Source organism: Henckelia pumila, chromosome 4 (genome assembly GCF_033568475.1).
Source record: "Henckelia pumila isolate YLH828 chromosome 4, ASM3356847v2, whole genome shotgun sequence".
NCBI classification, from domain to species: Eukaryota; Viridiplantae; Streptophyta; class Magnoliopsida; order Lamiales; family Gesneriaceae; genus Henckelia; species Henckelia pumila.
In genome coordinates, this window is record NC_133123.1 from 18712778 (window position 1) to 18784866 (window position 72089).

At 34.6% G+C, this 72089-nt stretch overlaps 1 protein-coding gene, 1 long non-coding RNA gene and 1 other non-coding gene across 4 annotated transcripts; 2 read left to right on the forward strand and 1 right to left on the reverse strand.

The window, feature by feature from the left end:
• The first annotated feature begins 12606 nt into the window (after nucleotides 1-12606).
• Nucleotides 12607-38048, forward strand: LOC140860604 (uncharacterized). Its single transcript, XM_073263606.1, has 6 exons — nucleotides 12607-12712; nucleotides 26884-27072; nucleotides 28807-28976; nucleotides 29010-29487; nucleotides 35242-35630; nucleotides 37806-38048. The coding sequence occupies exons 1-6, from the start codon at nucleotides 12607-12609 to the stop codon at nucleotides 38046-38048; spliced, it is 1575 nt and encodes a 524-aa protein (XP_073119707.1).
• On the reverse strand, nucleotides 25289-25399 carry LOC140870017 (small nucleolar RNA R71). Its single transcript, XR_012147002.1, has one exon. It is a non-coding gene; the product is annotated as a small nucleolar RNA R71 (small nucleolar RNA).
• A 25587-nt stretch (nucleotides 38049-63635) lies between the features above and the next one.
• Nucleotides 63636-66021, forward strand: LOC140867660 (uncharacterized). Of its 2 annotated transcripts, none has more exons than XR_012145221.1 (3): nucleotides 63636-63986; nucleotides 65578-65645; nucleotides 65773-66021. It is a non-coding gene; the product is annotated as an uncharacterized lncRNA (long non-coding RNA). The 2 variants fall into 2 exon arrangements; XR_012145220.1 differs by lacking the exon at nucleotides 63636-63986 and adding an exon at nucleotides 64981-65201.
• The last annotated feature ends 6068 nt before the right edge of the window (nucleotides 66022-72089 follow it).

Below are 72089 nucleotides of genomic sequence, written 5' to 3' on the forward strand. Positions count from 1 at the left end.
TGATGTTAATTATTATATTTTGGATAAAAAATCACATTCCCAAATAATATGAATAATATAAATAGATATTTAACCATAAAAAATTATAATGTAAGATATTAAAAATACATCAAATACTAGTTTTAAAATTTTAAAATCACATTATTTAAAAATAAGTGTTTTTATGCCCATAATTCAAAAAAATTAAAATTTTATTTTTTTTAAAAAACTGGCAGGCTGTCCTGCCTCGCCTCAACCCGTGGTCCATTTGGGTTGGCTCGTTTAATCCCGTCTCCAAACGGACCACTAAAACTATAACCCAACCCGCCAATTTTTCATGGCGAGACGGGCTGGCCTGACTCGCTTTGATGGCTCTACCTGTGTTGGATCACCTAATCAAAATTTTTTAATAGCATGCAATTAACTTAATAGAATAGAAAGAGTTAAACAACGAAAACTATATTTAATACAACCCAATCGAAAGGAACATGTAAATACCAAAATATTATACAACCAAATCGAATGTCAGTGTAAAACAACTCGAATAAACACATGCGAGACAAAAGTCACCCTTGAAATTGCCACATCGACCAGATCAACGGTCGCTCCCACCAGATCCATCCAACCTGAGTCTTGACCCGTGGAATGAGATATCCAAGACAAAGAAATCGAGGACGTGAGCAATGAAAACGCTCTATACGATAGTATGAGTATGAAAATAGTAATGCATGCATGCAAGTGAACGAGTACCAAAGATCAGAACTAGTCAACTCTGCTCAGTCAGTAGACGTTGTGCTATGTAGCACTCTATGTCGTCACACCAGAAGGTGGCTCCCACACCAAAAATATGTGATCAACGATGACCGACCACGTAATAATGGGTCTAACCAAACACTCAAAGGAAGTAGGGTCGAGTGATCCTCACCAACAGGTTTTCTCAAGAACATAAGCTCGACATGCAAAGCATGAAACAAAATAATCTTCGCACATAATATATGCACAAATAACATGTCATATAAAATTCAAAACATATAAAATGCATATTTAACCAGGATATCTCGGATAGCTCTTCCATACATCAAACAAGCAACCTAGAAGCACTGGGTCGAGGGTTCAATCCTATAATCAAGTGAATATCTGTTGGGTAAAGTTTTGGTATTTTTCAAAACATATAGAATCATTTCAAAGCAATTGAGACAAGCAGTCGAGAAAAAGAGTTCAAGAATTTCAGAATTTACAGTCCAGTCTAAATACAAGCAGTTCAGTTTAACATTATGATGAAACAATTCAAAATTCAAATCTGTAAAGAAGAAGAATTAATTAGATATATTGAAATATATATTATCTTACTGATCCAAGACATATTTCAAATATACATGACCGTTGCAAGATTCAGACATCTATATTGAAGAATGTGCAACTTCATTAAAGTACAGACTTATTGAAGATTTTGAGGCAAAAGAGACATGAATTTATGACAAATATGAACGTTTCATACACACATATATAAATATATCATAAAGACACAAAAGAGGTGGCGAACGTGAAAAGAGCGTGAAAACATAACAGATACAGAGATACATAGTAGCAAAATATACGAAGATACAAGATGCTTGAGCACTCATAAAAAGATACATCAAATCTGCTCAAAGTGCCTACACACAGAAACCATATATTTGATCATTGAGGATCATCAAGGGCAAAGAATCAACTCTCTATTGCTTATCTATGACAGAGGAGTTGATCTACTTTTTGAGTCTACGGATTCAATCATTACTATATTTTTATTGTTAGGACGAGGTGTCTTAAATTTGTGGTGTTCTAGGAGTTCTGGTCTAGGCAGAGGGTAAGTCCTACGATCTAAGTGGGCTATATACAAGACGTTGTATAAACCAAAGTCTTCTAGTGGATCCTTCCTTGGTGGAAGAAGGTGTGACATAGGAGCAGTTAAGTCTCCGAACATCCATAAACATATTTATGCCATTTACATTTTTGTCAAGCCATTTTTATCATTGTAGAATATGTTATTTGGCCTGTTTCTGCACATATAATTGTTGGCCAATTAACATTGACACGCGAGTAATAATTGAGTTAGTTGCTTAACATCAACTGCTCATAAAGAAGAAGTTTGACAAGTGAACTGCTCACGAAAATTGCAGTCCAAAAGACGATCCTATCAAGTGGTATCAGAGAGGGTTTCTTTCTTGTATCTGAAAAAGATCATATGGATGCTTTTGGAGAAATGTTTAAGAGTTTTGGAATACTACCATGGATAATTTCTCAATCAGAACCATGAAAACATGTTCAACTGCTAAGGATATATGGAAGAAATTTGTTAAGCATGTTAATAATGAAAAAACTAAAGAGGCAGAGATATCTTTTGCAAAAGATGTTGAAGAATTACACTGTTCATAGATTTCAAATGAAGAAGATGAAAGTTGTTTTATGGATCATGAAGATCAAACTTCTACAAGTGAATAGGGGATTAATCATTCATCTACAAGAGAGCAGGTACTAAGATTTAATTATACTTATTTTACACAAGAAGAGTTAGCTGATGCACTGCACGATATGACAAATGATTACCATAAATTATTCTTAGCATTTGAATAACTTATGGAAAATCAATGTAAACTGCCAAATAAAGCTAAGTTAGAGGCAAAAATCTTTGAGCTTATACTGAAAACAATGTTCTACAGGTAGAGAAACAACAGTTAAAATCAGAAAATTTGAAATTCTTTGAGATGATTCAAATCTAGAATAAGTCTTGAGTCACATTAAATACTATACATGAGTTGCAAAACCGAGTAATGATAGGACTGGTCTAGGACTTAAAGAAGAAGCAAGCAGTTCAGAAATTAATAATAGATCTGAATTTAATATGTGTAAGGGAAAGTATATACACTTTGTTAGACCTGGAATTGTACCATCAAACGAATAAATAGTTGAAAAACGGAATAATATAAGAAAGTATGGAATTGGATATGTTCCACATAAATCATTCAAGAAGCAAAAAATGGAAATCTAGCCAAGCTGATATGACTGGAAAACCAAAAGTTATTGCTCATGAAAAACCAGTACATAGTAGATATAGATAGTTTCGTAATGGAAAATCTAGCATGAGATCACATCATGAATATCATTCTAAATTTGATGCATATCATTCACCTCACAAGCACACACAACACAAAGTTCAAACTTTATGGGATATAGAAAATGATCGACCTGTTAGGTTGATTAAAGTATGGATTCCCAAATAACTAATCCATCGAGGACCCACGTAAATTTGGGTACCATAGATGAATTTGTGACAATATATGCAGGAACAAAAATAAGAAGTATATGACTTAGGGAGAATGACAGATAGGAGGAATCCATGAATTTGTGCAAGAAGACTGCCAGATGAAATGCTTTTTGAAGAATTTTCCAACTCAACAAAAAATAAGACTAAACCTTCTTACTCTTATATCTATTTATTTGTTCAATATTGAATTATGAAATAAAATAAAGTAAAAGAATTCGAAAGCTACTTAAAATTTATTTTATTCAAAGATAAATTTTTTTAATTAGTACAAAAATAGATTTCCCACTCAACGGCCATTATCCAATATGACATTTCAGTTATCAGCTCTGCTGATGCTGACTCTTGATAAATGGAAGAATTGATGATCTTCCTCAGTACTTGAATCTCCTTTAAAAACTTCAAATGGGATACACCTTCTCCTGAGAAGATATCTTCTAGACTGGAAGCATCAATATTTTGCATATACTTCGCTCTTTTTCTAGCTAGTTGATCAGCCATAGGAGGTGAAAATGGAACAATTTCATGCAGCTTCATCATGTTGATTATGATATCGAGAGAATTTGTTTTCAAATTAACAATAGTTTCGTAACCTTTGACAATTGCTTCCATGATTTATTTGCTAAAACTTGTTGATATGTTTCGTTATATGAAATCTGAACGAATTTATAGATCTATTTTAGAATTTGAAAAGGTATATATGTTATCTATTCCCAAGAGAATTTCAGGAGATCGAAGAGATATATAGAGAAACAGAAATTGTATTTATTATAAGTACTAAATTTCAAAAGAAATAGTTAGAATCATTATAACTTGCATTTAAGAAAAAAAATATGCAATATACGTAAATAAAATTTTATAGATCATTCTTTATAATATATATTTTCTTCTCCACAACTAGTTTCTAAAAATATATCCTGGTGGCTAGTTCACTAGTTGATGAGTCTAGAAAAATTGCAGAAATGGAAAATTTATCTAGAGTTTGTAGCTCCTTCATATGTGCGAGGAGAAAGACATTCTTTGGAGTAAAGATGTCTTCAAATTTACTCACTTCAAGTCGTAGCTAGAATTTTGCTTCAATTCTTGTCAGCCTTCCCGTTATTGCTTAAGAATAAGGAGTGACTTTGTGAACTTGCATCATCTTCAATTTTGCCTTTAAAGCCAAGATCTTTTTAGCAATAACTGTCTCACATTCCTTTATAAGATCTTCCATGATGAAATTTGTTATGATAGGAATTTTGCTAATGGAAACTTAAGTTATATATATCGTGTTTATTTATAGACTGATTTAGAGAATGTGAAGAGTTACATTGTTATTTTTAATTTGCAGATATCGAATAGACATAATAATTTCGAAAACCAAGAAATAGAAGTGAACTGTCAAGAGAAATTGTTGAAAACATTGATTATCACATTAAGGGAAAATTACGAGAAAATCTTCCGATGTTCAATAGAGAATATTTCAAAGGCATGAAACAATGCTCAATTTAGACAAAAACCAAAAAAAGGAAATTGTTGCGTAAAGTTTTGGTATTTGTCAAAACATATAGAATCATTTCAAAGCAGTCGAGAAAAACAATTCAAGAATTTCAGAATTAACAGTCCAGTCCAAATACAAGCAGTCCAGTTCAAAATTATGATGAAACCGTTCAAGATTCAAGATTGTTAAGAAGATGAATTAATCAGATATATTGAAATATATATTATCTTACTGATCCAAGACATTTTCAAATATACATGACCGTTCCAAGATCCAGACATCTCATTTGAAGAACATGCAACTTCATTAAAGTACAGATTATTGAAGATTTTGAGGCAAAGGAGACACGCATTTATGACAAATATGAACGTTTCATATACGCATATATAAATATATCATGAAGACACGAAAGAGGTGGTGAAAGTGCAAAGAGCATGAAAACATAACAGATACAGAGATACACAGCAGCAAAATATACGAAGATACAAGCTGCTTGAGAACTCATAAAAAGATACATCAAATCTGCTCAAAGTGCCTACACACAAAAGCCATATATTTGATCGTTGAGGATCATCAAGGGCAAAGAATCAGCTCTCTATTGCTTATCTATGAAAGAGGAGTTGATCTACTGTTTGAGTCTACGAATTCAATCATTACTGTATTTTGATTATTAGGACGAGGTGTCTTAAATTTGTGGTGTTCTAGGAGTTCCGGTCTAGGCAGAGGGTAAGTCCTACAATCTGAATGGGTTGTATACAAGATGTTGTATAAACCAAAGTCTTCTAGTAGATCCTTCCCTAGTGTAAGAAAGGGTGACGTAAGAATAGTTAAGTCTCCGAATATCCATAAACATATCTGTGTCATTTACATTTCTGTCAAGCCATTTTTATCATTGTTAAATATTTTATTTGGCATGTTTCTGCACATATAATTGTTGGTAAATTAACATTGACACGCGAGAAAGAATTGAGTTATTTTCTTAACATCAACTGCTCATAAAGAAGAAGTTTGACAAGTGAACTGTTCACGAAAGTTGTAGTCCAAAAGGAGATCCTATCAATATCCTATCACTATAACTGAACTAAAAGTCTTAAATAGACTAATATTTACTCCCAAAATAATTTAAGAATCTAGATGTATGCTTGTGTCCGTCTTCAGCCCGCTTTTGAAGGCCCTGCAGTTTAGTCAGAGCTCCGCTATGAATTCGGAAGCATCTTGCTGTCGCCCAAACTTCGATAATATGGCTAGAACACTCAAAGTATATACTAACACACATCAAAAACTTCAAAGACAAACTTAAAATGAGAAATCTGTGACCCATATATAGACGGAGTTTGGACGCTCTGAACACAAGTTCAGATGTTCCGAACTATACATGTAGTAGTGAAGTGTCATTGGTATCTTGACACTTAAGTGGACAACTACATTTGGAAGCTCCGATCTCACCTTTGAAAGCTCTGATATTTCATGTGTCTGTGCATTGTTGACATCTCACTAACTTCATGGCCTAACTACTAATCGGACCTTTCGATCTATTTTCGGATCTTCCAAACTCTTCCTCTGCTTCCGAACTCAACACGGACCAGTTTGGTGCTTTCGAACTACACTTCTGACCTTCCGAACTCTTTGGTGATTCCGAAGCTTAAACTTTTGATTCTAAACTTGATTAAACACTTGATTTACTTAAGTGGTGACTCCTTAATCATTTTAACATTTAAATGACTTAAAATGGTATCCGGGCCACTACAATTAATTTGATCGAAGGAAAACTCAGTAAATTTTTTTTATACATTTAGGACTAAACCAAGAACGTCAAAATTTGGGACTAAACCAAGAAAATGAGCCAAATTTATTAATTTAGGATTAATGGGGTTTTTCCCCAACCCTTAACGATATATTTGAGTCGGATAAAAAATTAAATAAAACCTTTATTATTCATAAAAACTTTCATGAGACAGTCTCACGGGTCAATATTGTGAGACGAATATCCTTTTCAACTTGATCTATGAAAAAATATTATTTTTTTATGTAAAAATTTGTAGTGACCCTAGTACCCTTTTATGCAATTAAAATATGAAAACATGATTAATGGATCATGCTTTACACAAATCAACGTCACTAAAAATTTTGGAACCAAGAAAAGAGGTTCGGACCCTCCGAAGTGTTTGGATCCACCAAAGAGAGTTCGGAAGCATCAAACTCAGATTTAAAGCATTGAACACAGAGCTGACCTTTTGAAGTTGATGGCCAGGTAGATCAATGAGGTGTCAAAAGTACAGTGACACGTATAGTTCGGACGATCCAAACTGGAGATCAGACCTTCCGAACTTAGGTTCCACTGAGGTGTCAAAACGTTGTTGACACGTTGATGCATGCAAACTCCAGACCTTTTTGGATACATGATCGGAACTTTCCGATCGTCGCTTGTAAATAGGCCATGCGGATTTCATTTCCAAGTGAAAATTTTTAGGATAAAATCCCTCTCGTTCTTAATTCATAATTGAGAATATTTAGCCAACTAATCGAGGGACGGGCAATAGCTAAGTGCTTCCGAGGTCGTGGCGGAGACATGCTTGAGTTTCAAGGCTTCCGACACTAAAGGGTTGGAAAAATACGTAGGTATAGCCCTTGAATGCTAGTAGCTATTGGTAGTATCTAATGAATTGGTAAACCTTTTAGACTAGTATTAGTGATATGATGTTTACTTGACCTGTAGAGTTGGATTGTAGAACCTGTTTACTCTACATGTCTAGTTGAGGTACGTAAATACAGACCGAGATATCCAGTTGAGTATATATGCTTATATGTTATATTTTATGTGTTATCCATGTTTCACTGCTTTATTCTATGTTGCGTGTGCATATGTCATGTTGAGTCTGCATCTCCTTCGAGATAGTCATTCTAGTAGTGTTCGAATCACGATACTTTCGATATACGATGTCCATATATGTTCGAACACCGGGGGCTGCCGCAATGGCAGGGAAGGAGGCTACGTTGAATAGGATGCTTGATATCTGGGATCAAAATGAGTGTGTAAGCTATTTAGCGGATTTGACCCCAAATGGTACTACTCACTCATGGCACCTTATCTGATCAAGATTGATCTAGTTTACCTAGTTACCCATCACATCATGTTGCATACCCATATATGTTTGTATACTCTTACTTACGTACTGAGTGTTAGTCGCTCACGTCCTTAGTATTATCTTGGACACCCCATTCGACCAGGCACTTCTCAGGTTAGATGAGGCAGGAGGTTCGAGGCAGAGTCAGTGACCGCTTGAGGAGATTTGCTTGTTTCCATTTCAGTCGTTATTTTTGGTTTTTAGATACAAATTTTGACATGGTTGTATTAAACTGTTATTGGGTTTTCCATTGGTTCTGGTTGTATTCTGACGATTTTGTTTTTGATTAATATTATAGTTTCCGCAATTATTATCTAATTAATTTTTAAATTTTAATCGCATGGTTAAGTTCTGATTAATAGGTGATTCAGGTCGATAACTGCAAAAGTATTACTTTGCATTGTAAATATAAGTCGGGTTGACCAATCTCACGAATTTAGATCTATGAGACCATCTCATAAGAGATCTACTTTTTATTATTTGGTATTGGTTAAATTATTAAAATTTGATGCAATAGAAACAAAAAAAATTAGGGTCATGGCCTATTTTTCAAAATACCCCAAATACCCTAATACCATATTCCGTATTTGAATACGAAAAAAGAACATTTTCAATCGACCAAATATCTCTTGAAATATCTCATGGATCTATATCTATAAGACGGGTCGATCTGGTTCATATTTTTATTAAAATTAATACTTTGGCATAAATTTTTATGGGCTCGATCGGAGATCTTTCTAACAACATTGACCTACGAGACAGTCTCACTTGAGTTTTCATATTTTTAGATATGGATAAATGCATCCGACCCCATCGTGAAAATCTTAATTGTCATTAATTTATGATCAGTCACGGTTTAGTACCTATAGTTTGAGAATATATTATGAGTTTGCACTTTGGATTTTGGTCAGCTTGGCAAGATCATGTTTCAATGATTAAAGTTGGGTGCAATACAAGTTATTACAGCAGTAATGGTATGACACCATTTGATAAGTTGTACGAACAATGATGTTATATTCCACTATTCTGAGAAGAAATTTGGAAAACAACAGGTTAAGAAACCAAGAGTTAGGTCTTCAGAGTGTTGATATAGTGAATTTACTAGGTAATATATCTATAGAGTTTGTTGGTCTAATTGGAATATTGGACAATATATGAGATATAGTACAGCCAAGCCTTGCAGTTATATGAGTCTAGTATCCAGGATATACAGATTTGGGATAGATGTGTCTTACATATTACAATTATCCAAGGTACAATGGATACATACTTGATATATGTGGAAAGACCATGCTATTTAGTGAATCATAAGAAGGTTTTAAGGAATAAGATTTTATTTTTTTATTCAATCTCAGTAATGAGACTCTAATGTTCATCATTTGAATTTTGTTAAGATCTTGTAAAATGATATGATAAAACAAGTTCATGACGGTACTTGAAGATTTATTTCGAGGACAAAATTATCTTAAGTGGAGGAGAATCTAGTAGCCCGATTTCATTTTACAAGATTAATTTGATAAACATGATTAAGGGATTTTAATACAATTTAACGGACCAAGGAATTGGGTCCATGTTCGCAATACAAAACTCTAAGATGGTCAATCCTAAAATCTCGCATACAAACATGAAATCAAACAGATCAAAGATTGATAATTAATAAAGATTAAACACTACAAATCTAATCTCATGAATAAAATATATCAAGGTTTCGTCTCCCTCAACCAAGTATTAAAAAGTTTAGCTACAACGATTCATCACCAAATTCATAAAAATTCAAAGAAAAGAAGAAAATTAGAGATAGAAATTCAAGAATAAAACCTAGCCTCCAAGAGAGAGTCTCCAAAATCTGATCATAATCCTCCAAAATCGGAATTAAGAGTCTAATAAAGGCTAGAGAATAAAATAACAAAGTTTCCAAAATTACTATTTTTTTTCCCGACAGACGAGCGCGCTCGATCGCATAAGTACGCACGATCGAGCACGCTATTTTACACGATTCACTGCCCAAAATTCCTTGCGCGCACTCGATCGCGTGAATTCGTCCGATCGATCACGTGAAAATATGCGTTTCTCTGTTTTCAACTTCTCGGCCCGCGCTCGATCCTGCTGAGTACGTGGGATCGATCGCATGGGAAAAACCAAAATTCTGCCTTCGTTTTCTTCATCTTGAAATCTCCTACACATTAAACCCGGGAGTATGCTATGCATATAAATGCATGCAAAAGACAAAACTAAGATAAAACATGAACAAACACAATTAAATGCATTCAAACTACCAACAAAATAACAACAAAATATGCAAACAAAACACGACTATCAGAGATATTGGAATCAAAACTTAATTGATACATTCTATTTGTTGCTTGGAAAAGGGGAATAGAAATAAATAAGTGTTCTTGGCTATTAAACAAGTGAAATTTATAAGTATAAATTAATTAGAAGTATTTGTTGTCGAAAATAAGTGAAATCAAAACCTTTAGATATTTTCTCTCAAGTGTGTTAATTGCTTATTGGTTTTCTTAGTTAATTTATTTAAGTTTGAAAAAAAATCTCATATTTAACTTTCTAAATCAAGTCTAGCCTATTTTAATTACAAGAATTAATATAATTTTCAACATATACTCCTCGTGGGAACGATACTCTACTCATTTTATATTAAAACTTGACACCGTGCACTTGCGAGCAAGAAATTACGCAACACGTTTTTGGCGCCGTTACCGCGGAGTATTTTATTTGAATTTATATTAGTATTGTTACCAATTAGTTTGGATTTAAATTTAGATTTTTCTCTTTATTTTTCTATTTATTTTTTAGTTGCTCATTCATTTGTATTTTTTTGATTTGCAGTTAATGCAAAGAAGTCAAAGCCTTGATTCCTTTCTTTTTGATTCTGAGATTGAAAGAAATTCAAGAGCTTTAAGGAAGAAAATAAGAGACGAACAAAGAGCAATGGCTGAGAATGATAATGAACAACATGCTCCCTTGGTGCCAATCAGAGGCCATTTCAGGCTAGTGGTCCATACTCACTATTCTGGCATATCTCGTGGAACTATCAATGCAAATAATTTCGAGCTGAAGCCTGCACTGATCACATGGTTCAGGAAAATCGGTTTAATGGAAGTGCCACTACTGATCCTCATCTGCATCTGAGAACATTCCCGGAGATCACTGACACAGTAAAAATTAATAGTGTTTCTGAGGATATTATTAGATTGCATTTGTTTATGTTTTCTCTCAGGGATCAGGCAAGGTGTTGGTTGAAATCATTACCGTTGGAGAGCATTACTAATTGGGAGGACATGGAAGTAAAATTTCTTGCAAAATATTTTTCACCTACCAAGTCCACCTAACTAAAGATCGAGATCAGCACATTTCGAAAGCATGACTCTGAACAGCTGTACGAGGCTTGGTAGCGTTACAAGGATTTGCTCAAGCAATGCCCAAATCATAAATTTGTAGATTGGGAGCAGATTGAACTATGTTAGAATGGACTGAATGCACCCACGAGGATGTTTGTGGATTTTGCGGCTGGATATACTATATTTGCAAAGAACCATGCTCAGGTGTACGAGATGCTGGAACGAATGACTATCAGTATCTTTCAGTGGCCTACTGAACGAGCTGACATCCAAAAATCGGCCGGAGTCTATGCAGTGGATCCTCTCACATCCCTTTCTGCCCAAGTATCGGCATTAACTATACAGATAGCTGCTATGAACAAGGTGAGCAATGGAAATTCTGAAGGTACAACTATCACTATTGCAGAGTCACACACTCTTGACGAGGCCCAATACAATAACACCAGAGGCTATGGAGGATATCAAGGTAACCCTGTTCCAAACTCTTATCATCCTGATTTGCGTAACCATGAAAATGTTTCTTATGCCAATAACAACGAATTTATTGAATCCCCCTTGGGGATTTAATACAAATAAGAGAGAAGGGAAGACATCTTTGGAAGACATAGTTGGTACTTTTGTGGTGGAATCTGGGAAACAAATGGCAAGGACTGAGTCTCGTCTTGATAGCTTGGAGATGCATATGAGCAATATGGGTGTCACGATGAAATCTTTGGAGACACAGATTGGGCAACTGTCAATTGCATTGAAAGATCAAAACAGATGTCAGTTCCCGATTAATACTGAGGTGAATCCATTAGAATACTATAAAGCCATAGCGTTGAGAACTAGAAAAGAAGTTGGAGTCAATGAACCTAAAGCTGAAGTTGAGGAGGAGGAGAAGAAAGTTGAAGAGACTGAGAGTGGCAAGAGCAAGCTTATGGAGTCTAAGGATGAATCCGAATAGAACCTATGCTAAAGCTGAGGCTTTCTTACCCTCGGAGATTCAAGAAGAAAGCGTTAGATGAACAGTTTGCCAAGTTTCTTGAGATCTTCAAGAAACTTCACATCAATATTTCATTCGCCGATGCTTTGTAGCAAATTCCAAACTATGCTAAATTCTTGAGGGAGGTGATATATAGGAAGCGAAAGTTGTAGGAATTTGAGATAGTGAATTTTACTGAAGAGTGCAGCACTATCCTTCAAAAGAAGATACCACAGAAATTAAAGGATCTAGGGAGCTTAGAACTTGGCGAGGTGAAGCCCACTATAATCGCATTGCAGCTAGCAGACAAATCACTCATATATCCGCATGGAATCATCGAGGATGTTCTGATAAAAATTGATAAATTTATTTTTCCTGTGGATTTTGTTATGCTAGATATGGAAGAAGATGACAATATGTCATTGATCTTGGGAAGACCATTCTTGGCTACTGCTGAAGCCAAGATGTATGTCAAAAAAAGAGAGTTGACAATGGATGTTGAAGGTGAGAAAGTGATTTTTACTGTAATCAAGGAGGCTATAAATCCATCCACGGAGAAGGTGTTCATGATTGAATAAGCAAAGAAGATGGAAAGTTGTAGCAAAGTTTCTAGTGCAGTAGAATTGCCAAAGAAGAAGGATTGGAAGGCGCTTGTGGCAAAGAAGAAGAAAAAGAAAGCGAAGTTCAAAAAGAGGTTTATTGAATATGTTTAGAGGGTGAAAGAGAAAGAAAAAACCACCAACAAAGTGGAAATGGGCTAGAATCAGCTATAGTCGGGCTATGAGCTATAAACTAAGCGCTTCTTGGGAGGCAATCCAAGCTAGTATTTTTATTTGACTTTGTTTTAATTTTATTTTAGTTTTTTTTCTTTCATATTTTTTATGAGGAGACTAGACATCAATAATAATTTTGAGTTGTGTAGGTGAAAAGTGCAAAGCTGCATGAGTTTCGGCGCCACCCCTGAAAAGAGAAGTAGTGGATGATCAAGATGGTGTCGAGTACTGATGCTTGGTGCCCAAGGTACATGTACCTTGTTTTTATTTACTACTGTACATTGAGGACAATGTACGCATTTAAGTTTGGGGGTGTAGTGTGTAAGAAAAAAGAAATTTTGAAATTTGAGATGGTATATGTTTGAGTTTTGGTGAGTTAAAGGCATGATGTGTAAATGTGTTGGCCTATGATGATAAAAATAATTTGTGCAGAAAATAATCAGTGTTAGCTATATTTAATCTTGAGTTCTCACCCATATGTACGAATGTCATGATTTTCGATACTCCTAACTATTAGAGAACAATTATGTGGATTTGTGATGTGGATTAGAAGAATTGATTCTTAACTCTTGTTATTTTTTTATTAAACTGAGGTAGATTTTTATGAACACGAAAGTGATTTAGGAAATTTTTGAATTAATTGAGCCTTTTTAGCCATTCTATATTTTTGGAAGTACAATTCAAATTTAGTAACTTAAAATTTCAAAGAAAAAGTGTAATGGCGGAGAAAGTAAGGTGAGGGGAGGCCTTGAAGAAAATAGAAAGGATTTAAATTCTAGTCCAAATACAAGGCTAAAGATGGAGAGTGTATGGAGTAGAAGGAAGCCAAGATCAATATCTGGCAATGCAAATAATATTTTTAACTACTCATATTGTCCAATGTTATAAGTTCTATTCTCTTTGATTTAATCCTGAGTTGTTGATTGACATTGGTATATATTTGGATACATGTTATCCTGCTTGATTTGCTTGAACCTAATGTTAACCGAAAAAGTGTTTTTGATCTGTGCAAATAAAGATTGAACTTGGTGGAGAGTATTTTGAAACTTGAGGGCGGAGTTAATGAATTTATGAACCTTACTAATTGCATGATTTTATCGAAAGTTAAATAGGTAGATGAGATTGAAAAATCACACACACAAGAACTCATGATGAAATTAACCGACATGTGGACTGAATTATGGAATATAAAATTCGGAGGTCGATTGTATTCTTTCCTTCATGTGATTTATTTTCTTGTCTGCAATGTATGTTTTGCTCGAGACTAGCAAAAGTCTAAGTTTGGGGGGATTTGATAAGTGAAATTTATGCACTTAATTTTTATATGATTTAACTTGACTTTTGTGATGTGTCGAGTGATATTATGCGTATTTCGCTTTTGTTCTTGTGGAATGCAGAAGTGGACAAGATATATGAATTATATTAAAAGAGAGGTGTTGGGAATACAAAAGAGGTTAAAGAAGAATTAAGATGTGATTTTTGAGAATAAAGAAAGAGCCTAAGCACTGAGAAGAGACGCAAGAAGGAATTATGAAGCAGCAATTTTCCAGAAATTATCAGTGACACTAGAGAGATCAGAATCCGATCTCCGTTCAGAATGTAGCTTATGATGTTGTAAATATGCTGTCTAAATTTTAGCTCGATCCAACGGCTAGAACTCCCGATATAATTTTTGCAAGAATTCTGCACATATAAGAAGAAAGGTGAGTGCCTCAAAGCCTCAAGGAAGAGCTGCAACACTAGAGAATTCGATACACAAGCGTTGAGATGCTGATTTGAAGAGTTGCAGCGCTGGGAATGCAAAGCATTAGTGCCTCAGCGCTAGATATGGAGCGCTGCAGTGCTGCCTGCGCGAAAACAGAACAAAATTTCCAATTTTTAAAAAACTCGACTTGTTGGGCTTTGTTCAACGGGCTTCGAGGAAACATAAAAGGGGAAACACAAGCCACGCAACACAACGGAACACGCATCATAACATGCACACAAACAAGAGAGAAACGAGAGAAGAGAAAGCTGCACAAAAAAAAGAATTCGGAAGTAAGGAACAAAGACGAAGACGAAGACAGCGCAATCTGAGGACAGAGACGCTACTTTGGATTCGTTCTTCCTTATCTTTCTTCTTAAATTCTGAATATTAATGTCTAAACTTCTAAACCTGATTTGTTTTTGTTTAGTTTTCATCATAAACTATGTTTTTTATTCTAGAGGGTTGATGTAGCTTAGTTAATACAAATTCTACAAATATTTGATTTATTTGATTGAATTCCTTAAGTTCGATTGTGTTTTATAGATTTGATTGCGTTCAATTACTTGTTCAATAATTGAATTGTTAAATTTATTTGAAATTTGGCACTTGGGAGAGGGGATTTTGAATAAGATCATTGGAAAATAAATTGTTTATGTTTATGTAGTTTGGGAGGCGTATAACGTTAACAAATCTTGAATAAGAACATTGTTTTCACATATTATTAAGTCTAGATTTTTAATAAAAATATTGGAATCAAAACTTAATTGATACGTTCTATTTTTTACTTTTGAAAGGGGAATATTAATAAATAAGTGTTCTTGAATAGTAAACAAGTGGAATTCATGAGTATAAATTAATTAGAAGTATTTTTTGTCGAAACTAAGTGAAATTTAAACCTCTAGATATTTTCTCTAATTGATATTCTCCCAATTATGTTAATTGCTTATTGGTTTTCTTGGTTAATTTATTTAAGTTTGAAAAAAAATCTCAAATTTTAACTTTCTAAATAAAGTCTAGCCTATTTTAATTACAAGAATTAATATAATTTTCAACACATACACATCGTGGGAACGATACTCTACTCATTATATATTAAAACTTGACACCGTGCACTTGCGAGCAAGAAATTACGCAACACTTTGCTCACATCCTAAACTGAACTTGACAAAGTAAATATATTTCCCTTTTCACATATTCAATTTAGGTTGAGTACTAACCTCAGTTGATCTGCAGTTCTTGTCACTAAACTCGAGATCATTTTTGTCTCCTGTTGGTTTTTGCGACTCTTGCAATTCGGTCAACAAAACTAAAGACTTATTCCAAGTTTGATGAGAAATTTGCACCTGTAGCCCGAATTGAGTCAGTTCTACTATTGCTTGCTATTACATGTTATATGGGTATAAAACTTTACCAAATGGATGTGAAAAATGATTTTCTGAATGAGATTTTAAGTGAGGAAGTGTACGTGAAACAATCCAAGGGTTTTGAAGATCTACATCACTTGGATCATGTTTACAAGTTGAAGAAGACACTTTATGGTTTGAAGCAAGCTCCACGAGCATGGTATGGTAGGTTGACTGAATATTTTCTTGAAATTGGCTTCAAATGAGGTGAGGTTGAAAAACGCTTTTAATTCAAAAGTCCAAAGGTGAAATACTCATTTTTCAAGTTTATGTGGATGACATAATTTTTTGTGTTTCTTCTCAATAGCATGTTGATGATTTTGTTTAAATCATGTCCTCTACTTTTGAAATGAGCATGGTAGGTGAATTAAGTTATTTTCTTGGTATGCAAGTTAAGCAATTGAATGATGGTATTTTTCTGTGTCAAAGTAATTATGCAAAGAATTTGGTGAAAAAGTTTTGTAAAGAGAATGTTAAGCACATGAAAACTCCAATGGGATCGAGTGAAAAATTGGAAAAAGACAGTGTTGCGGATGGTGTTGACAACACCATGTATCGCAGCATGATAGGGAGTCTTTTGTACTTGACTGCAATTCATCCTGATATCATGTTTAGTGTGTGTTTATGTAATATATATCAATCTGATCCAAAGATAATTCATTTGAAAGTTGTTATGCGTATTTTGAAATACATTTCGGGTACATTGAATTTGAGATTATGGTATACGAAGGAAACAAACACTAATCTCGTTGGTTTTAGTGATGCTGATTGGGTTGGTGATGTGAATGATAGGGAAAGCACTACTGGTGGGTGTTTTTATCTTGGCAATAATTTGGTTTCATGGTATAGTCGTAAGTAAAATTATGTATCACTTTCTACTGCTGAATTTGAATATGTGGCAGCCGGCAGTTGTTGTTCACAACTTCTTTGGATGAACCAAATGATTTAGAATTATGGTTTTAAGAGTGAACCTCCTATTGTTTTTATGATAATTCGAGTGCGGTTGATATATCAAAGAATCCAGTTCAAAACTTTTGCACAAAACACATTGACATTCGTCATCACTTTTTTTGAGATTTAGTAGAAAAAAGTGTGATTCAAATGGAGTTTGTTGGGACCAATAACCAACTGGTAGACATATTTACCAAAGCTTTAGATTTCGAGATATTCTCCAACCTTTGTAAGTCTCTCAGCATGTGTGCTTTATGATGTTTAATGATGTTGTCTACGGTATTACAACACCAAGGACAACATTGTTCTTTTTCATGCATTTTTAGGATTTTAGGCCTTCTGCATTTTTGTGGTATGTGTATTGTTTTAATCTGTGTTATACTGATCAAGATGGCACTAAGTTTTTCTGCAAACATTTTTTTAAATCACACTGACCCTTGTGTTTTTGAACTCTGACTAAACCACCAAGTAGTTGAGGGATGTACGTGTATTCCATGTTCTTGTTCCATGTGAAATGTGGTTTTCGCAAATTCAGTGTTTGAACTTTTGAAAATTTTGATGACCAATGTCATATGTACAAACTTGATAAAGTTCCGGAATAAAATGGAAAAAACTACCTATTTGAGTTCAATGAATATTGTTCATTTAGTGTGCAGGCTACAAATTCTGAAAAGTTTTAATAACTGGTTCAAGGGTAATCAAGTGTGAAAAGTTCAAATAATTTGAAAAACTTAGGTTTTGCTGGTGATGTTGCAACACGAGAGGCAACACTACACTAGTGAACATATCATGTGTATGAGGTTGCATTTTTTACTCTATGTCACACTCTATTTTAGGCATAAAATTGGACATGCATATGCATTTTTTATAATAGGATTCTTGATAGTCGTGTTTTGTTTGCATATTTTGTCGTTATTTTGTTAGTAGTTTGCATGAATTTATTTGTTTTTGTTCATGTTTTATCTTAGTTTTATCTTTTGCATGCATTTACATTCATAACATACTCCCGGGTTTAATGTGTAGGGGATTTCAAGTTGAAGAAAGGAAGGCAGAATGTTGGCCAAAACTCATGCACTCGATCCCACGTACTCATAGGATCGAGCGCAGCATCTGGATTTTTAAGGCAGTGAAAACTCAATTTTGCGCCCGCTCGATCGCACGTACTCACGCGATCAGGCGCGGCCGAGAAATTTCAAAACAGTAGGATCGATATTTTGAGTGCGCTCGAGCGGACGTACTCAATGTGCTCAAGCGCGCGAGGCTGTTCGGGAAGATTTTTATAATTTTGGAAACTCTTTTATTTTGGACTCTAGGCTTTATTAGGTTTTTAATTCCGTTTTTTGAGGATTATTATCAGATTTTGGACAACCTCGAAGGCGGCTAGGTTTTGTTCTTTCAATTTTCTCTCTAGTTTTCTTCTCTTCTTTGAATTTTTATTGATTTGGTGATGAATCGTTGTAGCTAAACCTTTTTACTTGGTTGAGGGAGACGAAACCTTGATATAATTTATTTATGAGATCCAATTTGCAGTGTTTAATTCTTGTTAAGTATCAATATTTGATCTGGTTTATTTCATGCTTGTATGCGAGATTTTAGGATTGGCCATCTTAAGATTTTGTTTTGCAAACTATAGCTAAATTAGAGTTCAAATCCGTAATTATTTGAATTAACTAATTTGCGAAGCAACTACGTTTGATATTTTCCGCTGTTGAATTTATTGAATCGTAGGGTCAATTATTGATTAGGCTAAATACAACTGCTGGTGTTTGTGTTGTCTAGGTTCTTCAGTCTTACTAGTTTGAATGCTATCGTAAATTTAAATTTATTGGTAAGGGTTAATTTATTGGTAATGGTTAATTTAGAATGTTTTTTTCTAATTAGCTAAACTTAAGGTGAAATAGGAATTTGGTTTCCAATGTTGAATATTTGATAGGATTAATTATTTTTAGGGAATCGATGAATGAATAATGAATATCAAGGGTGTAGTCGACCGATACCAAGTCTCGTCTCTTATTGATTTCTCTAGTTTAATTTTCAATCTTGCATGCTACTGATCTTATTTATTTTAATTTCTTAAAACTTTCAGTAGTTAATCCAAATCTCAAAAACCCCTTTTATTTATTTCCAGTATTTTAAGAACACAATTAAATTAACCTTTTCTCGTGGGAACGATCCCTACTCACACTACTACATTTTTAGTGATTATCTAATTGAGTTGGGTAATTTGGGCGTGACATGATTAAGCGCTACCAAATTTTGGCGCCGTTGACGGGGAACGATGTTTAATTTATTGTTTTTTTTATTTTGTTCTGTTTTATCTCACTCTCTTCTCTTTTCTTTGTTTCTAGTTCCCTTTTTGTTCATGCTTTCAGGTGAATTTGCTGAAGAGGACTTTCTTTACGACCCGGAGATTGAAAGAACTTTGCATAGGCGAAGGAGAGAACTTCATAGACAACAACAAGAGGCAGCTGCTCGAGCTGCTTTTCTAGGAGAAGAAGAGATGGCTGCTAATGAGAACCTGAGTCTTAGACAATTGGGCACTCCTGATCCCAATCAACAACCTTTATGCATTACTTTTCCTACACTAGAAAATAATGCTACTTTTGAGCTTAAGTCTGGATTAATTCACTTATTACCTGCTTTTCATGGTCTTGCAGGTGAGGACCCGAATAAACACTTGATGGAATTCCACGTGGTTTGCACGAGTATGAAACCCCATGGAGTGACAGAGGAGAAGATTCAGCTGAGAGCTTTTCCTTTCTCTTTGAAGAGTGCTGCTAAGGATTGGCTATACTACTTGCCCTGTGGTTCTATCACAACGTGGACAGAGATGAAAAGAACCTTTCTGGAGAAATACTTCCCAGCCTCTAGAGCTACGAACATCCGGAAGGAAATCTATGGAATCAAGCAATACTCGGGAGAATCACTGCATGAATACTGGGAGCGGTTCAAGAAGCTTTGTGCTAGATGTCCGCAACACCAGATAAGTGAAAATCAATTAATACAATTTTGCTATGAAGGTTTGTTACCTCATGACAGGAGTATGCTAGACGCAGCCAGTGGATGAGTTTTTGTGGACAAAACTCCGGTGCAAGCGAGAAATTTGATAGAGAGTATGGCTGCAAATTCTCAACAATTTGGCACCATCAGGAATGAGCATGTACCAAGGAAGAACAACGAGGTAAATGTCTCTTCCCTTGAACAACAATTAATTGAATTGACGTCTCTTGTGCGTCAGATGGCTGTAGGGAATGGAAAAACTTCAAAGGCATGTGGAATTTGTGCTGCAGTGGGACATGCTACTGATACGTGTCCCACACTTCAAGAAGAGTCGGTAGAACAGGTCAATGCTACTGGAGGATTTCCTGGACCACCATAGCGGAAATATGATCCCTATTCCAACACATACAATCCTGGTTGGAAGGATCATCCAAATTTAAGATATGGGAACCCTCAAGCAAATCAATCGGGGCCTCAAGCACCACCGCACAATCAAGCTTATAGGCCACCGTACCCTCAACTACAGCAGCGACCTCAAATACCAACACCAGGTGAGTTTCTTGAAAATATCGTTAAGGATCTTGCGACTAATACTGTAGTTTTTCAACAGGAAACAAGAGCAAGTATCCAAAACTTGAACACCCAGATGGGACAGCTCGCCACCGCCATTAATAAGTTAGAAGCACAGCATTCTAATGCTTTACCATCTCAAACAATCCCAAACCCAAGAGAAAACGCAAGTGCAATCACTCTAAGGAATGGGAAGGAGTTGAAGATCAAGGAGAAATAAGTGGACACTCCAACCAAAGAGGAGCTACGAGAAGAGCCAAAATTGACTGATGGCGAAGCATCCAAGGAAGAGATGCCAAGAGGTAAGTTTCCTCCACTTTCTGAGTATAAGCCTGTTGCCCCTTTTCCCTTAGCACTTAAGGAGTCTAGAAAAGATGAAGGAATAAAGGATCTTTATGAGACTTTTCGTAGATGTGAGGTGAATATTCCGTTGTTAGATGCTATTAAGCAAGTACCTCGATACGCGAATTTCTTGAAAGAATTGTGCACAGCAAAGAGAAAATAGATACTGAAGGGTTGTCAAAAAGTGGAACTTGGTGAGAACATATCTGCTGTGATCCAACGAAAATTGCCCGCCAAATGCAAGGATCCAGGTATGTTTTCTATCCCATGCACTATAGGGAATGTTAGACTTGAGAAGGCCATGTTAGATCTAGGAGCATCAATTAATGTTATGCCATATTCTATCTATGCATCCTTGAAACTTGATCCATTGAATAAAACTGGAATTGTTATTCAGTTAGCTAATAGGTCTAATGCATACCCTAGGGGAGTAGTAGAAGATGTATTAGTGCAAGTGAATGACTTGGTATTTCCTGCAGATTTTTATGTGCAAGACATGGAAAACGGTGATCATAATAGTCCTATTCTGTTAGACAGACCATTCTTGAAAACTTCCATGACTAAAATTGATGTTCACAGTGGCACACTCACGATGGAATTTGATGGAGAAGTTGTGAAATTCAATATCTATGATGCCATAAAATTTTCTGATAGTGATGATTGTGTATTTTCTATTGATATTGTGGATTACTTGGCACAAGATTTTTGTGAGCATGTAGGAAAAGATGATCTAGAGGTGGCTATTGTTGCACCCATTCAGCAGGATGATGGAATTGGATTCAGCAAAGAAGTGGTAGAGATGGATGGAATTCTGAATAGTGCTCCTGAGCTACCTCAGTGAGGTAATGTCTCTTACATATCTTTACCAATCCCTAATACTAGGCGCCTTCCATCTGTTTTGCAGGCACCAGTGGTCGAACTAAAGACGCTTCCTAACCATCTTAAGTATGTTTTCCTTGTAGAAGGAGAAATATTACCAGTCATCATCTCCAATAGTTTGGAAGCCGATCAAGAGGAACAGTTAGTCAAAGTATTGCAAGAGCACAAGACTGCTATTGGATGGACCATAGCAGACATCAAGGGAATCATCCCTTCTACATGAATGCACCGAATTTTAATGGAGGAAGGAGCGAACCCCTCGTGTCAGCCACAAAGGAAGTTGAACCCACCCATGATGGAGGTGGTTAAAGCTGAAATTCTGAAATTACTTGAAGTTGGGGTCATCTACCCAATCTCTGACAGTCAGTGGGTCAGCCCAGTCCAAGTGGTACCCAAGAAAACCGGGATTACTGTGGTGAAAAATAAGGATGAAGAGATGGTTCCCACCCGTATTCAAAAAATGGGTGGAGGGTTTGTATTGATTATAGGAAGCTGAATGCCGGAACCCGAAAGGACCACTTTCCTTTACCCTTTATTGATCAAATGATTGAATGTTTAGCATGTCACCCTTATTATTGTTTTCTTGATGGATATTCTGGTTACTTTCAGATTTTTATTGCGCCAGAGGATCAGGAAAAGACAACATTCACTTGCCCGTTTGGCACCTTTGCATATCGACGAATGCCTTTTGGACTCTGCAATGCACCGGCCACTTTCCAACGGTGTATGATTAGTATTTTTTCAGATTTTATTGAGCATGTATTAGAAGTTTTTATGGATGATTTCACTGTCTATGGTGATTCATTCGAAAACTGTCTATCTAACCTTGCGCTTGCCCTTAAGAGGTGTGTTGAAACCAATTTGGTCTTAAATTCTGAAAAATGTCACTTTATGGTTGGGCAAGGTGTTGTATTGGGGCATGTCGTTTCATCTAAGGGCATAGAGGTAGAAAAAGCTAAAATTGATATTATTCAATCTCTCCCTTATCCCACATGTGTGCGGGAAGTGCGTTCTTTTCTTGGCCATGCAGGTTTTTACAGGAGATACATTCAAGACTTCGCCAAGATCGCATCTTGATGAAACTTAAAATTTGTAATTATTTATATGTTAAAAAGTGTGTTTTAAAATTAAAGTTTAATTAAAATTATGAAGTTGTATTATTTTAGTGTTATGTCTTTATATTTAAATGTTTTACTAAAATGTTGTATTTTACGGTTTGCGCAGGTTTGGTAAAAATAAATTACTCAAGCTACAGAGGTCATAATGGAGTAATCTCAAATCCTGTAGAATCACAAAAGAGGCATCTTCAACTTTGTAGAAGACAAAAAATTCCAAAAACTTCATTAAAATGATCAAAATAATCAAACATCAAAATGGAGAGAGATTTACTTTTACTATGACCAGCTTGGAGTAAAAATATCATAAGTATTTCATATTTTTTCCAAAAGGGGTGAATGAGTTGTCAAAACATATCTACAGACAAAGGGCTACGTGTTATATGTTTTGTGCAGAAGCAAAATCGGAAGTCTAAGGCATCAAACATGCCAATTAAAGTTGGGTCAATGTATTGACATTCAAGGAGACAAGCACCCACCAACTTTACTATTTAATATTTAATGAGTCTTGGACTCTTGCTCTCATTTGGCCTATAAATAGATGTGTTGTATAATCTTTGTAGTGTGCAAGAGTGTAGAGAAGTCCTCATTTGTAAAATAAATATTGTGTGTGTGAGAATAAAAGTTTGAGTGTGCATATTTCTCAAGTTCAAGTATGAAATTTATTTTATCCTTACTCTTGAGTTTCATGTTCATGGCAAGATAAATCTTTTTATGTCAAGGTAAAAAGGTTTCATTGTTGGTCAAGTAAGATTGTTTATATTTTGTATATTCTTCTCTTTTTCTATTTCTATTTTGTTTTTCTAATTGATCCTTATTTGTAGGTATAATTTTGGAAGATTTGTTGTTATCTATTTACATAAAATGCTTGGTACCTTGAATGTGGTTACCTTGATTTGTTTTCAAATATGATACAATAAATACTACAATAATTATATACTATAAATATAAGTATCTATTTATAATAAAGTCATATATATTATTTAGACGATAGCGTGACACTGTCGGTTGTTCTAAATAATATATTGTGATTTGAACTAACATTTACTTTATCGCAACTAAAATTTACTTTTCCGCAACTAACATTTACTTTCTCGCATATAACATTTATTTTTCCGCAACTAACATTTACTTTATCGCATCTAACATAAAGTCATATATTTTATTTAGACGATAGCGTGGCTCTGCCGGTTGTTCTAAATAAAATATTGTGATTTGATCTAACATTTACTTTTATGTCAATTTATATTTATGCATTTATATATATATTATGGGTACCATGTATTAAATATCGGCTGATATTAATATAGTGGGAACTATATTATATGATATACTTGTATAAATATTTAATTGTTCTTTTTATGTTTATATTTATTCATCTATATATATATTATGGGTACCATGTATTAAATATCGGTTAATCTGATATTAATATAGTGGGAACTATATTATATGATATACTTATTTAAATATTTATTGTTCTTTTATGTTTATTCTTATTTTAGTTTCTTTTATTTATTTTTATTAAGCAATCTTAAATAAACCAACAATAAACCTTTGAAGCCTTGACAATTTTATAATTTGTGTATTTGAAGTTTTATAATAATATTTTTATCTATAATATATTATTGCTAAAATTAAACTTACAACATCCTCTCCGTGGATCGATCTCGTACTCACGAGTATATTACTTGCAGACAACCTACACTTGGGTGAATTACAATTTAAGTTGTAGCAAGTTTTTGGCGCCGTTGCCAGGGAGGTATAAATTAATTTTAATTTTGTTATTTATGTTATTATGTAAATAGTATGTTGTTTTTAATTGTATGATTGTTTGGAATCGTAAACAAAGTGGTAGACTTGTTCGAGTAACTGAAAATATTTTAAACATGGAGGATAATTCTAATAATCAAGATGATAATAATAATAATCAAGAACATGAACAACCAAGAACACTTAGGCACCATATGAATCCAATAAGAACTAGTACACCATCTTGTTTAGTTTTTCCTCCTGATGCATCTAATTTCAATTTTAAGCCACAAGTCATTCAACTTTTACCAAATTTTCATGGCTTAGATTCTGAAAATCCATATTTGCATTTAAGAGAATTTGAGGAGGTTTGAAACACTTATAATGATCAAAATTGTAGCATGGATACTGTTCGATTAAAGCTTTTCCCTTTTTCCTTAAAAGATAAAGCTAAAACATGGTTGCAAAATTTGAGATCAAGTTCAATAAGATCATGGGAAGAAATGCAACAACAATTTCTAAAAAAGGTATTTTCCTTCCCATAGAACAAACTCTTTTAAAAGACAAATTACAACTTTTTCTCAAAAACAAGGGGAAACATTTTATCAATGTTGGGATAGATATAAAGAGTTACTTAATACATGCCCACATCATGGTTTTGAAATATGGAGGATAGTTTCTCACTTTTATGAAGGTTTAATACCTAAAGATAGGCAAATGATAGAATTCATGTGTAATGGAACTTTTGAAGATAAAAATCCAAATGAAGCTATAGAATATTTGGAGTCATTAGCAGAAAATGCTCAAAATTGGGATAATATAGGTTCAATTGAACCACCAAGTAAAACCAATAATTCAACAAATGGGGGTGGTATTTATCATCTTAAAGATGATGTAGATGTTCAAGCTAAACTTGCATCTTTAGCAAGAAAAATCGAGTCATTAGAAATGAAAAAGAGTGATCAATTAAAAAGTGTTCAAGAAATTGTTTGTCATATATGTGACACACATGATCATCTTACAAAAAATTGTCCTACTTTTCCTTCATTTAAAGAATGTCTCCATGAACAAGCCAATTATGTTAACAATTTTAAAAAACCAACATTAGATCCTTTTTCACAAACATATAATCCTGGTTGGAGAAATCATCCTAATTTTAGTTGGAGAAACGATAATAATGCACAACCTTCACAACAACCTTTTCACAATAACCAAAGTCATCAAGGTTATGCTCCTTATATCCCACCTCCAAGAAAACATTTTGAAGATGAAATTCATGCATACATTCAAAAGCAAGAGTCTATCAATATTCAAAACATTCAATCTATGAATGATTTGAAAGAAACTCTTGCAAAATTTGCATCTGCACTTAATATTCATGAAAAAGGAAAATTTCCATCTCAACCACAACCTAATCCTAAAAATCAAGATAAATTTGATCAAGTAAAATCTGTTATTACTCTTAGAAGTGGTAAAATAGTTAATGATCCATATAATGATGAAAACAAAGATCAATTAAACTCAAAGAGTAAGGATTCAAATCCTGATACTTTTGAGAAAGATGATGCTTTGAGTCCTAAAAATAAGAAAATTGATGATAAAATAAATAAACATGTTCCTTTTCCTCATGCATTAGTTAATAATAAAAAACAAAAAAATGATTCTGATATTTATGAAGTTTTTAAACAAGTAAAAATAAATATTTCATTATTAGATGCTATTAAACAAGTGCCTTCTTATGCAAAGTTTTTAAAAGATTTATGTACTGTGAAAAGACAATTGCATGTAAAGAAGAAAGCATTCTTAACGGAGCAAGTAAGCTCTATTATTCAAAATAATTCTACCTTGAAATATAAAGATCCCGGTTGTTCAACAATTTCATGTATTATTGGAAAAAATAAAATTAAAAAAGTTTTGTTAGATTTGGGAGCAAGTGTGAATTTAATTCTTTATTTAGTTTATGAAAAGCTTAAGTTGGGAGATTTAAAACCTACATCTGTTACTCTTTTACTAGCCGATAGGTCAATCAAAATACCTAGAGGTATTGTAGAAGATGTATTAGTTCAAGTTGATAAATTCATATATCCCGTGGATTTTATTGTCTTGGATACACAACCAATAGAAGTACATAACAAAATTCCAGTAATATTGGGACGTCCATTTCTAGCAACTTCAAATGCTTTAATTAATTGTCGAAATGGAATAATGAAATTGTTTTTTGGAAATATGACTTTAGAACTTAATGTGTTCAATTTATGTAAACAACCAAGTATTAATGAAGATGAAGATGATAATGCAATAGAAACAATCGTGGAAGAAAATATACACCAGAAAAACTTAAATCAACAATCTGAAGTTTGTTTAGTGGAAAGTTTTGATTCAAAAAATGTTTTTAAATCAAAGTTATTTGAAGAAATTAATGAACTTGAAGAAGTAAAAGAAAATGATCATCCAAAACTTGAATTAAAACCCTTACCAATAGAACTAAAATATGCTTTTTTTGGTGAAAATCAAACATATCCTATTGTAATATCTTCTACCCTCTTACCAAAACAAGAAGAAGATTTAATAACACTACTTAAAAAACACAAAAATGCAATTGAATGGACTTTGCAAGATATAAAAGGTATAAATCCTTTAATCTGCACACATAGAATTCACTTGGAAGAAAATGCTAAAACATATCAACAACCACAAAGAAGATTAAATCCACACATGAAAGAAGTTGTTAAAAATGAAGTTTTAAAACTATTAGATGTCGGAATTATTTATCCAATCTCGGATAGTAAATGGGTAAGTCCAACACAAGTAGTACCAAAAAAATCAGGCATCACTGTTATAAAAAATGAAAAGGGAGAATTATTACAAGCTAAGATTCCATCTAGTTGGCGTATGTGCATTGATTATAGAAAATTAAATGATGCAACTAGAAAAGATCACTTTCCGTTACCATTTTTAGATCAAATTTTAGAGAAAGTGGCAGGTAATCCTTATTATTGTTTTCTTGATGGGTATTCGGGGTATTATCAAATACCAATATCATTAGAAGATCAAGAAAAAACTACTTTCACTTGTCCGTTCGGAACTTTTTCTTTTAAAAGAATGCCATTTGGTTTATGTAATGCCCCGGCTACTTTTCAAAGATGCATGCTAAGTATTTTTAGTGACATGATTGAAGAATTTGTGGAAGTTTTTATGGATGATATAACTGTTTTTGGAAACTCATTTGAAAACTGTCTTAAAAATTTGGAAGAAGTTTTAAAAAGATGTGAAGAAAAAAATCTTGTTTTAAATTGGGAAAAATGTCACTACATGGTTAAATCCGGAATTGTGTTAGGGCATGTCATATCTGAAAAAGGAATTGAAGTTGATAAAGCTAAGGTTGATGTTATTGCTAATTTACCATCACCAAACACGATCAAAGAAATTCGATCATTTTTGGGTCATGCGGGATTTTATAGAAGATTTATAAAAACTTTTAGCATAATATCGAAACCAATTTCAAATATTTTAACAAAAGATGCACAATTTGAATGGACTCAAGAATGTGAAACTGCTTTTAAAAAGATAATTAATTTTTTAACTACATCACCTATTTTACAACCTCCTGATTGGTCTTTACCATTTGAATTAATGTGTGATGCAAGTGATTATGTTGTAGGAGCCGTGTTAGGACAAAGAAAACAAGGTAAACCTTATGTGATCTATTATGCAAGTAGAACCTTAAATAGTGCTCAAATCAATTATTCAACAACTGAAAAAGAATTACTTTCAGTAGTGTTTGCATTAGATAAATTTCGATCCTATTTAATTGGTTCTAATACTATTGTTTATACTGATCATTCTGCCATAAAATATTTATCAAATAAACAAGATGCTAAGCCGAGATTAATAAGATGGATTTTGTTGTTACAAGAATTTGATCTTGTAATAAAAGATAAAAAAGGAAAAGAAAATGTAGTAGCCGATCATTTATCAAGAATAATTTCTGAATCATCTCAAAATGAAATACCAATAAATGAAAATTTTCCGGATGATCAACTATTTTATGCTACTACTATGCCTTGGTTTGCTAATATTGTAAATTTTCTTGTGACAAATAAAATGCCTTCTCATTGGAGTTCACAAGATAAAAATAAATTCTTGAAAGAGGTCAAAAATTTTTATTGGGATGATCCTTATTTGTTTAAGTATTGTCCTGATCAAATTTTTCGACGATGCATACCCGATAATGAGGTAAGTAGTGTCATTAAATTTTGTCATTCTGAGGCATGTGGAGGTCATTTTTCGTCCAAGAAAACAGCTGCAAAAATCTTTCAATGTGTATTTTATTGGCCTTTTTTATTCAAAGATACACATTCATTTTGCAAATCTTGTGAAAATTGTCAGAAAATGGGTTCAATTTCAAAACGAAACATGATGCCTTTAAATCCAATCATGATTATTGAAATATTTGACAGTTGGGAAATAGATTTTATGGGTCCATTTCCATTATCTTTTGGATTCACTTATATTTTAGTGGCTGTCGATTATGTTTCAAAATGGATTGAAGCAATTTCATGTAGAACTAATGATCATAAAGTTGTAATAAAATTTTTGAAAGAAAATATTTTTAGTCGATTTGGAATACCTAGAGCTATAATCAGTGATGGGGGAAGTCATTTTATAAATAAATCATTTTCTTCGTTGTTAAGAAAATATGGTATTACACATAAAGTTTCTACTCCATATCACCCTCAAACGAATGGTCAGGTTGAACTTGCAAATAAAGAAATAAAACAAATTTTGGAAAAAACAGTCAATCCAAATCGAAAAGATTGGTCTTTAAGATTAAGTGATGCATTATGGGCATATAGAACTGCATTTAAAACATCATTGGGGATGTCACCATATAGATTAGTTTTTGAAAAGCATTGTCATCTACCTGTTGAAATTGAACATAAAGCTTATTGGGCAATTAAAGCGTTTAATACTAATTTATATGATGCATCTAAATTAAGAAAATTGCAATTAAATGAACTAGAAGAATTAAGAAATGATGCATATGAAAATGCAAAGATTTATAAAGATAAAACAAAAGCATTTCATGATAAAAATATTATGAGGAAATCTTTTGAAATCGGACAAAAAGTTTTACTTTATAATTCTCGCTTGCATTTGTTTCCAGGAAAACTTAGATCGCGATGGTCTGGACCATTTATTGTTAAATTTGTCTATCCTCATGGTGTTGTTGATGTTGAAAATCCTAAAAATAATAATGTATTTAAAGTTAATGGGCAAAGACTTAAACCGTTTATAGAAAATGAAGTTCTTAATGAAGAGTTTATGCCTTTATATGACCCAACTTAATTGTTACTTATATTTTTATTTTATTTTTGCAGAATTGAGTTCACTTCCTGGTTAAGTGGCGGATAACGGTACTCCGTGACTATTTTCAGTCGGTTTTATTTCAGTTTCCCAAAATAATTGAATATATATATATATATATATATATATATATATATATATATAAATATATATTATGGATGAAGCTATCAAAAAACTTGATAAATATTTTCCATCTGTTTCTAAAAAAGTTCTGAGAATGATTTATGAAGGCAGATGTGAAAGATTGAGTATGCTTATGCAAAAAAGAATCCCGGAAGATATTCGTCTTATAATTGAAGCCAAGGTTCGATTAGGTGGTGAAGTTCCAAAATTCTTACTTGTTCGAAATATGTCTGGACTAGGAAAAAGTACCTATGCGAAGAAAAGAAGGGCTAAAAGGTTAGATGTTTGTCATAATTATGCCAGATGGACTTGTAATAGACAATGCAGATCTTTGGGATATGTTTCCACAAATAGAGAAGATAAAATTGATTTCATTAAGAATGGGCTGAGTAAAGAGTCATTAGATGATATCTCATTGACTCTTGAGACGCATTCTAGTGGAGATGTTTAAGGTCAACTTCTCCGTTTATGGAAACTATTCCAAGCACAGCGTCATGGTAATGGTCTTGGGAATCTGACTAAAAAAGACCCTATTTGCCAATTTATAAGAAAATTGGATGGTAAGCCAACCCTCGACTCATAAATATTGAAGGAACACTGTGAGCCACAATCACATCACTGTTTATACGCATGCATGTTATTATTATATATTATTATTTTTTACTATTTTCATCATTTTGTTCACATCTGTATTCCTATTTCTGTCTTATTCTTTGTTTTCCTTATAAAATCACTCAACTCTCTCTATATTTTTGAAAAGAAAAAAAAAACATGACAGGATCTTCTTCACAAAAATTGAAAAATATTTGTGTCTTTTGTGGTTCTAATACTGGAAAGAATGAAATATTTGTTGATGCAGCAATTAATCTTGGAAAAAAGTTAGCAGAGAGAAAAATTCACTTGGTTTACAGAGGAGGCAATATTGGGTAGAGGAGGCAATATTGGGTTAATGAGATCTATTTCAACAACAGCTCATCTTGGAGGTAGTCAGGTTTTGGGTATTATTCCTACAGCTTTAGCTGAAGGAAATATTACAGGTGTTACGGTTGGGAAAGAGTTGAAAGTTTCATCAATGTACGAGAGAATAACTAAAATGATAGAAAATTCTGATGCTTTTATTGCCTTACCTGGTGGTTTTGGTACTTTAGAAGAAATTTTTCATGTTGTTTCTTGGGCACAACTTAATATCCATAATAAACCTGTTGGCTTGTTGAATATCAATAACTATTATGATGGTTTGTTGACTTTTCTTGATATAGCCGTGAAACAAAATTTTATTTCAGAAAATTCATGAAGGATGCTCATCTCTGCTTCGAATGAAGACCAATTAATTGATGATCTCCAAGCTTTTGTTCATCAACCTGATTCGGCTATAACAAAGATCAATTGGTCTCAACCAACCAGTAAGAAAAGAAAACTGGATCATTGATTCAACATGTCACGAAATGGTTTGTGTTTGTTCCTCATCTTCAATAAATTCCAGGTGATATCTTTTTCATCATGTACTCTTTATTTTTCTTTAAAAAAATGTCATATTCAGGTTTGGGGGAGGGTTTATTTTTTTTTAAAAAACAAAATTTAAAATTTTTTTTTAAAAAAATATTTCTATAATAATATATATTTTTTCTTTTTCAATGGCAGAGTAAGGAGTCAAAAACTCCTGACACGCATTAGTTTTTATTTATCATATTATCACAATAGATTAGATTTTAATATTCCGTATATATTTAAATTGCAAACTACTAAGAAAATGAAGTCTTTTTGTATAGATTTTTATTTATTCTTCTTTTTATCAATTTAATAGAAAATATGTAATTGATGGGATATAAGTTATAAATAATATATAATTGTGTGTTTTCAAATAACATATTTTCTAAAACTTTTATGAGTATATAATTAAAGTGATATTGATTGAATGAATAATAACATGTATAATTGAGGGAATTAATTTGTAAAAGTGCAATATTTATTCACATAAATTTTGTGAGTGAGAGGTGAGAATTGAGAAAACAACTTATAAGCTTTTATTGATTATTAAGAAATGATTGATTACTAGATTAAACCCATTTTTAAAAAAATATATATATATTGTGCATATGAAAATTGGCTGCAAAGATTGTTTGAAGTTTGATTGTAAAGATGTAGAGTATTAATATCTCTACTATAATTATCAATGTAATAGATTTACCTCATAAAAAATAAACAAATAAATAAACTTTGAAAAAAAAAATATGTTACATTTTCAAAGTTTATTGGAGGTATTTGGTTATGTAAAAACAATTTTGCAGCCAAGCAAAAAAAGAGAAAAAAAAAAAGAAAAAAATAATAAAAATAAAAACAAAATAAAACAAAATGGGTTTATTCTTTGAAAATTATCCTATCTTATTTTCAATATTAGGTTATTTGATTGTCTGCTTTACATATTAACCATTTTCAATGAGTGTATAATTTTCTTCCAACTCCATGAGTGAAAACCAGTTATATATATATATAAAAAAATATCATAACCCGAGAGAATATGGAGTTGAGACTTTTACATTAAAATTCCTGAAGATATACATGTTATGAAAAGGATTTCTATTATAATTTTGATTATATTATTCTCAAAGTTTTTAGAAAATATTTATATAAAAAATTATATATATATTTAATATTTTGATATTGTGTGAAATATATATGTAAACCCCATCTAATTATATATTAATATATTAGTTGATATCAAGATTTATAAATAAACATATGATCTTCTTACAAGTATGTTTTAAAATTTCAAAGTTTGCAAATTTGAATATATATATTAAGGAATAAAAATCTAACTTGTGATTTTATGAAATTTTATTACTAAGGGACTAGTAATTAGCCGGTTTGGGGGTGTGATGAAACATAAAATTTGTAATTATTTATATGTTAAAAAGTGTGTTTTAAAATTAAAGTTTAATTAAAATTATGAAGTTGTATTATTTTAGTGTTATGTGTTTATATTTAAATGTTTTACTAAAATGTTGTATTTTATGGTTTGCGCAGGTTTGGTAAAAATAAAATTACTCAAGCTACAGAGGTCATAATGGAGTAATCTTAAATCCTGTAGAATCACAAAAGAGGCATCTTCAACTTTGTAGAAGACAATAAATTACAAAAACTTCATTAAGATGATCAAAATAATCAAACATCAAAATGGAGAGAGATTTACTTTTACTATGACCAGCTTGAAGTAAAAATATCATAAGTATTTCATATTTTATCCAAAAGGGGTGAATGAGTTGTCAAAACATATCTACAGACAAAGGGCTACGTGTTATATGTTTTGTGCAGAAGCAAAATCAGAAGTCTAAGGCATCAAACATGCCAATTAAAGTTGGGTCAATGTATTGACATTCAAGAAGACAAGCACCCACCAACTTTACTATTCAATATTTAATGAGTCTTGGACTCTGGCTCTCATTTGGCCTATAAATAGATGTGTTGTATAATCTTTGTAGTGTGCAAGAGTGTAGAGAAGTCCTCATTTGTAAAATAAATATTGTGTGTGTGAGAATAAAAGTTTGAGTGTGCATATTTCTCAAGTTCAAGTATGAAATTTATTTTATCCTTACTCTTGAGTTTCATGTTCATGGCAAGCTAAATCTTTTTATGTCAAGGTGAAAAGATTTCATTGTTGGTCAAGTAAGATTGTTTATATTTTGTATATTCTTCTCTTTTTCTATTTCTATTTTGTTCTTCTAATTGATCCTTATTTGTAGGTATAATTTTGGAAGATTTGTTGTTATCTATTTACATCAAATGCTTGGTACCTTGAATGTGGTTACCTTGATTTGTTGTCAAATATGATACAATAAATACTACAATAATTATATACTATAAATATAAGTATCTATTTATAATAAAGTCATATATATTATTTAGACGATAGCGTGACACTGTCGGTTGTTCTAAATAATATATTGTGATTTGAACTAACATTTACTTTATCGCAACTAACATTTATTTTTCCGCAACTAACATTTACTTTCTCGCATATAACATTTATTTTTCCGCAACTAACATTTACTTTATCGCATCTAACATAAAGTCATATATTTTATTTAGACGATAGCGTGGCTCTGCCGGTTGTTCTAAATGAAATATTGTGATTTGATCTAACATTTACTTTTATGTCAATTTATATTTATGCATTTATATATATATTATGGGTACCATGTATTAAATATCGGCTGATATTAATATAGTGGGAACTATATTATATGATATACTTGTATAAATATTTAATTGTTCTTTTTATGTTTATATCTATTCATCTATATATATATTATGGGTACCATGTATTAAATATCGGTTAATCTGATATTAATATAGTGGGAACTATATTATATGATATACTTATTTAAATATTTTATTGTTCTTTTATGTTTATTCTTATTTTAGTTTTTTTTATTTATTTTTGTTAAGCAATCTTAAATAAATCAACAATGAACCTTTGAAGCCTTGACAATTTTATAATTTGTGTATTTGAAGTTTTATAATAATATTTTCATCTATAATATATTATTGCTAAAATTAAACTTACAACATCCTCTCCGTGGATCGATCTCGTTGCCACGAGTATATTACTTGCAGACAACTTACACTTGGGTGAATTACAATTTAAGTTGTAGCACATCCCCCATGTGCAAATTGTTGCAAAAAGATGTCCTATTTGAGTTCGATGAACCATGCAAAACATCCTTCGATAAACTCAAAGACTCCTTGACATCTGCACCAATAATCCAGCCACCGGATTGGAGCAAGCCATTCGAGATTATGTGTGATGCCAATGACTATGCAGTTGGCGCAGTGTTAGGCCAAAAAGTTGGGAAAGCATCGCATGCTATTTATTACGCTTCGCATGTCCTGAACGATGCCCAACGGAACTACTCCACCACTGAAAAGGAGCTTTTAGCTGTTGTTTTTGCATTAGAAAAATTTCGCTCTTATTTACTTGGTGCTAAAGTTATTGTCTATTCTGATCATGCAGCTCTTCGCTTTTTGATGGCAAAGAAGGAGGCAAAACCAAGACTGATAAGATGGATACTACTGTTGAGCGAATTTGATTTAGAAATCAAGGACAAAAGAGGGACCGAGAATCGAGTTGCTGACCACTTGAGTTGCCTAGTTCATGTCGATGAGGAGCTGAATTTGCGAGAAGAATTTCCTGATGAGCAATTATTTTCAGCAAGCGCCGAATTACCCTGGTATGCAAATATCGTTAATTATTTAGTGACTAAAGGGTGGTTTCCTTCTGAATTTTCTAAGGCGCAAAGGGACAAAGTTCGGAGCGATGCAAGGTATTACGTATGGGATGATCCATACTTGTGGAAACACTGCGCTGATCAAGTTATACATCGATGTGTACCCGCAAGCGAGGTAATCCCTATCCTCACGTTTTGTCATTCATATGCATGTGGTGGCCATTTTGGAGCGAAAAGGGTAGCAAGAAAAGTGTTAGATTGTGGATGTTTCTGGCCATCTTTATTTCGAGATGCTTACGTGTTCTGTAAGTCGTGCGCTCAATGCCAAAAGACAGGTAATATCTCCCAACGCAAGGAGATGCCCCAGGAACCTATTTTAGTTTCTGAAATCTTTGATGTTTGGGGCATCGACTTCATGGGACCTTTTCCTAGTTCATATGGGTATATATATATATTGCTTGCCGTGGATTATGTCTCGAAATGGGTGGAAGCAAAGGCCACCCGTACTGACGATTCTAAAGTTGTTGCAGAATTCATCAAGCACAACATTTTCTCTAGATTTGGGATTCCACAAGCTATCATCAGCGATAGAAGCACACACTTCTGCAACCGAACTGTGGCTAGTTTGCTTAAAAAGTACCATGTGACGCATAGGATCTCCACTGCATACCATCCACAATCTAACGGTCAAGCTGAGGTATCGAACAGAGAAATTAAATCCATCCTAGAAAAGACAGTGAATCCGACAAGAAAGGAATGGAGCTTGCGTTTGGATGATGCTTTGTAGGCGTATCGAACCGCATTTAAGACGCCGATTGGAATGTCTCCATATCGGATAATTTTTGGAAAACCATGCCATCTGCCAGTGGAATTGGAGCATAGAGCCTATTGGGCTATCAAAAATTTAACATGCAGATGGATGAGAGTGGCGAGCACCGAAAGCTGCAGTTGCAAGAATTGGAAGAGATCCGCAATGATGCTTATGCCAGCTCCAAGATTTACAAGGACAAAACAAAGGCCTTCCATGACAAGATGATCTCTATACGGAATTTCGAAGTCGGTCAAAAAGTGTTGCTCTATCATTCCCGACTTCGGTTATTTCCAGGTAAGTTGCGTTCACGTTGGAATGGACCGTTTGTTGTAACTAATGTCTTTCCTCATGGTGCAGTCAAAATTCAAAGCTTGGACACATCTAAAACATTCAAGGTGAATGGCCACCGGCTTAAACACTACTATGAAGGAGTCCAAGTGAACGTCGGAGGGGAAGAGCATGATATTACTCTAGATGCTCCGCCAAATGTCGACTAAATCGCGGCAAGCAGTTGAGCTATAGACTGACTATAAATTTAGCGCTGACTGGGAGAAAACCCAATGTTTCTTTCCCTTTTGTTTTTATTTGATTTTGTTGTTTTTGGTTTATTTTTGAATTCTTTTGTTTTTTCGGAAAATTTTAGAAAATTATAAAAAAAAAATTTAGTAGGGCGCGCTCGATCGCACGTACTCACGCGATCGAGCGCACGTTAATTCCCTAGTTCTCTGCCCATATTTTTTTAGGGCCCGCTCGATCGCACGTACTCACGCGATCGAGCGCGCTGTTTGAACCCCATTCTCTGCCTGATTTTTTAAGAGGCGCGCTCGATCGCACGAACTCACGCGATTGAGCGCACACCCCTGTGCGGGTTATTTAATTTTCTTCCCTCTCTTTTTTCCCTCATTCTTCCTTACACCCTTACTCGATTTCCCTAGAGCCCTAAATCCTCAATTTTTGAATTTTGCCAATCTTCACAAATTTCTCTTGATCCATTGCAGGAATCATTCCAAGGATTGCAATCATCATCCTTCCTCTCCTCTCCACTCCTTCAGCGCCTGATTTTTCTCAAAAACACCGGCATTCTTAGTGCACGCCAAGTGTTCGATATATTGCCCCGGTCAAGTTTCTTGCTCTTCTAACACAATTATGGGCCCAAAACGCACTCGAGAGCGCTGCGAATCTTCTCGCCAAGGAACAAGAGATACCCAGGACCCAATCCACCCAGCCGGCCAATTCGTCAACCAAGCGTCTCGGGATCGATACGATCATGCTAAAACCAATCGCTCCCCTATTACTGAGTGGAGTTTTGACATAGCGGCTTACGACAACGATGTGGCTAACCAAGTCATGAATCGTGGGTGGGAAAAATTTGCTCGACAACCGTCTCCAGCTATTGTCCCTATTGTGAGGGAATTTTAAGCTAATGCTGCGGAGCGCGCGGATAGTAAGGCCTTCGTTCGAGGCATTCTGGTTTCATATGCACCTCACGATCTGAATAGCCTTTTGGAGACACCCGACGTCGATGATAGTTTATACTAGAGCATAGCTTTCGCCCCGGATTTGCACGAGGTCATTCAGCAAGTTTGCATGGCAGGGGCTGCTTGGCAGGATCCGGTTACATTCAAGTGCTTTAAAGAGAAATACCTGCTGATGCATCTGGCCACTTGGTACATTTTTGTTGCCCGACGTCTGATGCCCATTTCACACACGAGTGAAGTGCATATTGAGCGTGCTGTGCTCCTCTATGCTCTTGATCTCAATATGCCGGTCAATGCGGGCTGAGTGATTCACGCACAGATGCGGCATTCCATCGCTACACGGAAATCGGCTCTTTTCTTTCCAATGATCATCACGCAGCTATGCTTGCGTGCCAGTTTGCCCCATCTACCCGACGAGGAATGGCTGCCACCAATGCCCCCTATTGACTATGCGACCATCAATGCAAAGAGTGCATATCGGATGAGCCAATTCGTAGTGGATGATCGATTCATGCCGGTCCCGGATCCCGTACGTCCTCCGCCACTCCCCCATCGAACTACTACTGTCGCTGTTCGGGGGTTGGCCCACCAGGCTCAGTATCAAAACGCCTTCAATGCCGCTGTAGCCTCGAATTTTCAGGCACTGGACTTCATTTGCCGAGGCATTTTAGAGTGACTCGGGATCGACCCTACCACGCTTCCACCGGCTGTCCCATTTCCGCAGCCCTCTGAATTTCATGGTGCCAATCCAGTCCTTCCTCCCGAGCATGAAAAGAAAGACGCCACCGACCATTGAACCAGGGGAGTTTCGTTTTACATTTTCGCATAGAATTTTGTTTACATTGTTAGGTTGTGTTTTGTGTTGGCATGCATTGGGTACAATGCTTAGTTTAAGTGTGGGGGGGTTTGCATTGCATGCATATTGTTTTCTTTGTTTGTATTGCATTCTCGTGTTGTGTTATTGCATAGTATTGTGTTTTTGTCGTTTGTGTTGTTTGTGTCTTGTAATGCATGAGTTGGGATGAGATTTTAGCCTATGATGAGATAGTTGAAAAATAATGAATTTTTTTTTTGAAGAAAAAAAAAACTTACTCTTGATTGGATATGAGAAACCGTAGGTTGTTTGTTGAATATTCTTAAGCACGCATGTTTAACCAGTGAAGTGTAGCGATGTATTAGATATCGTGGATGTCTGTTGGACCATTGCACGACAATAGGTGTTTGTGGAACATGATAGTCCTCAAGTTTCGATGATCTTGTTGATTTAGCATTTACTCTCCTGGGTATGTTTAAAAAAAAAATAAAAAAAAACATCAGTTTTTATAGCATATTTATGAAGCAATCGACTCCATCCGGGTTGCGAGCGAGATGTTTGAAATCCTATTCATCTTGTTTGTGGCTAAGTTTGCGGATAAAATGGGGTTAAGCGTTGAAAAAAAAAAGAAAAAAATTATTAGTAAGGCATCAGTTCCATCCGGGCTTGGAATGTGAATGAAATCCTATTCACTATTTTATAGCTAAGTATGCGGGTAATTATTGGGACTGTAAAAGATAAAATTTTTGGTGCGTAATTAGCTTAAGAGAGTTTGTGTTTTGTTGATGAATTGTTGGGAGGAGAGTTCTTGATTGTGAGGCTTACACTGAGTTGTTATAGGTCGGCGAAAAGTCTTGAAACTTTGTTTTTTGAAGTTGCATGTAACTGGGGTAACATGACACACACACATGGTCGCATTCGACTGAAGGTGTATCATTGATGATTGAGAGTCGCTATGAACTTGTTTTTTTTTTTTGATGAAGTGGTTTTCTCGAGGTTATATTGTGCATGCTCATCTTTACTTATGTGTTTGTTTGTTGTTTCATTTTGTTTTTGCATAACTTGCTCGAGGGCGAGCAAAGATTAAGTGTGGGGGTATTTGATAGTCGTGTTTTGTTTGCATATTTTGTCGTTATTTTGTTAGTAGTTTGCATGCATTTATTTGTTTTTGTACATGTTTTATCTTAATTTTGTCTTTTGCATGCATTTACATTCATAACATATTCCCGGGTTTAATGTGTAGGGGATTTCAAGTTGAAGAAAGGAAGGCAGAATGTTGGCCAAAACTCATGCGCTCGATCCCACGTACTCATAGGATCCAGTGCAGCATCTGGATTTTTAAGGCAGTGAAAACTCAATTTTGCGCGCGCTCAATCGCACGTACTCACGCGATCGAGTGCGGACGAGAAGTTTCAAAACAATAGGATCGACATTTTGAGTGCGCTCGAGCGGACGTACTCAATGCGCTCGAGCGCGCGAGGCTGTTCGGGAAGATTTTTATAATTTTGAAAACTCTTTTATTTTGGACTCTAGGCTTTATTAGGTTTTTAATTCCGTTTTTTGAGGATTATTATCAGATTTTGGACAACCTATAAGGCGGCTAGGTTTTGTTCTTTCAATTTTCTCTCTAGTTTTCTTCTCTTCTTTGAATTTTTATTGATTTGGTGATGAATCGTTGTAGCTAAAACTTTTTACTTGGTTGAGGGAGACGAAACCTTGATATAATTTATTCATGAGATCCAATTTGCAGTGTTTAATTCTTGTTAAGTATCAATATTTGATCTGGTTTATTTCATGCTTGTATGCGAGATTTTAGGATTGGCCATCTTAGGATTTTGTTTTGCAAACTATAGCTAAATTAGAGTTCAAATCCGTAATTGTTTGAATTAACTAATTTGCGAAACAACTACGTTTGATATTTTTTGCTTTTGAATTTATTGAATCGTAGGGTCAAGTATTGACTAGGCTAAATACAACCGCTGGTGTTTGTGTTGTCTAGGTTCGTCAGTCTTACTAGTTTGAATGCTATCGTAAATTTAAATCTAGATCGCTGGAATCCGGGTTAATTTATTGGTAATGGTTAATTTAGAATGCTGTTTTCTAATTAGCCAAACTTAAGGTGAAACAAGAATTTGGTTTCCAATGATGAATATTTGATAGGATTAATTATTTTTAGGGAATCGATAAATGAAAAATGAATATCAAGGGTGTAGTCGACCGATACCAAGTCTCGTTTCTTATTGATTTCTCTAGTTTAATTTTCAATCTTGCATGCTAGTGATCTTATTTATTTTAATTGCTTAAAACTTTCAGTAGTTAATCCAAATCTCAAAAACCCCTTTTATTTATTTCCAGTATTTTAAGAACACAATTAAATTTACCTTTCCTCGTGGGAACAATCCCTACTCACACTACTATATTTTTAGTGATTATCTAATTGAGTTGGGTAATTTGGGCGTGACACGATTTAGCACTACCAGTTCTATTTTTTGGTAAAGTTCCAAATAGACAAAATTCGATAAACTACTCTATTTACTGAAAATTGAATTTTTGTGATTGATAATATATCAAGTGGAGTTATGCTGAAGTGGAGTTATTTTTGGAATATTTGGGCCGAAATCAATCTTAGATTATTGTCATAATTAAGGAGATTTTATTTCTAATTTTTGAAAAGTTTTCGGCAGTTTGGAAATATTACCGTTTGTAATTATGGAGAGTAAGTTTGTTAAGTTTTTATGGGTTTGTTACATGAGATAAGTTACCGTTTGAGAGAGGATTTTGTGTTTATATTTATGGATATCTCACACTATCTAATTATCATATTTTACCTCTCAAACCTTTCTCCTTTGATTTTTCTGCAAAGCCTATCTTCTTTTCTCTCTATTTTTTCTCTCAATGGCAGGTTTTGACCCTCAAGATATCAGAAGCGAGATGGGTTACAAGGACCCTGATGTTGCTCCTAATGTTGCAACACCGGGTATTCCCCTTTCTTCATCCTCCCTTCCGATCGTTCCAGTGACAGAAGAACCAATTCCACTCTCTGTGGTTGCACCTGTTTAACCGGGAAACAAGATTGATGTATAGAATCTTCCTGATTTCTCTAATTTGAACCGCGTTCATTCTGCTCCAGTTATGGCTCGCATATCAAAGCAGAAAGCAAGGTATAATCCTGATTTTACTCCATCGAAGCATTTTCGCAAAGGTGCTCGCCCTTCTCTGGCCGATGATGATCAGACCTCTGGTGATGATTCCGATGATGGGGATTACAAGATGGCGGCGAAGAAGCCCACTACTACTACTGCTCCCTCTGCAGCTGATCCTGTTGCTCAATATGCTTTTGAGAGCAGTGATTCAAGCTCTTCTGATAATGCTCCTACTGGCTGCAACATTATTTATGATATTTCATCCTCGTCTACTGCCTCTGATGCAAATTCCACCGATAAAAGTGCTGATATTGGTGATGAGGAAGAATCCGAAGATGTTTCCAATACTGATGTTGATGATAAAACACTTGAGGAAGAGGACACTTTTGATGTGGAAGCCAGTGTTGCTGTTGATGTTGCCAACACCAAAGGAAGCACTATTGATGATGGGTATGATGTGGATCTGCTCACTCCCTTCAATTTTATTCTGGAGATGCTGCTGTTGTGTGGCCCCTCTATGTGCGCAAAGGGATGATCGATGAAAAGAACATTGATGTGGATGCCTACAGCAGGTACAACCTTGTTGAATTGTTGAAGCTTAAAAAGATTTATTCTACTGTAGTTGTAGTGATTCCCTACTGCAATATGGCAGTCTTGGAATTTTATGCCAATCTAACTGCGAGTATTGAAGATCAAGATTCGGCGAAGTATGGTCTTGTGTATCTTCGGGTAAGGCTGTTTGAGTTCACTCCAACCCTTATCAATTCTTTGTATTCTACCCCCGAAATGGAGGAAGGACACCACCCGGACATTCATGAAGTGATTTCAGTCCTTACTGGTGGTATGGTCAAAAAATTCACTGACTATTTTTCTACAGCTAAGCTCATATCCTTATACTCCGTGCTTCACAAGACTGTTGTGAGTAATTGGACGCCTTCATCAAATTCTACAGTGGTAATTAGGCCACAAACGTTCATTCTTCATGCCATAGGGACTGGGAGTTCTTTTAATTTTGGGAAGCTGGTGTTTCGAACAATACTCCAATTTGCTGATGGAGGTTTGAAGTCTACAAAGTTTCCCTTCCCGTCCTTGATCTATAGTGTTCTAAAGTCTCAGGGGTTTATTCAAAATATTATTGAAGATTTTTTTGAACAACCTGAGATTCTAAGGATTGCAGCCGGACTACTCAAAGGGAATCGGGTTCTTGATTTTCCCTGGACTACTACTCCTACTCCTGCTGCTGTTCCTAATGTTGTACCCGGTGTTGCCAACACGGGTGACAACACTGAAGAAAATATGCCTACTCCATCCCCTCTGGAATTCTCAATGACTACCACACAGCTGCTGATGACCCGTGCTGAAGAAAATATTGCACAAGCCCAGGAAGATCTCACATTTTACAGCACGTTGTTGGCTGATTGTAGGCATCAAATTGACATTTTCGATCAAAAAGGAGGGAGATAGTGCACAAACTAATGAAGTTGGCCCATCTGGGACAAAAGATGATGAGGAAGCTGCTGCTCTAGAATGATCTGATAGTGATCAATTTTAGATTTCCTTTCTTCTATCATCTTTGTTTTGCTTCGCTTTTATGATTAATATATCTGTGTTTGTTTTTCTCTAGTTATGTGCATTAATTTTTCTATTATGCTCTAACTAGACTAACATCTTCTACCCCACTTGTGCTCAAGTGAGAATCCCAAAGTGTGAATGTTGATGTTATCCTTGGTGTTGCCAACACGAGGAACAAGACCTTCAGGGGGAGACTTATCTTCAAGGGGAGAAGTGTTTTAAACTCAAGAGGAGTTTATGTTTATTCTTGCTTGTGCTATGTTTTGTCCAGAAAGCAAAAAGGAGGGAGATTGAAAGGAATTTTAATTCTTTATAATTCTCGACCTTGACAAAATTGAATACTAATTGATTTTGCTTTCTCGATAAATTAGAAGATTTGGTAAATATTATATTATTAATTCGAAATCTATAGGATAGATATTTGCCTTGACCAAAAATATATCTTGATAAGAAAATTTATAGATATATGTGTATGTGATATTATCAATATATGATTTGATGTGCAAAATAAAGTTTTATTCCTACTTATAATTGTTTACTTATTCATGTAGGACTCTATTTATGGAAATCAACTTTCCTTGGATTCAAGTCTATTTAAAGAGAATTTTCACGCACAATTAGATGAGAGCTTCAGACGACAACTCACATAGCATTCCTTTAAGAATTCCTGTCGAAGAGTTAAAGGTTTATGAAGACGATTTTGCAATCATCGTTATTGCTTGTCTTCGTGTTGCCTCTGGTGTTGAAGACATCGGAGACAACACTTAGTGCATAGTATTGTTCGAATATCTTTTTTGTTTCTTCAATTTAGGCTTACAAGATTTTTATCTGATTTGTTTTATACTCTTATTATTTAGAATGCAAGTTTGATTTCTCAACTTGTTGAGAAATCTAGGATTTATTGATTTTTCTTAAAATTACTAGTATTGCTTTGTAATACTGAAATACTCTTTTCTAGTGATATATAGCCCTAAGGCACCCGCACGAGTATTATTTACTCGTGCAAAATTATTTGATTGTGTTATTATTTTACGTTTTTATTTCCGTTGCACTGTGTTGTAACACCAAGGACAACACTGCTTGTTTTATTAACAAACTGTATACAATGTTTCTTTCACTCTCGTTTAAATTTATTAGAATTGAAGTAAAATACATGTCCACTTGTGGAGGGTTCCTGTGAGAACCTCGATTCTAATAATCTAATCTCGAATATTAAAACAATCATCGATAAATAAATGAGCCAAGACAATCAACAATTGTTTTTTAACAGAGTCTCGCTCGAACAAGAAAATATCATTTTAAACTCCTTCTTAGACATATATCAATGCTAAAAATAATCGGGGTTTAAAATACATGCAATACAATAAATTCGACAATAAAATCATGCTTCCAAATATAATCGAGTTCTAAAAGTTATTCGACTTCTAAATCGATGCCTCACATCTATATTCAATCCCGAGCTAACCATGTTGACTCTGACTAGCTCCTGCCCCACCTATTGTCAAGTACACATACAAAACAAGACAACAACCGGATAAGTTCGGTGAGAATAAAATCCCAGTAAAAGCGACATAAACATGTAATATCAAATAATATATTAAAATCATAATATACATTCATATTCTTCAATGAAAATGCAAATGCAAATGCAAATGAAATTCATGTGTTTAAAAATCGGGATTATCAAATCAGATAATCAAAAGAATCTCGGACAATCGGTTGGGATCCCGAGGTTAAGATCACGCAACTAATCCACCTACGCTCCCGCTCGGGGTGGCGCTACGCGTCTCAAACCTCTAGACTTTGGTGCAACTATAGGAGTATGCTGACACTGGGGGACCTCAACATCCCAGGCCACTCGATATAACTCCCAAACGTCTAATTCGAATCTGGGCAACTCAGCCACTCTAAAAATCAAGAAATTTGGCTCAAGATGAATGCATATGAATCAAATGCAATTTAATCAAATCAAAAATAATAAATCTGTGTATTCAGACATCAATGTATCGAAGATGTCAACATATTCAACTCGTATATTCAAACTCATTAATATAATATCGAAAATCATTGAAGTAATTCAAATAAGCAATCTCATGATTTTCAAATCGAATATATGCATCAATACTTCAAACAATTTCATATAGACAAACTCATGTCTTTCAAGTAATATCGAAAAACAATTAATCATTCAAATTCTCATTCAATATCAAATATTCAAATAAACATGCAAGTATGTGATTTTAATCGGGAACTCGAGAATCTCAAACTCGCTCGAGTATTTATTCCCTTCGAAATCAACATCAGCTCATAACTCAGTTTTCCAAGTCCAAAAAAGTTGAAACCCTTGAACTGCTGATCTCTGTCATTAAATATCCTCGACTGACTTACAATCTGCAAAAAATCACATAATATACAAAAGTCAACATCGGTCAACTCTGGTTAAACTTTGACCGATAAATTTTCAAACTTTATCGCGTTCTCACCGCTTCACTATTTCGAATATCGACTCGAAATTTGGATATTTGGATCTATCACGTCGAGATGATAAAAAATGGTTAACACGTTGGAGGTCGCCGGAAAATCGGAGAAGACGGCGGCGACACGGCAGTGTGGCGGCGGCAAACTAAACCTGCTCCAAAAATTATGAAATTTTCCAGATATGTAGAGCTCGATGAGACGATTCCAACCATCTAATCCACGCCCGGAACGGAGGTCCGATGCGCCGAAGATCGGAGAAAAAACCAGGCGAAGACGATATACTTTTCGGGCTCCAATCTACGTCATTTCTGCACCAAAATGCTCCCATAAGCTAGGGAAATGATCTCCAAAACTCAAAGAATCTATTACTAGTTTTAAAACCAACAAAAATGAGCTCAAATCACTAAAATTCCGACGAAGAAGATGATGAATAGTACCTGCGCAAAATCCAACTGTTCTTTGTCGATTTCCCGGCGATCCAACCATCGGATCTTCTATTTCTTGGTACCAATAGACTCTTCTTGATGTTGGCTACAAAGTGATTGTTAGGATCTTTGATCGGAGCTCCGGAAAATGGCCGGCAAAACCAAACGTCCAACTGCTACAGTAACTCGCGAAAATTCAAAAATTGGGGGAAAAATTTTTACTCTGTGTTTCCTCTTCTGATGTTCCAGCGCGTGTTTTTCTATTTATATTAACCCGATATTTGCGGGTCTCGAACTAATTTATTTGATACTCAACTGGTAAAAATTAGTCCTAAATCTGATATTTTACGGTACACGCACCCAACATTTATTAACACCCAGTTTATGAAATTATTGACTTTGACCAGTAAATTGGACTCATAAGTTTCCAAATTAATTTCTAAGTCCAACGTTGACTCAGACCAGTCACCTCAGTCAATATTTTTCCCAAATTAAAAAAATATCTAGCATTAATAATTATAATAATTCCAATAATCCAATCAATATCTCACAGTATCAGAATTTACCAGATATCCAAAAATAATCAAACTCATTGATTAATTGACACGTGTATTTTGTAAATACACTCTATAATCTCATTAGAAATAATAATTATTTTATCAACTCAATAATTATTTTAATTGCTAATTAATTCGGTAATTAAATTTTGGGGCGTTACAATTCTCCCCCTCTAAGAATTGATTTCGTCCTCGAAATCGCATGCAATCTGAGCACATCAGATAAAGTTCTGAAAGAATCTGTACTCAATCGCATTGCAATAAAGAGATTCGGATATCTCTAACTCATGTCATGTTTTATCTTTCAAGTGACTTCTTCGATTCTTATTTAAGGCACCATACTGAAACAACTAGAATTGACTTGTTATAGAACTACTTCTCTTTCCGATACGTAATCTTTATCTGTCATCTATTATCGATCAATCAACGTAGTTCAAAGTCTCATTCAATTCCATCTCATCTCGCCAAAGTACAAAAGGAACAAATTTTGTTCCATAAATAAAGTCTGAATCAAGACTTACAACTTTGACACATCTGTCTCGCAGTGTTCTGATTCTATTCGAAGTCATAATCACTTTCTCTGACATCTATGACAATATCATGTCAAATTTGACTCTACAACTGATGTATTTCAAAAACATCATTCTTGAAATTAGAAAAATTCGCAGTACTCATCGCATATCACTTCGAAAAGAGTAATCTCTAAGCTCTTTTGATAACAGTTCAAATCGGAACATTTAATCAAAGTCATGAATCTGGCCAACTAGTGCCCAAATCCAGCACTAAGACTCATAAAATGTCCTCTCAAAAGATATGAACAGTCTGTTATGACTGTCGGACAGTCTGAAATTAGTATATTGTACTCTGATGAGACGAGTAACAAGAGTTCTAGAACATTCAATACTGACCCAATTTCAATCATCGGATCATATCTGTCTGTCAGCTGATAAGGAAATAGCCAAGAATTCTTCGAAAACCTCTAACGAGTCAAAAATTCAATCTTCAATCGATCAATTTTAATCTAAACCCAATACAGAGTTTAAAATTCAGAGAAAACTTATGTAAATCAGACAGTTCCTAACTTCTCAAAATCATATACTGAGTTAATCTTAATCAAATCGATATTCCTCTAATGTCTTCAAGTCAAATTCGATCAATCAAACAATTCGCACCATTCCCCAAAAATTCGATATCATCAAGTTCTTTCTTCGCTGTCATTACAAAAGATCATATAATCATCGGCAATTCACAATCTGTTTTCGCAATCATCGGACAATCCCAAATCAAGAAGTTCTGAAGTTCAACAAATTCTTCCAATATCAATCAAATAATCAAAACTCAATTTCCAAAATCTCTCATTTAATCATAATTCAAAAATAAATCTAATTAATCTCTTCAGTTGAAAAAAACGATACTCAGGTAATCATCTGTCTGCATTGGAACTTATTCGAGTTCCTTCTTCTACTTATTCGCTCTTTCTGATCTCAAGTGTTAGTAATTCTCGCAATTGAGTTCGAATGCTAAAACGAGATTAAGCATCTCTACTAACATTGAAATTCCAGTCTTATTTTTGAATTCAAAGTTCTGCTCTTAGTCCAACAATGGAAAATTGCCGCAAAATTCCATAAATTCCCGAACAATCATTACAAAATCCAAAGATCAAAAGATAAATTCTTTACCACTGATTCATCGAGTGAATCATATCAATAGCTTCTAAAACATCTCAAATGTTCTTAAAAACCCAAATTCGAATCTAAAAAGTTTGCTAAACTAATTTCATATCATCACAAATCATCTATTCGAATCCACTATAATTCTGATCCAAGGTTACACCCAAGGTGTCAAAAATGGAACGATCATCGGACTTCAGCTGAATCTGATATCGGTTCCACAATAAATTCTAATAGTGCTATCAATCACTATCAGTTACGAGCCAATCAAAATCGTATATACTGAAGATATGCATCGAATAATCAATGACTCTCAGAGTCAGAATCAAATTAATATCAAAGAAAATCGCTCAAATCATGATTATCAAATATAAGGAATTCTGAACAACAAACTCTGCTAAGTGAAAACAACTCACTTGCATTTCAAAATCGAGGGTGAATACATCAAATCAGGCTCGAAGAATAAGGAAAGAGATCCAATCAATATCAAATCAAGGGATCACTCATCAACAGATACGACATAATGCCCATCATCAAGACAAACCAAAATCATGGTTTCCAACGTGGCCTCAATCACGAGGAATCCGCACGTACTGATCGATTTGGACTCAGTCCTAAGGCATATTCGAATGTCGCGACAAATAAATCTAGATCATCAAGAAATCAGATAATCGAAATTCACCCGAATCAATATCAATGTCCAAAATTAAAATTACAATGTCAAGAAATATTAATTTCCGAATTCATATTCGAAAAACAATCGAGACCAAAGAGTAATATTCATCGAATTCAATGTTATGCAAATCAAAGATGCATAACTAAAATAAGACTCAAGTATTTTCAGATTAATTGAAGGAAGGCTCAACTGTAACTGAATTCGATATTATCCCAAAAGCACTAATTCCATCCTCTTATTCTATCGGAAAAATTCTTTTCCTCGGAAATTCTCAAATTCATATCTTTCCAAAATATCAATCACAATAACTTCCCGAACCAATTCAATGCTAAAAATTCGTACAAGTTCTCTTAAGACCCAATAAAACATCATCTTCGAAAGAACAATATCAGATAACTCAACAAGTCATCCATACAATCGATTGAGATCTAATATAATTCTCAAGGTATTCTATCAATCATACTCATCCCAAAATTTTAGCACAAGAGTACTAACATTCTGAATATTCACAAATAACTTTCAAAAGTATCGCAACTTAGATCAATTCCCAATAATTCAATCTATTACCAAAATATAATCATCTTATATCCAATTAATCAGATACAATCTATTCATTTGTATATCAATCTCATAATTCCATATTCTTAAACATCAACTTAGAATGGACGTTTAGAAAGATCTAGCTTTGATCTCAGAGTATTAGACAACACTCTCTCAAAACTTACACTACATTCTTCACATCGACAAGTCAAGATCACTAGAATTATTACCTTGAGGATTCTTACCAATCATTTCCATCACTGATTCAATTCTGATCTCATTCTGAAATTTTGAAATTCGGAAATTCTTAAGATCGAGTTGTTATCTATGTTCTGTCTTGAGGATCATCTGCTACGAATCAATTCAATCATCACTAAGAATTAAAATATCAACTCTTACCTCGATCAATCTAAGTCACAATAAACTTCGAGTGGTTTTAATACAATCTCCTCAAGAACAGACATCATCTATTCATATTTTAGATCATCTCATTTTTCATCAATACTGATTCTCAGGTTCGAGAGAATACTATTCTTTGTTCAATAGGGAGATACAGTTGATAATGACAAAGATATAACAATTCAGAATATCATAAATAAAATATCACCTGTAATATAACCCTGCTCAAGGATTCATAAACCTCAAATTCTTATCATAATCCCAATCTTCCGAAGCAAGCAGTCTTTCACCACAAATTAAATCTGATTTGCTAGCTATCTCAACCACATTGACTTCACAATTATCTCAAAAATTCATATAAGCACAATTCTCGGAATATCAAAATTATCATCTCAGTTTCGTCCATCCTTTAATCATCAAACTCATGTAATCACATGAGTGTTCAAGTTCTCATCTCGAATTCAGTTATGATACTCTTTCATATAATGCATGCTTAAAAAAATCAATTCACATAATCATGTAAACAGTAGAGGTGTCAAAACGGGCTGGCGGGGCGAGCCGGCCCACAACCCGTCGCAACCCACTATTAGGCGGGGCGGGGCGGGGCGGGACGGCCCACCTTTAAGGCGGGTTGAGAAAACCTCAACCCAACCCACCGATTTTAAATGGCGGGGCGGGCCAACCCGACGGGCTTACGTGTAATTTGGCAGGTTTTGGCAGGCCAACCTGCAACCCACCCCAACCCACCATTAGGCGGGGCGGTGCAGGCCGGCCCACCTTTAAGGCGGGTTGGGAAATTTCCAACCCAACCCACCTATTTTGTATGGCGGGGCGGGCCAACCCGATGGGCCTAGCCCATTTTGACACCTCTAGTAAACAGATAGTTTGGAATTAATAAGGCATGCTCGCATGTAATTCATGTATTTAAACAAAATAATCAATCACATGAGAAAGAAAATAAATCAAGCGGGCTCGATCTACCCCGATCACTCACTTCTATTTCATTTCAGGAATCTTATCTCTCTGATACCACTTAATGTGAGGATCTCGATTCTAATAATCTAATCTCGAATATTAAAACAATCATTGATAAATAAATGAGCCAAGACAATCAACAATTTTTTTAACAGAGTCTCGCTCGAACAAGAAAATATCATTTTAAACTCGGTCTTAGACATATATCAATGCTAAAAATAATCGGGGTTTAAAATACATGCAATAAAATAAATTCGACAATAAAATCATGCTTCCAAATATAATCGAGTTCTAAAAGTTATTCTACTTCTAAATCGACGCCTCACATCTGTCATTCGATCCCGAGCTAACCATGCCGACTCTGACTAGCTCCTGCCCCACCTGTTGTCAAGTACACATACAAAACAAGACAACAGCCGGATAACTCCAATGAGAATAAAATCCCAGTAAAAGCGACGTAAACATGCAATATCAAATAATATATTAAAATCATAATATACATTCATATTCTTCAATGAAAATGAAAATGAAAATGAAATGCATGTGTTTAAAAATTGAGATTATCAAATCAGATAATAAAAAGAATCTCGGACAATCGGTTGGGATCCTGAGGTCAAGATCACGCAACTAACCCACCTACGCTCCCGCTCGGGGTGGCACTACGCGTCTCAAACCTTTAGACTTTGGTACAACTATAGGAGTATGCTGACACTGGGGGAACTCAACATCCCAGGCCGCTCGATATAGCTCCCAAATGTCTAATTCGAATCTGGGCAACTAAGCCCTCTAAAAATCAAGAAATTTGGCTCAAGATGAATGCATATGAATCAAATGCAATTTAATCAAATCAAAAATAATAAATTTGTGTATTCAGACATCAATGTATCGAAGATGTCAACATATTCAACTCGTATATTCAAACTCATGAATATAATATCGAAAATCATTGAAGTAATTCAAATAAGCAATCTCATGCTTTTCAAATCGAATATATGCATCAATACTTCAAACAATTTCATATATACAAACTCATGTCTTACAAGTAATATCGAAAATCAATTAATCATTCAAATTCTCATTCAATATCAAATATTCAAATAAACATGCAAGTATGTGATTTTAATCGGGAACTCGAGAATCTCAAACTCGCTCGAGTATTCATTCCCTTCGAAATCAACATCAGCTCATACCTCAGTTTTCCAAGTCCGAAAAAGTTGAAACCCGTAAACTACTGATCTCTGTCATTAAATATCCTCGACTGACTTACAATCTGCAAAAAATCAAATAATATACAAAAGTCAACATCAGTCAACTTTGGTTAAACTTTGACCGACAAATTTGCAAACTTTATCGTGTTCTCACCGCTTCACTGTTTTGAATCTCGACTCAAAACATGGATATTTGGATCTATCACGTCGAGATGATAAAAAATGGTTAACACGTTGGAGGTCGCCGGAAAATCGGAGAAGACGGTGGCGACACGGCGGCGGCAATCCAAACATGCTCCAAAAATTATTAAATTTTCCAGATATGTAGAGCTCAATGAGACGATTCCAACCATCTAAGCCACGCCCAGAACGGAGGTCCGATGCGCTAGAGATCGGAGAAAAACCAGGCAACTCCGGGCTCCGATCTACGCCATTTCTGCACCAAAATGCTCCCATAAGCTAGGGAAATGATCTCCATAACTCAAATAATCTATTACTAGCTTTAAAACCAACAAAAACGAGCTCAAATCACAAAAATTCCGACAAAGAAGATGATGAATAGTACCTACGCAAAATCCGACTGTTCTTCGTTGATTTCCCGGCGATCCAACCATCGGATCTTCAATTTCTTGGTACCAATAGACTCGTCTTGATGTTGGATACAAAGTGACTGTTTGGATCTTTGATCGGAGCTCCGGCAAACGGCCGGCAAAACCAAACGTCCGACTGCAACAGTAACTCGCGTAAATTCAAAAATTGGGGGAAAAATTCTTACTCTGTGTTTCCTCTTCTGATGTTTGATGTGATGGTATTTTTCTATGTTTGATTGAGTTAATTTGTGATGATTAAGTGTATTTTGATTGATTGTATTCATGTTATAGTTCCTAATCATTGTATGTGATTTGATATAGGAAAAGAGAAGAAATGGAACTAAAGATAGAAGAAAGAGCCGAGATAAGAGAAGAATTACGAAGCAGCAATAATAAAAAAATCATATTTAATTTAGAAAAGTTGAAATCTGATCTCCACCGTTCAGAATAAAGATCAAGATGTTTTAAAGCAGCTGTTCAAATTTCAGCTTAATCCGACGGCTAGATCTCCGGATATGAATTTTTCAAAATCATTGCTCGCTGGAAAAAAAGTCGTTCTCGATCCTGCGAACTCGTGTGCCCTAGCGCGCCTACAAGAAAGTACAAGGCAGTGGGTTGGAGTTTTTTTGCGCGCTCGATCCTACCAACTCATAGGATCGAGCGCACCGACTTTTTCGAGAAATCCTTTTAAGTTTGGAAACTTATTTCTTTAGTATTCTAGTCATATTTAAGGGTTTTGATCTCGTTTTTTGAGGGAATAATCAATCTTCTGGACGGCTGAACACGCAAGAAAACATCTGGCGGCTAGGTTCTATCTTCTCTATTCTTAGATTTTAATCTTTCTAGTTTTTGTACTTGGTTGAGGAAGACAAACCCTTGATTTTATTCAATTTGTGAGATTTTGATTTTCATTGTTTGAATTCAATTTGAGTATCAAGAGTTGTTCTGATTTATTTCATGCTTGTTTGTTTGATTATTAGATTGATCACCTGATAATTCTTTCGTACAATCTACCGCTAAATTAGAATTCAAATCCATAATTGTTTGAATCATCTGATTTGTGAAGAAACTATTATTAATATTTTCTGCTGTTGAATTTGTTAAATCGTAGGAACAACAATTGACTAGGCTAAATAGGGGTGGGCACGGGTCGGGTAGTTCGGGTTTTGGGTAGTTTGGGTCGGGTACCCGATTAATCGGGTAGTGTTTTACACTACCCGAAATCGAACCGACAACCTCGGGTACCCGATCTTCTCGAGTTCGGGTCGGTTCGGGTTCGGGTTTCTACGTTTAAAAAATGAATTTTTTTTTTAATATTCGTGCTCTTCTTTAATTAGCGTCAATTTCAAAAACAATACAGAGCATGAAAAAATCACTTGAATCATAAGTTTCCAATTATGACCAGGTTTTCCCATGTAAGAATAATAAATTTTAAAAAAAAATGAAGAAAAATCATTTGATTAAGATTAAAAAAATCCTTTGATCCGAGTTTCCAGTATGACCAGATTCTCCCATTGAAGATTAATATCAATCAAATTTATCCATACTAATGGGCTTATTCCAATTCCAAATCCCATATAACTTACATTTTTTTTAAAAAAATATTAATAATAATTGGGTAGTCGGGTACCCGATCGGGTATTTCGGGTAGTATTTTACTACCCGAAACCGAACCGAATAAATTTTAATCGGGTTCGGTTATTACCCGAACCCGATTAAAAACCCGATCTACCCGAATTTTGCACACGATCGGTTTCAGGTCGGGTCGGGTCGGGACCCGAACTACCCGATCCGATTGCCCACCTCTAAGGCTAAATACATCCGCTGGTGCATATGTTGTCTAGATTCATCAGTTTCACTCATATGAATGCTACCTTAGATTTATATCTAGATCGCTGGTATTTGGGTTAATTTATTGGTAAGGGTTAATCTAGAACGCTGGTGTCTAATTAACTAAAAGTAAGGTGAAACATGAATTAAATTTCCAATAATGAATATTCAATGTGAATTAATTATTTTTAGGGAATCGATGATCGAATTAATAATTTCAAGGGTGTAGTCGACCGATACCAAGTCTCATTAGCTTATTGATCATTCTTATTTTAATTCTTGCATAGTAGTTAGTAAAATCTAAAAATCCCCTTTTATTTATTTCCAGTATTTTTTATTACACAAATAAATTTCACTTTCCTAGTGGGAACGATCTCTCTACTACATGTTTATTTAGTTAATCTGAGTTGGGTTAATTTGGGCGTGATACGACTAAGAGTTACCAAATTTTGGCGTCGTTGCCCGGGAAAGGCGTTTAATTTATTTGTGTTTTTGTTTTTGTTTTTTTTTTAATTTTTATTATTCCACCTAGTGCTACTCTGGTTTGTTCGTGCGTGCAGGTGAATCTTCGGAAGAAGAAGAATTTTCATACGACCCAAAGATAGAAAGAATTTTGCATAGGCGAAGGGGGATTCTTGCGGTGTGATACTTCGAGATGTCAAATCGACAAATATTAGCAAGTTTTATCCAGCAACACGGAGAGCCATTCTACGCAGCATGGAAGAGATTCAAAGATTTGGAAACCATCTTTCGGTATCATGATTTTTCTAACTATTCTCTCCTTACATATTTTCTTAATGGTTTAAATGCAGTGACAAGAAAATGGGTAATTGATGGAGCTTTCACAACCGGTAAATCAATATTTTGCCAAGATGCTGATACCATGAGATACCTGTTGGATGATATGGCCGAGTTTGACTATTACTGGTATTCGCACTCTCAATACCCAGATTTTACAAACCAACCATTCGAGCTTAAAAAGGAGGAGGGAAGTTGTTTGCAGTTGATCTTACATCCGCTGGAGGATATCATGAGCAAGCTTGTGGCATCGACTGTGGAAATTGTAGAAGATCTAAAAAATTCTAGATTTTACCTTGCGGAAAAAATTGAGAATATCAAGAGATCAATCTGCCATGAACACAAAGAATAGGAAGTGAAGCAAGATACTCACGCAGTGACCAACCCAATTTGGTTTAATGATGATGACTCAGAGAACCAGGATTGGGAGTGCAAATCAATTCCTACTGAAGATTTAGAGGTGTTTGAGTCTTCTCTTCTTATTGAACCTCAGTCAAAAGATGTTCTGGAAGAAATAGCGTATGATGGAAATATGTTACCACTCAAGTTAGAGAAAGACGGAGTTCAAGAGTCTATTGATACGAGCTCATCGATAGTATTATCATACACACATCCCCAAGATCCTTCCTTTCCATTAGTACTAGTTTCAAAAGATGTTAGCTTCCGAGAGCCCGCAGAGATGTTCTCTTCCCATGTTTATCAGCTAATTTGGAGTGTTGTTGAGGTGACGAGCTTAAACTGTATACATCTAGCCAAGCTTGAGGGCACATGGAATAAAGACTCATTTGTGGTGTCATATGACACTTATTTTGGGCGTCAGCCGCTTTTTGAGGAGTGCTTCTGAGGGTCAAGCTGAAAACTGGAAATCAAGCGCTGCTTGGGAGGAAACCCAAGGAGAGTATTTTCTTCTATTTCTTTTATTTCTTTTTTTTAGTTTTTGTTTCTATTTTTCATTTTTACTTACATTGGGGACAATGTAAGATTTTAAGTATGGGGGAGAAAACTTAGCCAGTCATTGAGAGAATGTAGCCGATTTTTGAAAAAAAAAAATAAATTTAAGAGCTCATAGTTTGTGATGAATTTGACTGTTGCAATTCACTAACCCATGATGATATCGAATTGATGATGATATGCATGCTTTTGAAAATAGATGATTTGCTAACCCTGGAACACTTTGATCTCCAATGCAAATTAGAATTTGATATGGTTCTTGAATATTTTAAGCACGCATGTTTAACCAGTGAACGGTAGCAATGTATTAGATATTGTGGATGTCTGTTGGACCATTGCACGACAATAGATGTCTGTGGAACTTGATAGTTCTTGAATTTTGACGATCTCTTTGATATGATATATACTTGCTTGGGCGCACCTTAAAATTTTTTGTTTTATGAAAAAGAAAAACAATTTTTGGAAACCAATTAACTTCATCCGGGTTGCAAGAAAGATGTTTGAAATCCTATTCATCTTGTTTGTAGCTAAGTATGCGGATTATACGGGGTTAATCTTTTGAAAAAAAAAGAAGACTTTAATTCCATCCGGGCTTCGAATGTGAATGAAATTCTATTCACTATTTCATAGCTAAGTTTGCGGATTTCATGGGATTGTAGTTCCATCCGGACTATAGACGAGGGGATTGAAATTCGAATCTTATCTAGTTATATCTAAGTATGCGGGTAATTATTGGGACATTAAAATTGTCGGGTGCAAAATCCGACGGTGCGTAATTATATCTCAAGAGAGTTGTGTTGTGTTGAAGGATTGTTGAGAGGAGGGTTCTTGATTGTGAGACTTGCACTGAATTGTTATAGGTCGGCGAACAGTCTTGAAACATTTTCTTTTGAAGTTGCATGTAACTGGGGTAACGTGGCACACACACACATTCGGGGCTATATCTCGAGTTGAAATGTCTGGATATTGAACTTGTTCCGTTGTTAGCATTTTAACTCCTTTATTGATCATGCATTGAGTTTATTCCTGAGGCACAAATGTGAAGATCATGGTTATTTTTGTTATGGATTACGAGTTCGAGCTTATTTTTTGTTTTGTGTTGCTCGAGGGCGAGCAAGGATTAAGTAGGGGAAATTTGATGTGATGATATTTTTTTATGTTTGATTGAGTTAATTTGTGATGATTAAGTGTATTTTGATTGATTATATTCATGTTATAGTTCCTAATTATTGTATGTGATTTGATATAGGAAAAGAGAAGAAATGAAACTAAAGATGGAAGAAAGAGCCGAGATAAGAGAAGAATTACGAAGCAGCAATAATCAGAAAATCATATTTATTTTTAAAAAATGAAATCCAATCTCCACCGTTCAGAATGAATTTCAAGATGTTTTAAAGCAGCTGTCCAAATTTCAGCTCAATCCAACGGCTAGATCTCCAAATATGAATTTTTCAAAATCATTGCTCGCTAGAAAAAAGTCGTGCTCGATCCTGCGAACTCGTGCGCCCTAGCGCGCCTACAAGAAAGTACAAGGCAGTGGGTTGGAGTTTTTTTGCGCGCTCGATCCTACCAACTCATAGGATCGAGCGCACCAACTTTTCCGAGAAATCCATTTAAGTTTGGAAACTTATTTCTTTAGGATTCTAGTCATATTTAAGGGTTTTGATCTCGTTTTTTGAGGGAATAATCAATCTTTTGGACAGCTGAACACGCAAGAAAACATCTGGCGGCTAGGTTCTATCTTCTCTATTCTTAGATTTTAATCTTTCTAGTTTTTTTACTTGGTTGAGGAAGACAAACCCTTGATTTTATTCAATTTGTGAGATTTTGATTTTCAGTGTTTGAATTCAATTTGAGTATCAAGAGTTGTTCTGATTTATTTCATGCTTGTGTGTTTGATTATTAGATTGATCACCTGATAATTCTTTCGTACAATCTACCGCTAAATTAGAATTCAAATCCGTAATTGTTTGAATCATCTGATTTGTGAAGAAACTATGATTAATATTTTCTGCTGTTGAATTTGTTAAATCGTAGGAACAACAATTGACTAGGCTAAATACATCCACTGGTACATGTGTTGTCTAGATTCATCAGTTTCACTCATATGAATGCTACCTTAGATTTAAATCTAGATCGCTGGTATTTGGGTTAATTTATTGGTAAGTGTTAATCTAGAACGCTGGTGTCTAATTAACTAAAAGTAAGGTGAAACAGGAATTAAATTTCCAATGATGAATATTCAATGTGAATTAATTATTTTTAGGGAATCGATGATCGAATTAATAATTTCAAGGGTGTAGTCGACCGATACCAAGTCTCGTTAGTTTATTGATCATTCTTATTTTAATTCTTGCATAGTAATTAGTAAAATCTAAAAAATCCCTTTTATTTATTTCCAGTATTTTTAATAACACAAATAAATTTCACTTTTCTCGTGGGAATGATCCCTACTCTCGCTACTACATGTTTATTTAGTTAATCTGAGTTGGGTTAATTTGGACGTGATACGACTAAGCGTTACCAATGTTCCAGCGCGTGTTTTTCTATTTATATTAACCCGATATTTTTGGGTCTCGCACTAATTTATTTGATACTTAACTGGTAAAAATTAGTACTAATTCTGATATTTTTCGGTACACGCACCCAACATCTATTAACACCAGTTTATGAAATTATTGAATTTGACCAGTAAATTGGACTCATAAGTTTCCAAATTAATTTCTAAGTCCAACTTAGACTCAGACCAGTCACCTCAGTCAATATTTTTCCCAAATTAAAAAAATATCTGGCATTAATAATTATAATAATTCCAATAATCCAATCAATATCTCACAGTATCAAAATTTACCAGATATCCAAAAATAATCAAACTCATTGATTAATTGACACGTGTATTTTGTAAATACACTCTATAATCTCATTAGCAATAATAATTATTTTATAAACTCAATAATTATTTTAATTGCTAATTAATTCGGTAATTAAATTTTGGGGCATTACAGTTCCTCTGAAGCTTGTTCACTGATTGATGGAGGATCATCATGAGCCATTGACCGCTTAAATCGATGTGATTAAAAATCTACTGGAAAGCACACCAGGTCAAGTAATAGTTAAGTGGACAAATGTCCAAATTTCGAACCCACAGGGATTGTATAAGTATGAGTACCAGAATATGATTATTTATACTTAATCTAGACTAATCAATAAGAGCGATGAAAAATTCAGATTTTTTACTAAAAGAATTTAAATTGTAAATAAAGTTCAATTAAAAACACAACATAAATTTTGGATTAAATTCAATATGGGAAAAGCTCGATCAAGGACACACGTAGGTACCAGACAAATTATGTAACAAGTAGTCGATTCAAGACTCAGATTTTAATTTTAGATTACGGGAATTCTCCTAACTTATTCAAAGGTCTATTTCTTGAACAATCAAACCTATTCAAATACTGACGGATTAATTTTTCGTAATTCTAATCAAATTCAAACGCATGAAGAACTGTGAGAATTCAGTTTTCACCTAAACTACACACTGAAACCGAATTCTATTTCTAGATGGTTTTACCATGTGTTGATTATCAAAGTGATCGAAATTAATTCATCCTCTGTCGACTTGGAATCGATTAACATGCAAGAAAATAACTGGACAGATCATTCACAAGAAAAATATAAATTTGGCAATCAATAAAATAAAATCAAGTCTGAAAATTCTCAAATAAACATCCAAGTTTCTACATAAATTTGTCTGACCCAATCACGTGGCCTTGATCGAAAAGAGAAAAATTACTCAAAGTTCAACATGATTCAATAGCAAAAGTTTTTAATCCAAAACATCAATCAAAAATCAAAAATAAAAGAAAGGAAGAAGAGTAGATTGAGAGGATGATGTTGGACGCCTCTTGCCTTCAAAAGTGTTGCGTAACCCTTAATCTGGTGAATAAGTTGGTATTTAAATGTCCAAGAGTCCCCAAAAGATAATATCCTTCCAGAGCATGAATTTCCAAAAATAAAAACTCTGTACGTGCGGCTCGCTCGAGCGGACACAAGGTGCGCTTGAGCGAGCAACTTTCTGCTCCAAAGATTTCCTGGCCCGTCTTTCTCGCTCGGGCGAGCACAAAGTGCGCTCGAGTGAGAATTTCTCTGTCTCGGTGATTCCTTCTCTCTTGCTCGAGCGAGCACAAGATGCGCTCGAGCGAGCAAACCTTCTGAAATTTTTCTTGTCTACTCGGCCTTGCTCGAGTGAGCATAACCATCCGCTCGAGCGAGTGTAAAGGTGTCCAAAATCTTGTTTTTTCTGAATTTTCCTACAAAATGAACCAGGAAGAGTATTATGCAGACAAATGAATGAAATATGCTAAAACTAAATAAAACAACAACAAAAACATATGAATGAATGAAAAACAATCACAAAAATATTCATATAAAATACAGTTATCTGCCATGAAACTACTTTCTTCATCTACATTCATGACTTTGTCTGAACAACAAAGTTCTTCAGTGAGTTCTACTTTACTCCTGCATTCTTCAGTCTTGATATCTTCTTCTTCTATCTTGACTAGTTGTTGCCAAAGATTTTTGGATGTTGAACATGCTTCCACTGTTTTGGCAATGCAGTTGCCAATGGTTGTATTCCAGAAGCTTTTAGCAAGAATTCCAAATGCATCCATAATGAAAATTTCATAAACAAGAAGGGTCTTCGCTCTGATACCATTTGTTGGGATCAGTTTGGGGGAGCTAAACTGCTTGATAAACTGATCTCTTGAACTAATGTAGCAGTTGATTTCCAAAACACTTAGTTTGGTTTAGTTGGGGTTAGTCAACTGAGTTTTGTCCTTCTCGTGTGTCGATGTTAATTGACCAACTAGATAAGTGCGGAATAAGGTCAACTAAGAGATTGAACTTGTAATTATATGGATTGTGCGTGAGTGTGATAAACTGAAAGTAAAAACATCAAAGGCTTTTTTTATGGATGTTTGGAAATTTCCAAGACTTCTACGTCACCCCTTCTTCCATCTCGAAAGGATTCACTCTATAAGACTTTGATTATTACAATACACTTGCAACAGCCCACTCCAAGACTAGGACATACACACAATGTCTATCCCAGAACTCCTAGAAATACTCAAGAACACAGTTCACGACTGCTTCTTGTTACAAGAAGGTTTGAAGCACCTCAACTGATATATCACTGATACAACACTTGGTATTACACAACACTTAGCATTAATTGATCCTTAACTGATCTGATATGCTTGAATGCTTGTGCTTGTGTTCTTTGATTCTCAGATGATAGGCTTCAAGATACTTGATTTCTCAATTGGGTGGGTAAACTAGATGAGTTCAGTTTACCTCTGTTAACTTGAGTATGTGTGCAAGAATTCTTATTGAGTCGGATGCAAAATCTGATATGCTTTGTGAGTATTTATACTTGATGGACAACGACTCTTTTGAATTTGACTTAATACCTTTAGTTTGTCCCATCTGCAGACATTCACTGACATGATCGTACACTGATGAGCTCTGTAAATGCGACGTGTTGTCTTGTACGGACAAGTCTATCCAAAAGACCTTCGATGATATGGTTTGACTTGCTCAGCCTTTTGATCAGTTGGATTGGGCATCGGTTTAGCTTTGAAAAACTGATCCAGTTGCGTACACTTGTTTGCATTTGAGGAACTGATTCAGTTTAGCTCCGTAAACTGAATACAGTTTACCTATGTTAGGTCGACTGCTCTTTGATCCTTTATGACCACTTGATGGTTTCAGTTCAGCTCTTGGTCAAAGTCAACTTATTTGATGTGGTCAGTTTAGCTTTAGAGCACCTTATCCAGTCTATGTCTGTATCTGGTCACGATCAGTTGGACTGAGATTATTTGCTCAATTTTATAAATATTAAAACTTTGTAATCCCTAACATAATCTCTAACATACTAAAAGTGTATACAAGATTTGCGTAATGAAATGATACAAAGTGGATCAGAAGATTTAAGCAACAATTTTCTTAATTATTTTAAATAATGGAAATCTATTTTGGGAAATTGTAATACTCTATCTACCATATAATTATTTTCATTTTTTGTTTCAACCATATAATTATTTTTTGGTTAACATATATATTTAATAAGATTTTTTTTCACCAAATTCCCCTGTGAAACATTGAAAATACACACTTTTTCTCTGTGAAATTTTAATAGGCACTCAATCCCTTAATCTTTTGTAATAGTTAACGTTAACCCTTGTAACGGTGAGTTTGTTAAATACGTGCTGTTCAATAACTCATTGTGGCGAGGGTTAAACGTGCAATTATTACAAAATGTTAAGGGTTAGGGTGTCTATTAAAATTTCACAAGAGAAAAGTGTATTTTCAATATTTCACAGGGGAGTTTGATGCAATAAATTCTATTTAATAAATTATAATTTACTCATATATTTATTTTTCACAAAACACTCATAAAACAGTCTCACTTGTCAATTTTATAAGACGAATATCCTATTCGACTCGACCTGATTCATGAAAAAATATTACTATTTACGGTAAATATTGATTGGATCGATTAATGTCATGTATATAAATTCATTAGATTATCTCACAAAAAAACGTATTCTTTATTATTATTTTTTGATAGAGTGATGTCATTATCTTTTAAATCATTTCAACAAAAAATAATTTTTAAGCATTATTTTTTTTAAAAAAATTATATTTCTTGTCAAATATGTTTTACCCCACTCACAAAAACCTATTAATTAATTTATTAAAAAATAATAATCTCCTCTTAAGTATTCTACATTTTTCGAAAATCATATTTGTAAAATAAACTTACATTTTAAAATTTTATAAATTATAACAGTAAGAATTGGTATCAAGGAGGAACTTAAAATGAGATATACTTGTAAATAAAAAATAATGCATAGTGATATAATTTAACCAAAATAATTTATTAAAATTAGTTGAATTTCAATTTTAGTAACAAAAATTTAGCTAAATTATTTATCAAATCACACAAAAAAATATTTACATCTGCACAACATACCCTAGGTAATATTCATTTATATTAATGAGAAATATTCTAATTTTCCTGACATAATAAGGAAACATATGCATTTTATTTTATAAATCTACATACTATAAAGCGCGAATAATGTAAAATGGGCCAGTTTCCTCCCGGTTCCCGGTAAAAAAAAACCACGCGTCGTTACTTGCTTACACCGCCCAACAAGATCCAAAAGCGTCGACAGAAGAGTGGTGGAGTGAATCGGTGGTTACCGTTTCTGTCTTCTCTCGCTTTTGTTTGTGTTTCTCTTTTGTGAATCAGCACTTTACCGCATCCTCTTCTCTTTCGATCGTTCCACATGCTGTACAATATATCTGCGTTTTGCTTTGTTCATGGGTGCTCCTCGGCTCCGTCGGTAATAAATCAGCGGATACAGATGGGGGTTCAAGCAATGAGCGCAATAGACCGAGGGATTCCGATGCTCACCGGAAATTCAAGACCATTGATGAGTTGCAAACTATGAGAGTGTCAAGCAGCTATACCGAAACCCGCTTATAATTCCTACGGCTTCCGATCTGCACTGTGTTCCCTCTTCGTGGGATTGAAGAGCTTCGACTGGGTGAGTTGTGTCCTCGCATTTTTTTTCCTTTTTTTTCGGTTTTTGGATATTCTCGGTGTCGTGCCGTCGTGTTTCTCCATCCCGCTCTTCTTTTACTGTTTTGGGCTTTCTGATATTTTTTTTAAGATGCTCAGCTTCCTCACTGGTATCTTATTATTTCTAGATTTATGCAAATTGTATGTTGGTTGACTGTAATTCAATCTTTTTTCTGCTGAAAATTTGTTTCCAAGGAAACAAATATGGAGAAACTCAAGAGAAAGCTTGACTTTTTTTGTAGTTTTCTGGATTGCTTGCCCTCGCTTTGCTTCTGTTATCTGGAAACGGGAATTCTCCAGTGGATTTTTGGGGTGTTTCTTGATCAGAGTTTCTCGAGAGACAGTTCTTTGCTGAGTTTTGTGTTTCAAGAACACGAAAAAGATGCGAAGAATGCTCTGTATTTCATCGTTGGAATATTCGGTGGGCTTTTCCTCGCATGTATACTTCGAAGAATCTTTTCTTGGGGTGCAAATTTTTTTTTTACAAAAATTTTATCTGCGTCTGCTGATTTTATCGTTTTCATGTCATTTTGCTTTCGTTCTGTTTCAAGATTGAAGAATTCTCACTTCTTTATCATCACATTAAGGTATTTTACAAAGATTATAATTAAATGATTATCTCTGATAGGATTACCTTCAAAGGATCATTTTCAAAATTTCCACTCGGATATATAGCAAGTGTGTTTCAAAAACTGTTATAAAATAAACTTTATAGTCAGAACAATGTACATTATTTTATATTTATGTTTTGTGGACAATATTTATTTGGTTAAAAATGATGTGGAATAAATAATCCAAAGACTATTTATCCATGTTGAATGTGCCAAATACATGAGTATTTCCCATCGACTTTAAAAGTATAAATAAAACTAAGAAAACCAGTGTGGTCCTGTACAATTGTTTAAATGTGATATTAGTCATATATTTTGACTAAATTTAGTCTCATTATCATTGTTAAAAAATAAAATAACTAAGGTAGTGATGGACTGATTTGGTCACTCCACTGCAGCAAAAGAAAAATAGCGGCCAAACGAGAATATTTTAGCAGACCGATCATCACATTCTCTTCCATTCTTCTTCTCCCTTTCTTGCTCCTTCTTCAATGTCTTGCAATTCTTTGGCCTTCAATCCTCTTGCGTGTTGTTGTTCTATCTTCTGGGGATTGCACGACTTCGTCTGGGTTAATTTTTTCCCTTTTTCTTCTTCTGTTTTTTTTTTGTTTGCTGGTTTTGACATATTTGCGGTGATTTTTCTTCACTTTGACCTTCTATTCTTGTTGTTTGGATTTCTAAATTAAAATCTACGTGACATCTTCTACCCCAACATTAATCACACACTGTTGCAACATCGATTTCACTTCTCCTTTTTCTCAAGACCCAACTCTCCAATTATCGGTGGTTCAAATTTGAGTTTACTGAGCTTGATTTGTATTCTGATTATATAGTCTCTATTCTTTATTTTCCAGTTGCTTCATTTGTTTTTTATTATACGCATGGTGACTTTGTTCTTTAAAAATCAAAACATTATACTGATCATGAGGTAATTTAACCATACAGAATACCACTTGGGCCAGCTAAAAGCTAAGATTGCGAAGCTGAAGACACAGCTGTTGGAGCTGTCAAAAGTATGCGACTTCTTGATTTGTATATTAGTATTCTTAGTTTTCAAAAAATTTCCTACTTAAATTATTTGTTTGGGTAGCTTGATCAAGTTTGCAAGCCACGTTCTGATGGGTGTTCATTATGGATCAGGGTTCAAGTGGAGCCATGGAGGGTTTTGAAGTTACAAAATTTGGGTACGGACGTGTTGCATTGATAGGCTTTCCCACGTTTGTTTTCTCAGTACTTTAGGAATGTATGTGTTGGAAGAAGTGAAAGAAAAACGACGATTGCTGGAGCTTCTCACTCTAAAATTGGATCCTACTTTTCTTCACATAGTTGATTATTAGTCAAGTGTACTTAAATGGTTCTTGTCTCATTCTTTACTGTCTCAAGTGTACTTATCCAATGGCCACCATTTCAATTTTAACCATTGGAAATTGTTCTTTTGATATGATATAATTTGTTCGAAGATTGCTAATGTTAGATGTGAAAAATGTAGCTTTCCAATTTGAATTGCATTTGAACTTTGAAAGCTAAAATCAATGCCAGGTTATAGCTGTGTCCAAATCTTCCGATATTGTGCTGATGGTGTTGGATGCTTCAAAAGTAATTATAATCGGTTGCCTATTTGAAAAGCATACTATACTATTTTGGCTGCTGAAATATTTGATTTTAGTTGCAATACTGAAATTGTATTATCCTAAATCGTGTTTTCATCTCACTTATTGGAAAGGAAGTAGCATCCTATAATTGAAATTGACAACCACGTAATTGATATTTTGGGTGTTGTAACTTACATATTTATGATTATTTATTCAGCTGTTTATCGATTTGGGTGTTGTAACTTACATATTTATGATTATTTATTCAGCTGTTTATCGATTTCATGTTTGTGGTAATGGGATGTGATGCATTAACTTTTTTTTTAATCAGCTATGTTGAGAAGCTTGTGAGTGCAGAGGCTGCACTAGAGAAAGTTATTGGCCGAGACATATGTTTCTGTACTTTTCTACAGTTATTATTATTATTATTATTATTATTATTATTATTATTATTATTATTTATTAATATTAATGTAAAAATTCGAAAGAAAATGATTGTTTCCAATTTCCATGGGTTTTTACCTACGTGGCTCGCCCTGACAAAATTGTTGTTGGGTGTCACTCATATAGGGCTTTCATAACGTCAAATCTCCTTACTCACTTACCCCATTTTTTTTGCTGTAAATTTACTGGTTCTGGAGTATATAACAGAACCTTTGCACCATTTGGTTTTTAGGTTATGCTTTCAATCAAGTTAATTAAGCTCATTATCTAAAAAACAGAAACAATCATACGTTACACTGTAAATCTGGGTAAACACCTCAAGATTTGAGGTGGCTCATACCTAGTATAATGATATGTCTGAAATGAAATCTTAAGTAATTTTCTTTAAAAAAATATAACCAAATTTATGTCATATTTCTAATTTATTATCAGGAAAAAAAATATTTTTCGAATATATATTATAATATAACTAAATATATCCCACTCTAAAAAAATGAATATATTCCCGTATCTAGCAAATTGAGTTATGGGTATTTGTGATGACTACAAAAAACTTAAAATGAAATATATAAATGAGTTTAACTCCTAGACATTTATTGTGAGTGTTAACATCGAAAAATGTTGGGTAAACGTGATAACTTTTCTCAGTTAGGTCTTTCCCTGCCACCGTGCATCATAACTAAGCCGATCTCCTGCACACAATAGACAGCTCGTGAATGGGCAGTTTTTCAGCGTGGTCACTCCGATGCCTAAGTCAATATAAAGCTTATAGGAGACGAAAAATCTAAGAAAATATGCAGAAAAGTGTGAAATATATTGTGTATGTGATTGTGTATATTCTCAATGTCTGTCAAGAATGAATCAAACTGGTATTTATAGACGAAGCCTATAAGAGTCCTACCCAAATTGGAAGAGCAAGAAGATTTGGTTTTTTTTCTGAATTCAAATTAACTTTCATATTTATCAAATATTCTTTACTTATATTGCTAGATATGCGGAAATCTAGATAATAAATAATATATCTGATTCATCTTTCAAGACCCGAGTATTTATGGGGATATCACAAGTCACCGATCCTAGTCGGGCTAGAGTACCACTTTTTGTCCCGATTTAAACACTCGGGTTTTGAAAGATGAATAAGATATATTATTTATTATCTAGATATTCGTATATCTAGAAATATAAGTAAATAATATTTGATAAATATGAATTTGAATTTAGAAAGGAAACAAATCTTCATGATCTTCCAATTTGGGTAAGATTCTTATAGGCTTCGCCTATAAATACCAGGTTTGATTCATTCTTGACAGAACATTGAGAATATACACAATTTAATACACAATATATTTCACACTTTGCTACATATTTTCTTAGAGTTTCCGTCTCCCATAAGCCCTATATTATCCTAGGCATTAGAATGGCCATGTCAGAAAACTCTTTCGACACCCATTCATGAGTTGTATATTGTGTGCAGGAGATTGGCTCAGTTACAATGCACGGTGGCAAGGGAATATCTAACTGGAAAAATTTATCACGTCTACTCAACTTTTTTCGGTGTTAACAGTGGGTATCTACTAAGCACCCGCTGATTTGATACACACACACACTCACACCCCTACTTTGGACAACTACTAAGCACCAACTAATTTAACATTTATTTATTTATCTATCTATCTATCTATCTATCTATCTATCTATGTGTGTGTGTGTGGAGAGAGAGAGAGAGAGAGAGAGAGAGAGAGAGAGAGAGAGAGAGAGAGAGAGATATGGGCACCACCAGTCATCACCACCCTCTCACAATCTGTGTGACCACCCTCCAATCGAGTTCGTGCAGATTGACAGTCGTTCGAGTGGAGACTAGTGGTGGGTGTTTAGTGTCGGGTATCGGATACCCGATCCGATCTTATCCGGTCGGGTATAACCCGAACCCGATATTTTGCGTGTCGAGTTGGTGTTTGATAGTTTTTTACTACCCGATCGGGTATCGGGTACCCGATATGTTTTTTTTTTTAAAAATCAATAAATTATATTATGGACTTATGCAGGCTAAGGGCTATGACAACTAAATTCACACAGCCCACCAATTCATCTTTCTTTCCCTATTAATTTTATTTCCCCAACTAAAACGACCCATCTTCTCTCCTCAACACTCCAATTGGCAATCTCGATTACTCCATAGCTAGCGTCTGCTGGCTAGGGTTTCGACCTTCACTCCATTACCCACCCCATGGCTGGACACACCAACATAGTGCTGGTCTCACCTGGACGATGGACACAAACAATCAGTCCATAACCCTCGAGGCTCGCAAAGTGAACGACTAATCCAGGATCTATCCCTCTCTTGAGTCGCGAAGACGAGAACCAGCACTCTCTTGATGTTAATCTCTTGTTAGATTCCTTGATAATATCGGATATTTTTATATCAAGTTTATTCATGGATAATAATTTTCCTATCAATGCTTGTATTTTTTTAAGAAAATATATCTACTTTAATTTTCGGGTACCCGAACTACCCAACATTTTCCGGTACCCGACTGTCGGGTACCCGAAAGTTTCAGGTTGGTGTCGGGTAGTCAAATTTGCTACACGACATATAGGTTACCCGAACCGAAATCCAAAATTGATCATACCCGACCCAATGCTCAACCCTAGTGGCAACTGATGTTCAAGTTCCGTTCAAGAGACAAGCATCCAATGATTGAGAGAGTTTTTTTATAATCAAACATTTTATGTGGTGTTTCAATTAAATCAGTGAATTTGTACTCATCAAAGTCAAATTTCAATACCTCATCACTGATTTATTGTAGTTCTGCATCGGCCATCAGAAAATGAACCTCATCATCTTCATTGTTTTAGGATGAACTTTCTGTTTCTGATATTCAGAGTCTGATTCAGTCCATTTTATTTTCCTTCTCCAGCAACAAGTATTTTTTGGCCTCTTTTATTTCTAACTTACTTTTTTTCTTCCTCGTATTCTTTTTCTTGTCACGACTTTTCTTTTCTTTGTCATAAGATCATTTCACATCCTTCTTTGGCTTGATGCAATCGGAAACAAAACGCCCTGTCTTTTCACTGTTGAAACAGACATTGTCATTCTCTTCAGAGTTTTTCTTGTAATATTGAATTCGGCCAGAGTTGGGGAATTTTCCTTGGTTCTTCCATAAAAACTTTCTGAATTTCTTCAAAAACAATCATTGCTTGATTGTTCGGCAGTCCTTTCTGATGATGATGCTTGTTTGACAGAGGTTGCAGCTAAAGCCACAGTCACCTTGAGAGTTGATTCTTCTCCTGTTCTTGTTTCCAGTTCGAACTCATAGGTTTTCAAATATACAAATAATTCATGTAATTCTAACTTGTTTAAATCATTTGATTCTCTCATGGAAATTGTATTGCCATCTCACTCTCTCGACAGAACCCTCATCACCTTGAGTGATACTTCCTTATTGGAATAATCCTTGCCAAGACTGCTTAGTTCAATTATCAATTCGTTGAACCTTTCATCAAAATCACTCATGGATTCACCAGGTTTCATCTTCATGCTCTCAAATTTATTCATAGCCACAGTCAGGTTACTTTCTTTTATTTAATCATTTTCTTCACATAGCTGAATGAGCTTTTCCTAGATTTATTCAGCTGAAGTGCACATCTTGATTTTGAAAAAGTGTTATTATAAAGAGTCTTATAGAGTATGTCATTGGCCACATTTTTCAAGTTTCATTTCTTTTATCATCGATCGTCCATCACATCTGTGTTTTTCAATCATTTGTGGTGAACCTTTCGTGATGGTCACAACAATTTTGGTTTTCATGATCTTGATTGTTCTATTAGTAATTACGTACCACATATCATCATATTCCCTAGCAAGATATGCTTTCATTCTGATATTCCAGTCATCAAACTTTTCCTTGGAGAACATATGGATTTTTGCTGAATGAGCTCATTTTTTTTTATCAAGGTTCAAAGGTCGAGATAAAACCCTCTTTGATAAAACTTGTTAGGATCGGGTATGTTGTGACCCGCACCGTGATCACCTTCTAATCATAAGCTTAAGTATGCAATTAAACAATAAATAAACTTAATCAAAGTAAAATGCGGAACTTAAATAAACTAATACCATAAAAGTATAACTTAGTGGTCAATCCTGCAATCCTGCCTTGGTCACCACCTAAGCTCTCAATCCTCAGGAGAACTAGTTGCAACTGCCCCATCGATTGGGGTGTCCAGACAACAGAAAATAACCGGACGTGAGCATAAAACGCTCAGTACGAGAGTATGAATATACAATATTATATGTGCATGTATGCAAGTGTACTGGTTACCAAGACTCTCAGGTCAAGAAACAAACTCATAGATCGGTTCCATGGTATATAGCACGTTGCGCTGTTGCATCAGGAGTGGCTCCTATACCCGGTGGATAATGGTGACCTGATACTAGTACAAGTGTCCAACATAACAGTGACCTGACACAAGACTTACGTATCCAACCATCCACGACTCGTAGGGTGAGCGCTCTACTACAGGATATCTCAAGGATACTGGATCAATATGCTCACGTATGCAACATGCAATCATGACATGCTATACAGGTAAAATCATATAAAACATGCAACCACATAATACATGCATACTCAATCTGGATATCTCGAATAGTACTTCCGTACCTTTCTAAGGCAAATTCTAGAAGCTCCCATCTAGGTTCCAAGCCTACCATATAGCACTACAATACATAATAACCATGTATTATCTAGCATGCCAAACATCACCTATCATGCTCTAAAAGACTTAATTAAACTATAGTATACTCTCTATTTTATATAAGGAGCCAGAGCTATACCTTCATCCGTCGTCAACCCGCTGATGTCGAATACCCCAAAGCTTGGGCACAGCCTTGCTATGACCCCTGGACACTTCGCCAAATCTTCGTTGCTTGGCCACCACTACGGACACTGTCCGTTATAAAAATACTACTTTATACTCCAACTCTTAAAGAAAGAGTCTCGAAGCCATTAAAATAGAGCCATAATGGGAGAGGAAAGGATTCGGAATGAATCAAAATGAGTAGGGAATCGATGATTGAATGAATGAATATCAAGGGTGTAGTCGACCGATACCAAGTCTCGGTCTTGCATGTTAGTGAATTTTAATTGTTTAAAATTTTCAGTAGTTAATCTCAAACTTCAAAACCCTCTTTTATTTATTTAGAACACATTAAATTTACATTTCCTTGTGGGAACGATCCCTACTCACACTACTGCATTATTTGTTTATCTGATTGAGTCGGGTAATTTGGGCGTGACACGATTAAGCGTTACCAAATTTTGGCGCCGTTGCCGGGGAACGGTGTTAATTTATTGTGTTCCTTTTCTTTTTGTTTTGTTTTGATTAATCTCAATCTCATATTTTTTTCTTTGTTCCTAGTTC

Coding starts and splice junctions, on each gene's coding strand:
- LOC140860604 (XM_073263606.1), top strand. CDS start 12,607: ATGGAAGAAGATGACAATATGTCATTGATCTTGGGAAGACCATTCTTG. Junction 12,713..26,883: donor GTTGACAATGGATGTTGAAG/GTGAGAAAGTGA, acceptor ACAAAATTCCAG/TAATATTGGGACGTCCATTT. Junction 27,073..28,806: donor GGAAGAAAATATACACCAGA/AAAACTTAAATC, acceptor CTACTATGCCTT/GGTTTGCTAATATTGTAAAT.